Source organism: Nelumbo nucifera, chromosome 5 (genome assembly GCF_055504915.1).
Source record: "Nelumbo nucifera cultivar China Antique chromosome 5, China Antique-T2T, whole genome shotgun sequence".
NCBI lineage: Eukaryota > Viridiplantae > Streptophyta > Magnoliopsida > Proteales > Nelumbonaceae > Nelumbo > Nelumbo nucifera.
This window is the reverse complement of record NC_142653.1, coordinates 54,130,760-54,202,848: the sequence shown is the minus strand read 5'-3', so window position 1 is coordinate 54,202,848 and position 72,089 is coordinate 54,130,760. Positions and strand designations below refer to the sequence as shown.

Here is a 72,089-nt window from a genome sequence, read left to right as displayed (position 1 = left end):
TTCATAAACTTGTAGGCTTGGATATCCTTTTTGACTATACTCAACAATATATGTTGGGTGCAACATCTTTTAACCATTCCCAAATATTTGTTATTAATGAGATAAACGTGTTAGCCTGAAATGTGGACCTAACTCTAACTCGAATAGGTGATCATACATATCAGCCAAAGATGTACTTGTACACAACTTTGGACCTGGATCCATGTTTGTGGGTACCACCAATCAATCAACCACTGTCCTCCCCCCATTAGCCACTAGGTGAAAAGTAAAATTTGAATTTAAGTTTGAAATGAAACCTCCTTCCTTCCCAACATAAATTAAAAACATACCATGATCCAACTCTGCCTCCTAAACACTCGTCTAGCTTATGGTAGTGTGAGGAATCCCAACAATCCTTCACTATCCTGCCTCCCAATCTAGACACCACAATTAAAACCATCAGCCAAGATAGGTCCCCCGCCCATCCCCACCCCTACACCAACTTCTTTTTCTCCGACAACAGAAAATAATGTATGAAGGGAGAACTTTAGTTATGGTCTTCAACCATGGTGTCTCTCCCTCAGTTGCCACCTTGACTTAATAAATCTCAACTCTAACACCACATCCACCCACTTCAGGATTTTGTCCAGTAAGCTACCCAAAACATGTGCAAAGACTATTGAGACCAAGTAAGAGGAAGTCCAAAGATGTGCACCTATTATTGTCTCAGTAGCCCTACTCTAGCAATAACTTGTACAACATAGAATCTCAGGGGCCACAAACATTGACCATTAGAGCATTTCCTCCCATTCTTTAATATGCACATTAGTTCCATTTCCAAGGAAAAACTGAAGAAGAACTTGTCCCCTTTAAGGGATCTAATCAATGGTTTCTCTCTACATGCCATCCCATCTCAACCTAAGAAACCAAGGCATCATGCTTAGAACCATCCCCAATCAAACCACCAGCCAATCACTTACGAAGACAACCCTTCAAATTAGTTGGACCAATTAATAACAGAGACCACCACCTTAATTGAGGATCCCAGGCTCCCACCACTTGTATTGTAGCTTCCCCATCCTTAAAAAAATGCCAAGTTGCCCTTTTTGTACTGCAATTGTTGTGAACTTGATAGTTGTCTCATTATATGTGCTGTGAAAAAGGGTTTTGCAAATCTGCCCTCCAACTTGAGGCACTTTAATTTAGAGGAGTCTAGATCTCCTACACTTGCATTCCTGCACCCCATATTGCATTTCCACTCATGCATTTTATAACACATCGGCCATGTATAGAAAGCAAATAACAATAAAGATCTTAAACCCTCCATTAATTGTTTTTTCATATTTTGAAATTCAAATCACCTTAACCTTATGTTTGGTTTGAAGGAAAATGTAGGGAAAGGAAGGGAAAGGTAGGGAAATCTTTAGAAACCTTGTATTGGTTTTCCTGTCTTTCCCTTCCTTTCCCTACCTTTTTCTGTCAAACCAAACATAGCCTAAAAGTTAAAACCTAAGAAAAGGAAAAAGTATGTAGTTTGACTTTCTAGTTGGAGAGAAATTTATGGAGAAACTTAGGAGGAAAACCGTATTTTCTTCTTCTTCAACAAGAAACTTCCACCACAATGATCTATCTTAGAATTGACATTGGCAATATAAATGCAAAGAAAGAAGAATACAAAAATAAGAAAAATCTATACTATAAATAAAAGTGGGAATGCAATGTGAAACTTTTTTTAAACTAAAATTACCCTCTATTTATTTGTTTGAGAAATGGTATAAAAGTCATTTTATTACAGCTTTAATGGCTACTAAAATGCCCATAATTGTGTATTCAGTCCATCTAATGGTAAGGGTTGAAAATGTAACTTCAATTATTATTTCCCACCTCATTTAATTCCTTCTCATGAAGTCTTACACTTAAATTATTAACACCCATTTTATCTTATTAAATCCTATCTTTAAGTTATTTTTTACTAATTAGATCTATGTCAATATTTTTAACAACATAAACCCATATATTTTAAAATTTACTCAAAAACAAAACCATTCTTTGTTCAAGTGGTGTCTAAGAAATTCAACCATCCGGATCAAATTGATAATTAGGTAATAAAATATTTAAAATAGGAATAAATATAGAAAATTATAAAAATATAGAAAAATTAGACACATTTATGATATTTTTATTAATTAAATTAAAACAACAAGTGTAATAAACAAGAATTATTTTTATTGATAATGAAAATGAAATACATAATTTAGAATTGACCAAAATGAAATTATTTTACTGTTTAGAAAAAATCAAAGTTCAACTTTTGGGTCAAATGTGTTAACATTTAATATCATAAAAAATAATAAAAATTAATAAAATATAAAAATACATAAATGAAAAAAATACATAGATTTTGAAAAATGAAAAAATATTTAGGAAGATGTATAATATCATATAATTATCATATTAAACAAAAAGTAAGTATGACATACTAAAATCACTTTTACACATAGAAATACAAATATATATATATATATATATATATATATATATATATATATATATATATAGTAAAAATTGAACACATCTTTAATTCTATATTTACACTATTAAAAATATGAATAAGATTGTGAAACTTTCTTTTGACTAAAATACTCATTTTTGAATTTAATCCCTATTTAATTATGATGTTTAAATTGTAAATTGAACTACTACTGTTTACATCATTCTCTTCTATTTAAATCTTACATTTTTTTTGATAAATGAACAAAAAATGATAAACCAAAAAGATAAAACATTACAAAAGGAAGAATCTAACGAAGCAGATAGGTCTATCAATGATACTTGAAACTTCACAACTCAATCCAATTATCACATATTTGGATGATGTGTTTATGTAATCAGATTTGGATTTTGCAATTTGCATCCAAATTGAACCTCTTTATGTAGTCCCTGAGTGTTCCGTCATCTCACTGGACAACGTTCAAGAAGAAGGTTGCCGACTTTGGGCATCGTTTACTTATCACAAAATGTTGTGAACAGGTTGGCGAGCTGGTTCTAAGTCTTGATCAATCGTATGACCAACCCTGAGTACCACAATCGAGCTATGCCTCAGAAAGTGGTTAGAAAAACCATGCATAGGCTTGCATTTGTTTCCTCGTGAAGCTGCATTAGGGCTTGAAAGCTGTCGACATGGTCGATTGGGTTATTGGTGCCATCATAGAACTCGAGGCTAGGGGCCTTGAAGTCCTTGGGGTGGGGTGCCATAAGGATCTCAATCACCAGTGGCGATACTCATATGACGGTCGAGGTAGAGGAATTGGCGACCACCTTCTCCTTCACATCCTCACCCTCATTTGGGGTGAAACGGGTTCTTTCCGTGATTTGTCGGGAGCATCCGTGATGCCTCCTTTGGGACTCCTCTATTCTATCGGTGTTGAAAGGGTCAGCCGTGGAGCTAGCTCGACTTGTTCCCTCAGATTCTATAGAGGAATCCCGATCTTATAGGTTACGTGTGCACTATTGATTTCTTCCCTAGTTCTGGTTCTAGTTGTGAATAGGGTCAGGAACCCAGTTTTGGTCCTAGTTCAAGTCGCTGGGAAGATGGTTCAAATTTTCATTCTTAACCAGAGCAGGGAGATGGCCGACAAACTACTGATGGTGTTGTTGCTATTGTTGTTGATGAGGTGCTTGCAACATTTGCATGCCAAGCTCGAACTAGTGCGGCATCGCAACCATCATTGCCTAGCAACCTTCCAATGTCTACATCTACAGATCCATATTGCAGACATACTACATCAACTCATAAAGCTGTTGGTTGTCAATCTTGGTAGGAACCACTGAGGGCTGGACCGTCGGGAGAGGCACAGTTAATGAGGGTAGAGGGAGGTTCAACCCCGAGGAGGCTGTGATACCTAGTAAAGTGAAGGTGATGCTGATTTTCCGAATCGTAACTATTGGGTTCTTGATGCTCGATGCAGGTTGATTCTGCCCCTAGTGCAGTAACGTCAATCAGACATTATTAGCGTTGTTGTTGTTGGCGTTGCTTGAAGATGCCATCGGTAGTATTGCAAAGGAGATGGTGAGAACCTAGCTTTTAGTTACAATTCTCACAGGCAATGCCAATTGACGATGCATGACCTGGTGCTCCTTACTGGAATACAGCTCAAACGCCAAACTAAGCAGGTCACTTGGCTGAATTGTAAGAAAAAGGGAATCAGAGTGTTCGGGATGTCTTTCCGGTGTGGGTACTCCGGTACTTAATTCAGCGATGAGTGTGTGAGAGAAAGAAAGCGAGCGCTAGAGAATTCTGAGATCTAAATCATGCGTACCTCTTATGGTGGATGAGAAGTTGGTCACCACATCATGTAGATCACCGATTGGACTGTAGTCTGGTCTATGGGACTTTGGTAGTAGGTAGGTATTGTACTTTATTGCTCTGAGGTGGTAGGTGATGATCGGGAAGTTCAACAAGTTGCGTTGTCACTGGAGGGTGAAATCCTCCTCCATACACACACACAAAAAAAAAAAAGAAAAATACACAAAAGCAGAAATTTGCAAAAAACAAACATTAGATACCAAAGCAACAACAGGAAGAAGATGAAATAAAACAAAAGAAACACGAAACTTATACACACCTACAAGGATTCCCAGTGGCCAAAAGAAAAAGAAAAATTAAACCATGTAAGGTCTACCAAAAGACAACATTTGGAGACCATGACAACATACTACCTCCTCTTTGTTGGAAGATCCTTGCTAAAAGGGTGAGTTCAACGCTACTAGCTAGAACAAAAGACAAAGTTAAGGAAGATGGGAGAATAGAAGAGGGGAGAGGCAAAGGGGAGAATAGTAGAGAGATGCGAGTAATTGAGGAAGATATCATACATGCAACTTTCGAGATAAAAGATCTCAATCATCTAACAAGATCTTTTTTGTCTTCTCAAGAAAAGAAAAATTATAATTATAATGAGAGAGGGGGGAGAATAATGAGAGAGAAGAAAAATTAAAATTATAATGAGAGAAGGAGGAGAATAATGGGGAAGAGAGAAAGATCTAGAAGAAAGAGCATTTGAGTGAGGTGGCATTTGATAACACTTTTTAAATCTTTGAAGTCTAACAATGTTGCTTTTCAGATGCCACCTATGTTTGGGTTGGGTCTTATTTTCAGATCTAAAACCCAAATTGAGATCTAAATAGAAAAGAGCTTCCCTAGGCGCTTAACGTGCTAAGATATTAATTTGATAATTATTAATTTTTTATTGCTTCATTGTCTTCATTGCTATTTTCATTATTATTAAGTTATTATGTACTTTAAATTTTATTCTTATTTTAATAAATTATTTTTTTATTTTTATAATTTACTCATATTTTTTAATATTGTTTTGAATTTAATAAATTATTTTTTATGATATAATGCAAATTGAACTCAAAATTACCAAATGGTCTATTTTAAGGATAAAATAGTAAAATCAATGAATTTCAGATATCGAAAGTTTAATCCAACACAAACAACCTTCTTTATTTAGAGCCTCTAAAAGTCAAAAAGAAACTATATCTATTTTCAGATTTCAAATACTTTTAATATCTTTTTAACTTTTCATATTGTATATTTCAAATTTATCAAACACCACTTGAGTGTCATTGGACAAGATAAAAAAGTGAGAGCTAGAGAATTGAGAAAGAAGTATGATAGAATGGGTTATTCAAATGTCAAATCGGTGATTTGAATGCCTGCTTACATGTCATCTTAAAAAATCGAATGAAGAACTAAAAATTTAGGATAAATCTCTTAAACTACCCCTACTAATTAGCGTATTGACACGCGGTACCTCTACTGTTTAGCTATTGTCTTGCGGTACCCTTAAGTTTTTTGACAATTGTCCAAATCCTCCCCTGCCGTTACTCGATCGTTGGGTCCCGTTTGCATGTGTCACCACGTGATTGATATTTTTTTTCATAATTCCCAAACTACCCTTTTACGGTCAAAAATACCCTTTTGGTTTTAGTTCGGGCTTGTTGGCTCTGTCAGCACTGAATTGATTGGATCATTACTTGTCACCAGCACTAGAACTGTAGTGTAGGTCTCACTCGCATCCTGTTTCTAGTCACCAACACTAGATCGTTGATTGTCAGCATCGACATCATTGGTGCGGTGGATGTTTTCTTAGAGTAGGGCTTGTCACCGACATCCTCTTATAGAATGGTGATGGTGCCATTTTAACTTGTAGCGTCATTTTAACTTGCAGCGTTGGCACTGTTGTTGCGGACCCCAAGGAGGGTTTTGAAACCTGCGATGTGGGGGAGGATAACGGCGGTGACTAATGCATTGTGGTGTGAGGGAGAAGAAAGGAGAACGACGGTGGGATTTCGAATAGATGTAGTCATTGATTGTCATCTGTTCGACGAAATTCCTAGCCCCACCCCACCCCACCAACATGCCTAGGCCCCACCCAACATGCCCAGCCCCCCCACCTTGTACGCCCACCCCCCTCGATTGGGGTTATGGTTCAGTTCCTTAGTTGGGGTCATGTCTAGGACGGCAAAATCCACTGGGAAATAATAATCCTCTACTCTGACAATGATGTCCTCAATCCTCAATAACACCTCAAAGAGTCTTGACTGACCGATCAGTGAGTTGCAAAATTACCGGGGTAGGTTTTAACTCACCAATCCTGAACCTTTCATAAATAATAAAGGGGAGTAGATTTACACTAGCACCAAGATCCAATAGGGCCCAATCGAAAGTGATTCTAGAGATGATACAACTTATTAGAGGAGCACTAGAGTCTTTCATTTTCTAGGGGAGTTAGTTTAGGAGAACCGCACTAACATCTACCGAGAGCACCACTTTTTGTGGAATTGCTTGAATAACTCTTTCAAGAACTTGGCGTAGGCCGGGACATGTTGAATCGCATCGAGGAGAGGGATGTTAATATGGACTTGCTTGAATAACTCCTTGATCTTCTCGTTGTGAGTCTCTTTCATCTTTCGCAATGGCTCGACTGTGAGTGCGGTTGGAAAGGGAATTACAGGTCGGTTCACTATAGGTTTTTCTAAATTTTCCTTTTCTTTTTCTTCTCCCCCCCCGAACTTATGGTCTTCTTGCTCTTTTTCTTCTTTATTGATGTTTTTAAATTTCGTTTTCTCATACGGGTCCTCTAAAAACCTCCCACTCCTTAAGGTCGTAATAGCCTTGGCATTTTCAAATTAAGGGTTCTTAGGAGGTAGTTGAACTTGCTGTGGAGGAAAACCTAGTGGCTGATTTTTAGGATTCGCAACCAGTTGACTTGGTAGTTGTCCTACTTTTATCCTCGCATTGGCTTTGGCTATCTGTCCTATTTGGCTCTCTAATCTAGCGATGAACTGTTGTTGAAGTTGCATGAATTTGTCATCAACTGTATTGGTCTGAGGAGGTTGTGGGTAAACCTGATAAGGTTGGATCGGCTGGTTCCTAGGGTAAGTCTGCTGGAATTGGCTCTGCACTTGTGGCCTCTGAAATTGCTGGGCCATGGAGTTAGATGGATGGTATTGTTGGGACTGTGTGTTAGGTTGATGTGCTCTCCAAGAAAAGTTTGGGTGATTTCTCCACATAGGGTTGTAAGTATTTGAAAATGGGTCATTATTAGGCATCGAGAAACTCTAGGCTGCCTAAACATGTTCTTGGATAAACGACAGAAACTGGGCCATCGTTGGACAATCACCAACTTGGTGGGTCGGGCTTGCACAAATGGAACAAACTTTAGGATAAGGTGTAGATAGGCCCGATTGCTGGTTATAGGTGAAGAATTGATCAAGCTTTTGGGCTATCCCATTAATCTTATCCAGTTGTTGAGACACATGGTTCCAATCTATCCGTGGCTTAGGTTGTAAGTAGTTTCTCATTCCACAAACTCTGGCCATTGAATTCATTTTATTTTGTTTTATTTTTTTTGATTAAGCACAAACAAGTAAAACACACGACCTAGGGGCTAAACTAAGGTTTCCTAAACTAGTGGTTCAACAAATGTGAATCATCTTAGGTTCACTTGGAATTACACCACTTCCTTTGGTTAGCCAAGTAAGAGGTGGGAATGTGGGAGGCTCCCCTTTCTCTCGCAAGGACCTAATTAAGTAACCACAAAACCCTCTTAGGCTTAGCCAGTTAACCTCTTTCCTTAGACACCAACCACCGGTTATGGAAAGTAATTACAAGCTTCCCTAAAATTCAACACACTTTTAAACCAAATGTGTGGTGCCCCCTAAAGGATCTTACTATCCAAATTTTAAATTAAGGTTTAGGGTGAACCACACGTGAAAGGGTGGTGGTTTTTAGGCCAAGGAAGGGTGATGAAATCCCTGCCTTATCTTATTTTAATTGGATTGCCCTTAAATGGATTAACGAAAAAATGCAATAAACAAAATAAATGAAAATAATTACAATGCATGAACAATTATCTCTAATATGAAATTTAGCAATTTAACATAAAATAATAAAATAAATTAATTCAGCAAAGAGAGCAATTAAAAATGAAAAGCCCTAACACATTAACAACTAACTAGATAATTTTAGCAATTAAATAATCCCATATGATGCATGCTCTAGAACATATCAAACCTTAAATGTTGGAATGCAAATGCAAAAAAAGTTAAAATATTAATTTTTTTGAAATTCAAAATTTAAAATTTGAAATTTAAATTCAAATTCAGATTCAGATTCAAATTAAAATTCAAACTTTGAATTCAAATTTTGAAATTTAAACTCAAATTCAAAATTTGAACAATTTTCTAATTAACAATCAATTATTCAATTAAACTGCTAATTAAGGGAGCAATTAATTACAACAACAATTAATCCCAAAAAACAGAAAATAAAGGAACTAATTTTGCAAAAAATTAATACTATAGAAATGAAGATTAAGAAGGGTATTCACTACTCTAAAGATTAAATATAGAAAATAAAAACAAAAAAACAGGATTAAATTGGGATGACTACACCTGAATCGCAATCCCAATTTCTCTTCTCTTTTCTTTTCTTCAACAGTTCGACAACTCTCTAGTACCCCACCTTTTGCTATTACATCCTGCAAAATCAAAGAGAAACAATAATTAAAATGAGATTACATATCAAGTAATCAAAAGAAAATAAAAAAATAATGAAACATATCTGCACAAAGCAAATACAAATTTTTTCTTCGTTGCTTCCCCGACAACAGTGCCAAAAACTTGGTGTGTTCGAAATCATGCCATTAACCACTTCAGAACACCAATTTCAATATTTATAAATTTTTTGATTCTCAAAATAACTACAAAACGTATTTAGTGGTGAGAAAGGGGTCGTATCCACAAGGAAGCAAGAGGAAAATTATTACGTACTTCAATCCCAACAAAATAACAAGATTTGAGATTCCAGAAATAAAAAATTTAATTATCTGAACTAGAATCCATTAAAATAAAATTTTAACAATTTTGAAAGTAAAAATTGTAGAAAAATAAATAAATAACAAAAATAAAAAAACTAAATAAAAAATCTACAACTCGGTCAGAGGTAGCAGTCTCTGATCTATCCTTTGACCCTTGAACTCCTCGAGTTGGGCCTTCTGTCTTACCTGGATGAATTTCAGATATGTAGAAAGGAAGACAAAACTTAAATTTGATAAAAATAAATTGTAGAAATAAAATAAAAACTAGAAATTAAAGAACAGAAAATAAAAACAAGTGTAAAAAGTAAATCTAAAACTATGGGAAATTGGTTGGGATCTAGATTCGGAGGTGGCAGTAGTGGCTAGGCGAACTGCAAGCAGGAACCCCTCCTCATGCCTGGGCATTCTCCTCTTCCTCTACCTTTGAACTTCTCAAGAACAACCTTCTGTCTTACCTAAGGGCAGAATCCAACCCCTTCTTAGGACCCCTTGGGTCCTTTTAATACAGAAGGAAGGATGTGTTTGAGAAAAGAGAGAAAGAGAGGGGCAGCAGCTGGGTTTTTGCAAGAATATGGGTGCCTTAGGGTTGAGAATGGAGGGTTAGGATTGTTCTAAGGTGATCCTAAGGTTGAGAAGAGAAGGAGAGGGTTCCCAATATTATGTAAGGCTGAGATTTGGGTGCCCGGAATGGAGAGAGTTGATTTGGGCGCCAAGAGTGGAGAAATGTTATTGGTTGGTGTGATGTGTCACCCTAAGGTGATTGGTTGAGGTTTAAGGAGTGAGGTGTAAAGCTAGGATACTGTCTAGGGAGAGATCTAAGGGTATGAGGGGCTGCTAAGGCTTGGATGGTTGAGATTAGAGAGAGGTTGTAGTGAAAGTTGGGGATTTGTAGAGCTGGGGGCAGCTAGGAGATAAAGAGATAAGGGGGAGGGGCCTAGGGCTTCAAAGAGAGAGTTATTTCACAGGAAAGACTTCTATCTGGGTTTAGCAGATAGGAGGTGCCCTCCTGTGCTTAGTTTTTCATAGAAACACCCCCTCTCTCAGTTGGAATTTGCACTAGCTTCCCAAAATCTGTATGAAACTTTATAATTTTTCCAGTTTTTACCTAGAATTTGCATAGGGACCCTTAGAGGTCATAATATTGAATTTAACCAGAAAATACAGAGTTATCAGGGGTCACAGTAATAGTGTAGCCCGGTCGAGGCTGTGGAGTCAGTATATGCCGCGGAGTTGGCTGAGCTATGCCAACATGGTCGGGATGACCGGGCGATGACTGGGCGGTCACGTGTCTCTCAGGATCAGCTCAGCCATGACCCAAACACCACTCCCCCAGTTCTGAGGTCATGGAATGAAGTGTTCGGTTGAGGTGTAGTGTGGTAGGACGCTTTGTTCCTCGGTTGAGAAACTCCAAGTTGAAGTCTGGTTGAGCGTCTGGTCCACTTGGTGTTCCTTGGTGCTTGCCAAAATTTGGGGTCCACGCAATGTGGGCTATGGTTGAGAAGTCCTATAATCGTCGGCTGCAGAACTCCAAGAATTTTAGGTTCGAAATCCAAACACCACTCCCCTAGTTTTGGAGCTGAGGAGGGGGAGTGCTCGACAGAGGTGTTGCACGGTCATTTATCCCGGAAAGGCACCGTGGTGTTGAGTTGATCTTCAAGGTTTGGATCTTCTTGATGCTCAGTGGCATTGTGCCAAGGAAGGGCTCTTCGTTCCTCGGTTGCAATGCTGCATGGTCGTTTAGCTCGACCAAGTGCCGAGGTGGAGTTAAGCTTCGAAGTCGGGGCCTCTTTGATGCTCGACAATGCTACGCCAAGGATGGTGTCGAGATCCGAAGTCGGAGCCTCTTAGATGCTCGACAATGCTGCGTCGAGGAAGGTGCCAAGCTCCAAAGCTGGGGCCTCTATGATGCTCGACAATGTTGCACCGGGGAAGGGCTCTCCGTTCTTTGGCTGAGGAATTTGTTCTTGAAATTTTGGAATCCAAACACCACTCCCCCAGTTCATAAGTCGAAGAGTGGAGTGCTCAGTTGAGGCACAACGCGACCTCTTTTGGTTGGTGTTCATTGCTCAATGTCTTGAGGAGACCCGAGAAGCTGATTGGACCGGTGGTCCTGGGAGAACCTCAGGCATACGTGAAATTGGTTGGACTGGCACTTCAGGGCAGACCAGAGCAATTATTGCCCTTACCGTTACTTGTTAAGATCATCACTTCGGTTCTAGAGGCCTTGCGCGTGTGGTGACAGTTGCGTCGATTGGTCTTCCAGAGATTTGTCAGAGCGGTGTTTGATCCCCACCGTTGATCTGGCTTCGATTCGCACTCTTGTGGGTTATAAGAAGGGGTGGATGGGCATTTCTCCTTTGCCATTTGTTAGAGGGATTTCTTAGATAGCTCGGCGAAGGGTTGTTGCGTTGCTTGGCTTTGGCTTTTTGGTTCCGTAGCTTCAAGTTTGGTAAGATATCTTTCTTATCTTCCCGTTCATCTTCTTCCTCTTCTGGTTCATTGTCGAGTTCTAGCGGTTTTGATTATGAGTCTGAGGTCGGGGATTTTGAGGCTGCCTAGGTTGTGGATGCCGAGGTTGGTCCCTCTAGGGTAGAAGTAGAGCGTCCCTTGCGGGCTGGTCATCGGTTTGGAACCACCCCTGCGTTTTGACCCCTGGGGATATGGCTTGAATCCGAGCTATGTACGACATCCCCGAGGAGTTTGGGATGTGGTGTCCGTAACCCTGTGAGATCCCAACGGGTGCTCGACCATGCAAGGTATGCGTGTACGGGAGCAGTTTGGAAGCTAGGCTGAGGTTTCCTCTAAATGAAGGGATCGTCGGGGTGTTTGGATGGTACCGAGTATTGTCGGTGCAGATGATGCCGAATTCCTTTAGATTTTTGTTCGGCCTTATGTCTTACTGTGCGGTATGTGATATCGAGTTGACCCTTGGTATGGTGAGCTTCCTCCTTCAGTTGAAACATCACTAGTAGGGCTACTATTACTTCTCGACTAGGAAGAATATCAAGCTGTTGGTTGGGGCCCCCTCTTCTATGAAACATTGGAAGGAGACCTTCTTCCTGCATTGTCCCAGGGGCCTCCCCTTCTCGGCTGTGTTGCAGCCGCCGTCGACGAGAGTGTTGCAGCCTTAGTGGTCTACGCTCACCTAGGAGGAGAGGTCGGCCCTGAGCATGATCGGTGAGATAGACGTGATGGCGTACACTTGCTCTGAGATGTTGATGCTCACCGGGTTGATTAACAGGGTGGCCGATTTGTTCTTTTTGTTGCTTCGGTTTACTTGTCAAATCCCCTTTCTCCTCCTCTCTCTCTGTTTTTTTTTTTTTTTTTTTTTTTTTTTTTTATCTTGTTCTTACTGTTGCAATTCTGCGGTGCAAGTGTGAAATGACGAATGAGGAGGAGATTGTCTGTCGGATGAAGGAGAACCAGTAGAGTCTGAACTGGGCTGCCTCATAATCGCAAGGTCGTTTGGAGGTGGTTCCCCTGCTGAGGTGCTTGGGATAGAGTTGTATTCCCCTGCAGAGTTGTCATCCTCTCTCTTCTTATCCACAGTTGTGCTCATTTGCGTGACATGTAACTGACGTGGCTGAGAAGATAAGACGGGGGGCCATGGTAATAGCGTAGTCTGGTCGAGGCCGTGGAGTCAGTATACTCCGCGGAGTTGACCGAGCTATGTCGACATGGCCGGGATGACCGAACGATGACTGGGCGGCCATGTGTCTCCCAGGACCAACTCAGCCATGACCCGAACAACTACAATGATCGCACCAAGCTTGGAACAACCCGTGTCGTGCTGCGCTGTTCCAATCTGCGAGCGGCTTGGCTCACTTTACTGCTATACTTATACCTCATCCCAACTTTTGACCTATCTAGCTAGGTTGTTGCAATGGAAAAGGATAGAACCCGTATCTTGAACCTGATCTACATCCGAAATCGAGGTTTGATTTCATTTCGGAATTGTTGCCTCCCATTTAGAGACTAGATGAACGAGATGATTTGGATTTTAAAATTCAACTGCTATCCCAATGGCATCTCCTACAATCACCTGCACCAGAATCAGGGAGAGGGTGCCCATCGGTGAACTATTTCGGTCTCTCTGGGCCACTGCTTTAGGCCAACGGGAGGCGTACCACCGCCAGTAGCTCTCATGGTTGTGACACCATCACTACTTCCCTATATAGCTTTCTTCTATGCCATCGTCGTCCGAAGCGTTGCCTTGGCCTCAAATTAAAGCCACTACACCATCACTACTTCCTGCAATTCAGTTAACAGAACATCTTCGATTGTTCTTTACTTTGGTTGATGTTCTTTACATAAAGCTTAGCTTTTAGTTGGAACAATGAATCAGGAGATTCAGGATAACAGTTTCTCGCCACTGAGACCCCAACACGTTGTTATATGTCGTCTGGGCAGTCTTTTTTTCTCTATCATTTCTAGGATTTTGGATTCTTCAAAATGAGTGCAAGTGCAGTAATTCCGGTGCAGGAGATCCGGCATTACTCTGGCTGCCACGTCAAATTGTTTCTTGCATGAGAGAGACGGCACTCTTACTGTACATTCATGGGTTGTAAGAAATAGAGAACGTCCAAATGTCAATAAAGCAGCTAGTAAGGTAATAAGTCTTTTCAAAATGTAAGCTTTAATGGAGCCATTAATTAGCTTAGCGGGAGTCTTAATTCTTAATGATAATTTGGTCAAGCTAGATCTCATATTCTCATTTACAACCGACTACGGCAAAGTGTCCAGGGGAGTTAGAATTCATATTTCATAGCTAGCTACTTATACGTGCAGCTTACTCCCCCTACATATCACGTGTACAATTTGTTATTAATTAAACTATATTAATATATTGAATTAAGATTCAATCAAACAATGCCCAAAAAAAGAAGAAATTCAACCAAACAATTTAATTGGGTACTTGTATAGAGTATTAAATAGATGAATTCCAAAAGCCAAAAGCACAAAACCCTAATTAGAGGTTTTATGCATGGGCCTTAAAAGTACTTAAGCTTATAAGAAAGCAACTCTTATCAAACACTTTTAGGTTCGATTTTGTTTTTCACAGCAGAAAGCTGAGAAGCAAGAGGCTTGATTATCCAAACGAGTAATTCGTGATGTTATATATTGCTAAATGACGGATTATAGCAGTGCGGGATATTCATCCCCCATCCATGAATAATACATTTACGGGGTTTTTCTTTTTTTGGATTTTGAGAGAGAGAAAAGTTGGTTAATGGGATTTTGGTTCTTATTGATCAAGAATCTCATGCTCTTTTTCTAACTTTATGTGGGGACCATGAAAAATAACACTTACTCAGGAAAGTGATACCCATTTCTTAGGTGGATAAATAATTTTTCCACATAGGGGAAAGTTGCCAATACTTGAATGAGACAAAAATGCCCTTTTAATAATAGATTTCTATGACTAAAATAGTCAACATGAGAAACAAAAAAATATGGATAAATGTACTTACTCGGGTAAATGTTTTCTAAAAAAAACTTATCCAACTAATCATGTTTACCCGAAAAAATTATTTACCCAAAAACGAACGAGACCTTAATTTTCTAGTTTTCAATTCTTTTGTTGTTTGATTGTTTGAACAGAAGAGTGATAACTACGTAGATTGTATCCAGGGATGGCACATTGGTTGAATTACTCGTGGCCGGGACTGTCTTTGCCATTACGGTTCTGGATATTCAAGTCCTCAATGTCAACGCTCTATCAATGTTACGTAATGTAACTTAATTAATGATGAAGTACTCCCATAAAACGACTAAAACACAACTTGCATTTAAACAAATTCAAGGAACGCGTCCACTACTTCCATGAAAAGCCTATAAATAATGATTCTTGAGGTGATCAATAAGACAGTTTTTCTGATAATTGGAAGCTTTAACTTTTGCTGAAAGCTCAGCATAAGCTTCCTGCAGATACCTCTGCAACATTCTATTACATATTTCTAGTTTTTGGTTCTTACCGCTAAGTTTCTCATGGCTGCTGCAAACCACCGTGCACCCCTAAAGCCCCCCAAAGACGGAGATCTAATTACAGTTCTTAGCATAGATGGAGGTGGTATAAGAGGAATCATCCCTGCTGTTATTCTCAAGTTCTTGGAAGAGAGATTACAGGTACATAAAACACACATATAGTTATTAAGGGTTGTTTTTTGAATGGTTTTGATCCTTTTTTTATTTATTTTTATTAAAATGGGCAGATCATTCGGTTCAAACTGTCAAACCGTTTGACCCGGAAACTGGACCCCTAACTGATTCGTTCTCCGAATCGATTTTGAAAACTTTGGTAATAAAATTATATTGTTTTCTCTCCAATTGGTGCAGGAAGTAGATGGAAAAGATGCGAGAATCGCAGACTATTTTGACGTGATTGCTGGAACAAGCACAGGTGGTCTGATTAGTGCAATGTTAACGGCACCAGATAAAGAGAAACGCCCTAAACTCCCTGCTAAAGAAATCAAGGACTTCTACTTGAAAAATAGCCCCAAAATCTTCCCACAATTCTGGTATTATTATTATTATTATTATTATTATTATTATTATTATTATTATTCTAATGTCTATTGTCTTATGCAACATACAAGGCCCTTTAGTTTTGTAAAGTATATCAGAGCAATGTTTGGCCCTATGTACGATGGCAAGTATCTCCACCGAATTATTGAGGATAATCTTGGAGAAATAATGCTGGGGCAGACATTGACGAATGTGGTTATTCCAACTTTTGATATCAAAATCCTCCAACCAACCATTTTCACTAGCTTTCAGGTTATTTCTCTCTCTCTCTCTATATATATATGCCAGTTGGGCCACGTGGTATCAATTCCAAGTCAAACTATTTTTTAGTTACATATTATTAAATATATTTGTGGTTATTCCAACTTTTGATATCAAAATCCTCCAACCAACCATTTTCAATAGCTTTCAGGTTATTTCTCTCTCTACCAGTTGGGCCACGTGGTATCAATTCCAAGTCAAACTATTAAATGACGGATTATAACAGTGCGGGAATATTCTCTCTCTCTCCATCTTAATTAGCATTATTCCCGAGTTTTGTATTGTCTAATAAATTTAAAAACAAAAAATAGGGAGATGGAGTTAGTTTTTTATTAAGCTAAAATTTAAAAACATTCTTTTATTTTAATTAATAAAATAACTTTTCCTACGTTTGTTAACTAGTTTCATTGTTTTTTGTCATTGTTTTCAAAACCGGATAAGACCGGATGGTCGAACTAGAAAAACCGGGTACCGGTCACCCTTTTTCCCCCAAATTCATTTTTTTCCCCAAAACCGTTGATTTTGGTCAGTAAACCATTGAACCGGCCGGTTAATTGTTCGAATGATTTTGACCATTTTCCAATTTTTTAATTTTTTTTAAATATTTTTATTTTTTGTCAGAAAGGGCCCTGTTCGGGTCGAACTATCGGACCATTCGAACCAATAACCAGACCCCTAACCAGTTTGATCTCTGATTCGTTTTTAAAAACCATGTTTTTGGTTATCTACATAACGTCACAATACACTCTCGGCGTTACACGTGACATGATGGAGGGTATTTTAGTAATATAATATCTGCAAGTATAATGACCAAAATGGCCCATTGTTTCTGCTTGAAACAAGGGTGCAGCTTGGACGGAATATTGGTTGGCCCATAACCAACACTAATATTAGACCTCCAGTTGGGTCCCAAGTTTACCGACTGGCTCAGGTCGGTTTCATTGGGCCTAGATGACTTAATCAAGTTTGAAAATTTTTTTTAATATGTTTTTGTAAGTACTATTTATTGAAACCCCATTTGGTGCATCTTTCTGTGTAGTCTTTTGGCTGTTTACAAGTTGGAAAGACCGGAAATTGATTTATTCCCATTAGGCACATGGAAGATTTCATCGCCAAAAGACAGGGTGCCGAAAAGATGCGGGAAGCTCTAAATGAAGCTTCCCGCATCTTCTGCGTTTTAATCTCACGCGGAAAGATCTGAAATGATGCACGAAAAGATGCTTATCTGCCAAACGGTCTTCAAGCAACCCAGATCTTATGTCAAAAACTCAATACATCTATAGACGGTTAAAACTACAAAAGGATCTCAAAAAAATTTGCCAAACGGACCCTAAGTTAATTGCCTAATTTAACTACAAGTGAAATGGATTGAAAATATGCACAAATGCCATCAATAAATGTATGTATGCATGATTTATGTATATGTGTATATATAACCAAAAAAAATTAATACAAATAAAAATGAATTACATGGTTGCATTGTACATGTTTGTGCTATTGTGCATGGGATAGCATTTAGGCTAATCATAAACATATAGTAAATGACTAATATATACTCCACGATGTATATCGTAAATATTTCTGATAAAAAACATGCAATATACAAATCGTCATAGGTGTATATCATATGAATTAAGCCAAACCTGATTTTTTCTGGTCCTGGCCCATCATAGAGCCCGAAAACTCAAACCCGGCCCATATAAAACCTTGGGCTGGGTCGTGTTGGAGTCAATTGGGCTGGCCCAAATTCCAGCTCTAATTTGAACCAATCAGATGTGCTGGAGATCACAGAGTGGATAAATATTAGTTGTTGAACACAAGTTTCATTCAGTAATAATCCAAATTCCAAATCATTATGAGAGGATTAATTAGGTAACATGAAATCTTGCATTGACGCAGCAACAATAGCAGTCGGATTTTCATTATGCTTGGTGTTTTCATTGTGCAGTTCCAGAGAGAGAATAAGTTAGAGGAAACCCCAAACTTGAATGTTAAACTCAAGGATATCTGTATTGCCACCTCCGCTGCACCAGTCTTTCTGCCTCCCCATCATTTCTCTGTCAATGACTCTGAACCTAACAAAGATTCCGAAAAGCAAGGGAAAACGGAATTTCACCTCGTCGATGGTGGTGTAGCTGCTAACAACCCAGTATGAATCTCCATGCATCCATCCTCTGAGATCTTAAATAGTGGTGTGTCTTGACTATAAAGAGTATAAACATCTAAACTGACTAACAATGGTGGCAATTAATTGTTTCAGGTTATGGTTACCTTGAGCGAGGTTGTCAAGAGATATCCACATATTTTGCGTCCTGTGGGTCAAAATAATAGAGGTTCTTCGGGTTCAAATGAGGAAACTGATCAGGATTCAGAACCAAGAGACAATGGGGGAGTTTTAGTTATTTCTCTGGGGACTGGGTCAGGAATGAGTGAGGCGAAATACAGTGCTGATAATCCATTTGAATGGGGAGGATTTTCTTGGTTATTCAAGCGTAAATCAATTCCACTAGTAGATGTATTTACTCAAGCCAGTGCAGACATGGTGGATGTCCAACTTGCAAACATTCTTGAAGCTCTTAATGTTGAATACAACTATCTCCGAATTCAGGTATACATTAATTCTTGTAGTCTTTTTGAATTACTCCACTTGATCTCTATTTTTTCTTCCATAATGAAAAACTGATAATGGTCGATCCTGAATCAAAACAAAACAGCCTAGGAGTGAGGAATTAGTGGGAGATTTATCTTCTGCTGACATCGCGACCCATAAAAACTTGATGGGACTTGTTAGGGTTGGCGAAAAGTTGCTGGGAGAAAAAGTCTCGAGGGTGAATTTGCTAACTGGTCAGCTGGAGGAAATAAGACAGTATACTAATGGCGAAGCACTTGAGAAGTATGAACTTGAAACCTATAATTGCTTCAGAAATCTACCACAATACATATATTACAGATTTGCTTATTGATGTTCTTTACACTTACAGGTTTGCAAAAGTACTTTTAGAAAACCGGAAAAAACGTGGAGAACGGGTTGATGGCTAAGGATACAGCCAGCCTTGGATTAATTTCACTGCACTACCAGCCAATAGATTGAGTAATCTTTGTGTATATTTTGTTGTTTCTTGTTTTCATTTCTCGTTTGTTTATGAATGTATTTGCATATCTCACCTATGAATTTAAGGAAATATCTTGATTCCTCAAATGAAGAATGTGGTGTTATGGTTCATGGCTTGGTCGGTCTTTTAGGAAGAATTTGTCTAATAATTACTTCTCTTTTATATTTATTTAATTGGTCTTCTTTAAAATATGGAAAGCTGCTAATTGGCTTTTGGCTTCTCAGGTTAGGGCCCGTTTGTATGGGCTCAAGCTTTGGTTCAAACTACTTTCACTAAGCTGCTGCTTTGGAGAAGTCACCCAGTTCAATGATAAGCCGCTCTTATCAAAAAAAAAAAAAAAAAAATCAATGACAAGCCACTTTAATTTTCTGCTCAAAGACAGCAGATCTGGGCTTAATGCCTGTTTTGGAAGAATTTCCCATAATGAATTTTGGCTTTGTGAGGTGGGCCCCACTTCTAGAGCCTATAAGAAATATTTGTTGAAAAGCCTAGAAACTCCTAGTAGTTTCTCTCAAGCAACTCTTTAATCCAATGAGTTTATGCTTTTTCACTTTTATTATTTGTGAAATATTAGATATATCCATCCGTGACTTCTACATTCTCCAAACCCTTGCAAACCTTTCTATTCGTTGTATTATAAGCTAAGGGCAAATAAGCTGGGCTAAGGCAATAATCAGACACTAGATGAAATGCCTTCTTTATACTCAAGCGTCGTAAATGAAGACAATATCTCAAATTATCCTTTGTCTTTCCCCCAATACTCAAAAGCATTCCTAATAAATTATCACATACATTTATTTTTCTCTATGTGCATCAATGTAGATTGTAATGTAACAACAAGCATTGCCAATATGGCAAGTCAAAGAGTATGTTTTTTTCTTCTTTGAATTCAATTTCTCATTGGAGGTATAATTCTTCTTTCCATTCTTCTCACCAACATTTTCATCATTTTGTTAGTAGTGTTTCTCTTCTTTCTCTTTCTTTTCCTCTCACCTACAATTTCATCATTTTGCCTACGGGTGCTTCTCTTCTTTTAATTTAATTTATCATTTGAGGTATCACTTCTTTCTGTTCCTCCCATTAACAACTTCATCCTTTTTCAAATATAGGTGCAATCCTCTACTCTTTATTCCTATCAAATGATGTTTTATCACTTCGAAACTTATGACGTTCATAAAAAATTTGATGATGCTCCATATAACAAAATTTGTGGTTATGCTTTAATTTTAATGAATAGGTATCTTCATTAGATGAAGGGGCATGACAATTTTCCTTTGATGCTCCATCCTTAGAAGTTTGCTTAGATAGGAAAATCATTGATAGTCCAAAGATCGAACAACTACAACAACTACACCTATTCAGAACATTTCATTCTTTAGTCCATCATACTTGTGTATGTCATGCTCCATGCAGAGTTCAAGCAATTCATTTGTTAAGGGTTGTAAGAATACATCAAATTCATTTCCTGGTGCATGTGGTCCAAGAATAAGCAATAGCATCATCATATAAGGTTGCTTCATGTATATGCATAGGGGAAAATTATGTATCATTATACAATAGGCCATGTGATACAAGTAGAAGTCATTATTCCAAATGGACTAAATCTATCAGTTGCCAACCTAATTTTAACATTATGTGTATCTATAGCAAATGGTGGATGAATACTGTCAAAGGTTTTCCATGTTGGAGAGCCAGCAAGATGCCTTAATACCCAATCCTTAATTCTCCCTTCATCATGCTATCCCATGAAAGATAAAGTTTTTGATGGTGTGAATAGTCTTTGTAGCCTTAGTATGAGGAGCAAGTGGCAATAAATTATACTATAAAATCTGTATATGTTAGAAGTTTCATTAATTTTACATGATAATAGTTTTAGGAAATGAAACCTATGCTTGGAACTAGATACAAAAACATATTGAAAGCATATTAACTGGATAATGTTACCTGTGTGTGTAGGATCTATAGGAAATGGAAATAGCTACTTCCTTAGCTATGTGCCTATATCATTTTCTGAATCTAGTTATTATTGGTTCTTGTTTCGACTAATCAACCTTTGAAAGGCGATACCCATGTGTCCACAATTCTATTTTTATATTTCAAGACATTGATATCATTCAACTTCACAAATAATATATTTTAATAGGCTGATGTTCTTTCAAAGGAACCTTTACTTTTAGTTATCAACATCGGATTTTTGCTCGATGTTGCTTGAACCCCAATTAACATCATACTCTGGATTAAATTTTTCCGATCTCTTCAAAACACCTAAAACCCAAAAGAAAACATGAATTTCACTCTGAGAACCCTCAAATCCATTGTTAAACCTACCCAATACCTATCCAATGGTCCCAATCAATTCTCACTTACACCTCAACCATTAGATCAGACACATCCACTAGACGTAGGACCTCCCAAAACACCTACCCATGAAATTTAAACTCAAGATTCCTTTATTTACCCCCTCATCAAACGAAGATTTCATTTCAACTAGGGGTGCAAGTCGGGCAGGTTGGGTTGGGTTATGGTCAACCCAGGCCCAACCCTAAAATTTGGGTTTAAGGCTCGAACTTGAGGTCAAGCCCGATTTTCCCAACTTGAGCCTAGCCCGCCCTATAATTTGAGACACTCAGGTTGGGATCGAGCTCGGGCCAAGCTTGAGTTGGTCAATGAACCCACTCTAAAATTATAAATATATAAATGTACTTATGCAAATATATATACAAATGTTATATATACAAATATGTATGTATACACACACATGTATAAATGTATATAATTGGGTCAGGCTCGCGCCAAGTTCGGGCTACCTAAGGGATAGGCCTGAGCTCGACCCAAAAGAAAAAAACCGACTTCTTGAGCCTGAGCCCAGCCCGAGGACCGAAAATCCAAGCCTAACCCATGTAAAATTCCGGGTTGGGCCGGTTCGGGCTCAGGTTGGGCCCGCCCAAGTTGCATCCTTAATTTCAACCTCTCTCGTTAGCTTAAACACTCAGAACCCAGATCCCCTTGATCTTAACACATTCAAACCGATCAAACCATACCATTAAACTCTGAATCTCAACCCCAAATTCCCCTATTTGCCCTTCCATCAAATCCAGATTCCATTCTACATCATCCTGTTGACCTAAATTCCTACAATCTTGACCCTCAAAGACTAATCAAACATCACCATCATATCTCGGACACCTCCAAGTACTCACCCATAAAATTTCAGCCCAAAATACCTTTGTTTACCCCTCCATCGCACCTAGATTCCATTTCAAGGCTCTAGATTGATTGGATTCCAGATCTGCTCGATCCAAGCCCAATTATCCCAATCTAACCTTATCAGTCATCTCAGACTACACAAAATCCCTACCCTGTGAAGTTTCACCCAAAACTACCTCTATTTGGCCCTCGATCACACAAAGATTCTATTTCGATGTTCTAGATTGACCGAATCAAGCCCTTACCAGATCTGCCCAATCCGAACCCAGTTGGCCCAATCCAACCTTGCCAATCAATTCAAAATGTCCGAAAACCCCACCCTTTGAAATTTCAGCTAGGAGTACCCTCATTTACCCTTTCATCTAAAAGATTTCATTTTGGCCAATCTCATAAGCCTGCACTTGCATGACCCCACTCCATGGTCAAATCCAATTCAACCCTCTATTTGTCGGTTGGACCTATTTTCTCAAAATTATCAAAATACCCCTTAAATTTCTAAAAAATACAAAACTACCCCTAACCCATTATAAAATAAAAACTAAGTTTTTAATTTAGTGGAATCGACTATTCACCTCCTCCCTCATTCGAATGCGGGCAGCATCTACGACAACCTTCTCCGACCCCATCTCTAGCCTTCCCTCTCCTCTCTTTCTCTTCCTACCTCTTATTTCTTCTTCTTCTTCTTCCCGTTTCCTCCTTTTTTTTTCTTTTTTTGGTCGCCGCTGCAATTCTTGGCTGTGGCAAACCACCTTCTCTAGGCCATTTCTCCTCACCCCTCCCAGCCATTCTCTCACTCTCTCTTCTTCTTCTTCTTCTCCACCATATTCTTCGTCTTCTTCTTTCTCTGCTTTCATTGGCCACCGTCGAAAGTGTGTGCATGCTTTCTATGTGACATATTTTTATGATGATGGTGATAGTAAATAATATGTTTCCAAAATTTTATATATTTTTTATATATATACTTGTAAGTGTGCACATGCTTGGTTCCTTTTTTATATATTTTTTAAACATTTTTTGAATCACATCAGGACTTGAAGGGTTGGAAGCCATCATCATCAACTTAAAATTCTTTTTGGTCAAACACATGATGATCGTTGATTCCCATGTGTTTGAGGGGGCATATTAAGGATATGGATTGAGTTTGTTATGTTACGATAGAGTATGAGATGAATTGAAATAAACTACATAGAGTCCTAGATAGAGTCTAAGAGTTGGAGTTTGAATATGTTTGGTCTGTTTTAGTCTATAAATATGATGTAATTACTATATTCAATTAATGCAATTTTTTATTAACCTTCTCTAAAATCTAACACAGATCGAGCATACTAGAACCAAACATTTAGATGATATGATTTGTAGTGACTTTTTTTTGTTATATTACATGTTTATTTATCTTTGAAGGAGCATATTTGTAGAGTGTATGTGTATTGTTTTTTTGGATGCATCCCATCAGGAGATTTACATTACTCCTTGCATTGGGATATGACAAATTAAGAACTAGTTATTTAGTAAAAAAAACGGAAAAACTAGACAACAAATTTTAAAGTTGCTGGTCTTTGTATAAAAATAAAGAGAAGTTGCCGATCTCAATCAAGAAATAGGAAGTATTGTTCACTAGAGCTGGTCTCTGTATGCTCCAATTCAAACTAGAAAACACTACATTCATTTGGACCAATTTGGAAGAAAAAAAAAAGATACTTGGAACCGGTCATGGTCATCGGTGATAATAGCCTACCAACAATGGTTGTCGGTGGGAGTACTCTGTAGTAAAAAAAAAAAAAAAAGAAAAAGAGAAACAAAGAACCCCAACATGAGAGAGAAATTTTTCAACAACCTTTTGTTCTTGGGATTTTGGGAGATTTACCTGTGTTTGGTCACTGAAATCAAGTCGTTGTGTCTATTCTTGCTGATGAGATTAATCCCCATTGGAGAGATGAAAGGCTGGATCCTGACAAGAAGAGAAAAGAGGGTTTGGGCCCTTCGTGAAGAGAAAAGAAACAGGAGAGTTTGGGCAGAAAAAGAGAAAGCAACAGAGTTTCCAGAGTCTTGTTTCGTCGGTGACTGTAGAGAGCCTTCGTATTGTCGCCAGCTAAATCACCGACTGTCAAGGAGAGCATTGCAACCGGTGGAAGGCGCTAGGGTTTCATACTTTCATTGTTGGAGAGGTAGGGGCTTTGAGCGAAAAAGAACAGAAAAATAGAAATAAGACTTGCGGTGGGGAGAATAGGGGGGAGTGGGGGGGGGGGCCGAGCTACTGGAATGGAGACTAACAGCGGTTAGGCTCCCCACTTGTGTATACTAATTCACATGGTTTTGGGATGCATGGCATCATTACATTTTGTGAGGACTTTGTGAGGTGCTAGGCGGTGAGAGCAGATCCGGACTCATAGTCAAGACCCTCTAAAATTTGTATTTTATTTAAATAGAAAATTCTAAGACCAAAGAAAATAAGGACAGAAAATCTACAAATGGCATAATTAATCAAACAATAACACAATTTTGCTAAACTGATGATATTTTAGAAATAAAATTTATACATTTCATTAAGAGAACAACACGACTAATCAATTCCACTTCTTTGGTAACAAGAATAACTAAAATAAACAGTTGCACCTACTCCCATGATTTCAACCTAAAATGGAATGGTGTAACCTAGAGGGGTGAGGCCAAATTATATACTAACTTTCTAAGCCCCAAAACCCAAAACTCTTGATCATTATTTTCAACTACACAATACATCATTCCACAAGTACAAATCAACAATCCACAAATCTTTTTTGTTATTTTATTTTGTTTTATTTTTTTTAAATGTATTTAATATGTACTATTTTTTATCATCAATTAAAATAATCAAATATTGAAGAAATAAGTGCATGCCTAGATCAAAGCAAAACTCAATTGCCTAATAAATAAAATACCTAGAACAGAGTAATGATCCATGTATTTTATACTAAGATGTAGAGCCCGAGAAATATCTTACAACGATGAGGACAAAGTTTCCAATCATCTAGCCCATGGTGAATGCACATTGATGAAGGGTGATTTGGTCCTCTAATGATATCACGGCATGCGGCATTACTACGGAATTGTCCATTGGCATGCCGACACCATGCAAGCAGAACTCGGACACCTGGCATCTATCTCAACCTCCTTGGCCCCACCTCTATAGGACGACCCTACGAACAACTTAGGAGATGACAGGTCGGCATGAAGAGGCGACCTGCCTCTACCGACCTAGCCCGGATCCAATTAGTGACCAGCCCAATTTGACGAGTGACTTCCTTCTTGAGTAGGTTATTGTTTCCAATTCCCTTGTGATCACGATGGCACGTCGACGGAGCTGATCTCGGTCCTACCCACTTCGGACGAGACCAGATAAGCATATTATCAACCTACATGAAATCTGTCTCCGGGCGTGAAACCGCCTCTGAATCAGATGGGCTGGAGATCTCGGATGTGTTTTGAAGAATTCACAACAATTAGCCTATATAAAGGTGTCATCTTCCTCAAAAAAGGTACGCTCAATTTAACTCTCTAAGAATTCTAGCTCTCTAGCTTTCTTACAATCAAATACCAGTTCGCTAATTTAAGCATCAGAGTGCCCATCCGAGGTCAAGCAACTCAAATATACACTCCAATTTGTTCTTCTTGCATCTCGACTAGGTGACCTCATCAGCCTGAAATGTAGTAAAATCTTTTTGTTTTGAAGGTAAGATAAAAATTTACTAAAAGGAAAAAAGAGAGAAACACAAACAATAAACAACCAAGAACCATGCGATCCAGCCACACACTGACTAGGCTCACCACAAACCAGAAGCACAAACCAAACCCCCCATCCCTCAAAACCAAAATAAACATCAAACTGACTCAAGGAAAAAGAAAAAGTAAAAATAGAGACATTTGGTACTTCTTCAACATGGTTTAATCAATACAATTCAATCAATTAAAGATGAAGCCCTCCCAAATAGCTTAAGTTCAATGGCTTTCGGCTTTTATGGTGAACCATGCATATATGTATAATCCTTTTGGTAAAAAATATTGAGAGCCCAAGTCACTTGCCACTCGGCTATGTTTGAGCTGTCCATTTCTACGTTCTTACATGGTTTATTTAGAGCACTTCAAAGCCGCAGAACCAGCTTATAGAACGTACTCAACAAAAAGAAAAAGTAAAAGTAGAGACTTTTGGTACTTCTTCAACATGTTTTAATCAATACAATTCAATCAATCAAAGCTGAAGCCCTCCCAAATAGCTTAATTTCAATGGCTTTCGGCTTTTATGGTGAACCATGCATATATGTATAATCCTTTTGGTAAAAAATATTGAGAGCCCAAGTCACCTGCCACTCGGCTATATTTGAGCTGTCCACTTCTACGTCCTTACATGGTTTATTTAGAGCACTTCAAAGCCGCTGAACCAGCTTATAGAACTACAATCCAGGAACAAAAGTAAAATTATAATACCAAAAGATATTAACTGATACTAAGGAGCAAAGAAGATAAGTGGGAAAATAATACTTCTTGATGTGAATTCAATAGGTTACAACCTATTTATAATAAAGCTAAGGATACAACCAGAGAACAGGTCAGCAACCTAAATTGGAATACAAAAAGGAAAGAAAAAATATGTACAGTAATTGGAGTGGAACTATATCTCCTAGAATTAATGGGATAAAGATAGATACAATACTAAAACTGATGGAATACGCTAACATCCCCCTCAAACTCAAGATGGTAATGTATTAGTCATCTGGAGTTTGCCAACTAGAGTACGAAAGCGAAGAGGAGAGTGAGCTTTGATAAATATATTTGTAGACTGATCCTGGGAAGGGACAGGAATAAGGCAAATAGTACCCTTGAGCACATGATGATGAATGAAGTGACAATCAGTCTCAATATGCTTAGTGCGCTCATGAAATACATCATTGTGGGCAATCTGTATGGCGTTACAATTGTCACAGTAAAGAGAGGTTGCAGATGAATGAGTAATTCCCAAGTCATGGAGTAACCATCGTAACCATAACAGCTCGGAGATAGTGTCAGCAAGAGCTCGATATTCAGCTTCAGTATTGGAGCCAGAGACAACCGTTTGCTTCTTACTACGCTAAGATATAAGAGAATCGCCAAGAAAGAAGCAATAACCAGTAGTGGAGCGTCTGTCAGTAGGATCACTGGCCCAATCAGCATTAGAATATGTGATCAAATGAAGAGAGGAAGAACTGGAGTAGTGAAGTCCATGAAACAAAGTGCCCTTGACATAACGGATGATGTGAAGCACAACAGCATAATGAGTAGTGCGAGGGGTAGACATGAACTGACTCACAATATGGACAACATATGCAATATTAGAATGAGTAATCGTAAGGTATACAAGACTGCCAACTAGTTGCCGATATAAGGTGCAGTCACTGAGAGGAGTACCAATAGTGGCTGAAAAATGGGCATTAGGCTCAATCGGAGTGTTAACAGTCTTAGTATCAGTGAGTCCGGCACGAGAAACAAGATCAGTGGCATACTTGGCTTGAGACAGATAATATCCTGATTGGTCGGAGGAGACTTCAATGCCTAAGAAATAATTTAGTCGACCAAGATCTTTCATTTCAAACTGTTTGCTGAGAAAAGTCTTAAGAGCATAAATGCCCTACAAATCATCACCAGTAATGATCATGTCATCCACATAAATGAGGAGAAGTACACAACCTTGAGAGGTCTTACGAATGAACGAGGTATGATCATGAGTGCTAGACTGAAAACCAAACTGACAAACAATAGAGCTGAATTTGGAGAACCATGCTCGAGGCGCTTGCTTAAGTCCATATAGAGCCTCACGGAGACGACAAACCTGATTAGGGAGATGATCATAACCAGGAGGGGGCTACATATAAATCTCTTCAGAAAGATCTCCATTGAGAAAAGCATTCTTAACATCCATCTGAAATAGCTGCCAATGCTTAGCTACAGCAATCACAATAAGACTGCGAACAGAAGTGAGACGGGCTACTGGGGCAAAAGTCTCATCATAATCAATGCCATACTCCTGTGCAAACCCTTTTGCTACCAATCTAGCTTTATACCTTTCAACTGAACCATCTACCCGAATCTTGATTTTGTAGACCCATTTACAACCAATCATGGATTTATCGGAAGGCAGGTCAACTAAATCCCAAGTATGAGTGCTTGTAAGAGCTTGGATTTATTCAGCCATTGCTTTCTGCCATAGAGGGTCAATACTAGCCTCGCGATAGGTACGAGGCTCATAAAAAGAAACAATGGTAGAGTAACAATGAAAATCACGAAGAAGAAGAATGGAAGGTTTACTGACCCTACTAGAACGACGGAGTGGAGCATCAGAATGATCAGGGTCTAATTCAGCAAGAGGAATCAAGAGCTCAGAAGAAGGCAGAGCTAGAGAATCCATAGCCAAGGTAGATGCATCAGGAGAGGTTGCAGGTTGTGCAGTACTGTTAGACCTATCAGAGGAAGAAGTAGTCGGACCTGCAAGTAAATCATCAGGAAAAAACGAAATAGTAGGATCAGTAAAAAAATATGAAGATGTCGTGGTAACTCGAAATGGGGAGAGACTTGAGAACATTTTGTGTTCCCACAAGGTAACATGACAAGATATGCGAAGTTGTTGGGAAAGAGGATCCCAACACCGATATCCTTTATGTTCAATACCATACCCGAGAAAACAACATAAACATGCTTTTGGTTCCAATTTGGTATGTTCATAAGGTTGTAATAGAACAAAACAAGCACAACCAAACACACGAAGAGACTGGTAATCAGGGCAATGGCCATACAACCGCTCATAAGGAGAAATGTTACCAATAACAGGAGAAGGAATGCGATTGATGGTATAAACAGCAGTGAGGGCTGCCTCCCCCCAAAAACGCTCAGGACAAGATGAAGAGATTAAAAGAGCTCGAATAGTATCAAGAATATGCATATGTTTTCGTTCTGCATGCCCATTTTGTTGAGAGGTGTCGGGACAAGATCTATGAATGATGGTTCCATTTTGTGAAAGAAATTGGGTAAGGATAGAATCTATATATTCCATGGCATTATCAGTGCGAAAAATTTTGATGATAGAGGAAAACTGAGTTTTGATCATGGTGACAAATTGAGTATAAATTGCAGGTAATTCAGATTTATTACGCATGAGATAAATCCATGTATATCGAGAGAAATCATCAATGAAGATCACAAAATAACGCGAACCACCCATGGTATTATGAGGCAAAAGTCCTCAAATATCAGAATGAATAAGATCAAAAGGTGCAGAAAAAACAGAATCACTTATATTAAAAGGCAAATCATGATGTTTTGAAAGATGACAGGAAACACAATCAAAGGGTGTTGTTTTAACAGGACCCAAACATCCATTAGAAATTAAAGATCCCAACCTAGAGGTAGAAATGTGACCAAGACGAGAATGCCAGACGCTAGAGGTGATAGCAACAGCAAGAGATGGTAATTGAAGAGATGATAACTCAAACAGTCTCCCAACCTTACGGCCTGTCCCAATGATCTTCCCTGTCCGTGGGTCTTGCACAGTACAACCGCGACTTGAGAAATGTATTTCAAAACCAAGTTCACATAACTGTCCAAGAGATATAAGATTTAGAGATAATTGAGTTACAAAAAAAGTATTAGGTAGTGACAAACGAGGAGTTGAAATAGTTCCTATACTTTTGACAGTTAAAGTTGAACAATCGGTAATATGAACAATTGGTGCAATAGAAGGTTGGGACTTGGAAGTAAACAAGGATGAATTGGATGTCATATAATTGCAACAGGCAAAATCAAAATACCATGATGAGGTAGTACCTGGAGTGATAGACAATACTGAATTAGAAGGCATACCAGAAGCAAGTTGGAGCTGGTAAAGAAGGGCTTGGAGGTCTCGAAGAGAAAATTTTGGAGAGGTGTTACCAGAAGAATTCTTTGTGGCAGCAATGACAGTAGAACTCGAAGCCTAAGAACCATGGATGAGGACTTTTGTCCAGACGCCTTTTTGGCTTGTAGGCGGCGGCACTCAGAAATAGTGTGACCAGTCTTCTTGCAGTAATTGCAGAAACTCCATTTTGAGGAAGTTGAAGAAGTAGTAGACGTACTCAGAGTAGCAAGAACAACATCAGTAGATAGTAAGGAACGCTCATCTCGAATTGTTTTTAGTCGAGTTTGTTCAGAGAGCAAATCTTTGATCACAACTTCAAGGGAGGGCGATGGGCTACGATGAAGTAGAGTACCACTAATAGGTTCATACTCATCCCTGAGAGTCATCAGAAGATGCCAAACACGTTGGCGATCGTGAAGCTTGGAATAAGTAGTGGCTGCAGAGGTACTATCCCATTCAGGTTCACACTGTGCCAACTGGTCCCAAAGAACTTGTAATTCAGAGACATAACTGTGAATGGTCTGTTCAGGTTGCTGCTTCATACGGTGAAGATGCCTATAGAGCTGAAACTGATGCACATCATTAGAAATAGAATAACGAGCCTGGAAGAAATCCCATACCTCTTTAGGAGAGTCATATCTGCGAAATTCCAACTTGATGCTTGCAATACAAGTATTGCGAAACCAGGTCAATATTTGATGATTTTTCCCGTCCCATTTTTCTATTCGTTCAGCAAATTTATCATCTGTTTCATCAGCAATTTTAGTGGGTTTGGGAATCTCACCAGTCACATATTGCCATAGAAGACGTCCCTTGAGAAAACTGCACATCTCTTGGGACCATAAATCATAATTTGAGCCATCAAAGATAACAGTGATGGGATGATAAATATGTTGAGCAGTTTCATATGAATCCATGAGGAGAAACACAGAATTTTGGAGCAACACAAGTCACGGGAAAATCTCAATACTGACCTTAAACACGGGTTTCATAGCAAGCAACTTAGGCACAAGTTTCGGTTCTGCTCACACCAATGGCGCACATGGGCTGCATGCTTCATTCAAGTAGCATGGCATCGGTTCAAAAGAAGGAAGGATGCGGCTGAGCTTAAGTCTCGGGAGAGTCCTGAGAACGCCTCGCCTGCCCCAGCTTTCGAACGAACTGTCCGGGTCGAACGACTGCCAATGGACTGGACTGGCGATGATGTGACAGTGGGCTCGCCGGTAAGAATGGTATCGAGACAGAAGAACAGAGCAAAAAAAACTAGAAATAGCTCAACCACGATCGCGATTGAGTCAAGAATTGCATGAAGACAACTGGATCAGGAATCGTTGAGTAGAGAGACAACTGGATCACAATTTTCTTGCCTTTCCAAACGCCACAAATAGATAAATCCACTTTCAACCTCTGCAGACAAATAAACCCACCTTCAACCAAGCCTAAAGCCACAACTCTTCTAGCAGCAATGGTGTCGTAATGCCGATTTTCACAAGAAGGACATTCGGTTCCAAAATAAGATAGAGAGAGACAGTGGTTTTAGCAAGATGGAGACCGTTTGAGTGAGAGCAGGGGGATCAAGAACCGTTGAGCAAGCATCGATCGCAGTTGAGATAGGAATTGCAGCCTGATCAAGATTTGCAGAGAGGAAACAAGAAACGTCGGTGAACGACTAGATCAAGAATCACTGGACAAAATAAGCATAGCTCGATCAAGGTCCACCGAACTCAGACCAAATCAAAATTTGTAGAAGAGAAATGAGAAGCACAGAGGAAGCAAGGAGACGTGGATCACAGCTCTGATACCATGATACAAAGGAGCAAAGAAGATAAGTGGGAAAATAATATTTCTTGATGTGAATTCAATAGGTTACAACCTATTTATAATAAAGCTAAGGATACAACCAGAGAACAGGTCGGCAACCTAAATTGGAATACAAAAAGGAAAGAAAAAATATGTACAATAATTGGAGTGGAACTATATCTCCTAGAATTAAGGGGATAAAGATAGATACAATACTAAAACTAATGGAATACGCTAACATTAACAATTAATCAACCGGCATCATAAAAGTGGTAACCACTTTGGTAGGTTTTCATCAAAATTCATATAAGGTTTTGATTCGTTAAAGCCTTTCACATACCATGTCTTTCTATAATCATAAATTTTTCCTAATATCAAAATTTGCAAATGGTAGCTATTCAAATAATTTATTCTTTAAATCTAATCCAAGCATTTAAAAAAGTATAGTGCAAAATTCTTTCTTTTTTTTATACATAAAAACAATCTTTTCATAATCTAAGTGTTTTTCTTATCTTTCTACCCTTTATTTTTGTGAAATATGGTTTATTCTACCTCACAAAATTTTGTCTGTTTTTTTATTTACTTCCACCTATGACAGAGATACCCGTCCTCTTGTATTGTATCAGATTCTCCACCTATCACTGTTACAATCAGTGACAAATTTGTGAGTTGGGGAATCAATAATTTGCCATTTATTTTCATTTGTGCACTGCCATTTTATTAGTAACACCAAAATAAAATAAGATATGTCAAATTAGGGATGGCAAATTTTCAACGTTTTAAAAAACGACCTAGAAATAGAACCGTTCTGGCCATCGATTTCTGGGTCAATAGTCTGACTGTCCGGTTCAAACGGATGGCTCGTTATGACAGCAAAATTAAAAAAAAATAAATAACGGTAAAAAACTGTTGAATGGGTCGACAGTTCGACTGCTTGGGTCAATGGTTTGTTGACTTTTTCAATGGTTTTTAACCTGATTCAGAGTTTTGGGTAAAACGGAACTGGTTGCCTAGACAGTTCCCGGGCTGAATGGTCTGACCATCCGGGTCAACGGCGGTTAAAAAACGTTGCAAATTTTCACCCAACCTGCTGAACCCATCCAGAATCTAACCCAGCCAACCCGCCCATTTATTTGGCGAGTTGGAAACGGGTTGATCACCCATTGGGTCAATTTAAATGAGTTGGGTTGGGTTGGGTTGTGGATAGCCATTGGGTTAACTACTACAAATATAAGTATTAATTCCTTAGCCATTTTTTAATTTTCTTATTTGAATGAAATACTTTATAATTAATGCATTACTTTTCTCTTAATTATTGACTAAAATTAATTTTGTCTCGAATCAACACACTTCACCCAAATCGACATAAATCCAAATCAACTTGACTCGAGTCTGGACCAGCTCAACTTGGTTTAAATATGAACATACCCGATCACCTCGTTTCGGCTCGTTTGGATCGGTCATCCCAGTTCAAACCTGACCCAACCCAGGACAGGTCAGTCTGGTTTGACCTGAATCTAAAATGGGTCCTTTCGGATGGTTCGACCTGAACCTAGACCCGGTCCAGACCAACCCAAAATTCGTCCCCACTTGCTTTATCCGGTTTGGGTCATCTGGCCGTATCCACACAATCCGACCTAAAACCGGACCATTTCGATCTACTTCTCTTGACTGAACCGGTTTGGTTTGGTCCAACCAGACTAATCCAAATCTAAATGATTAAACCACCCTTGATGTGATTAGCTTGAAGACAATCCAATTTGATAGTTCAAGTTGGTTTGACCGGTTTAAACCTAAGTTGTTTGGTCAAACACGAAACCCGAACATAGTCAAATGGCTTCGTCGCTTGTGTAAAAATAACATGCATGTAATGTGATTTAGACCTTCACCACTTGTGTAAATAACAACTACTACCACCACCAAGCTATAACCATCTTATTTATCAAGAGAGTTTTTTGTTTTAAGTACATAAATATAAAATTAATGGGTTTGGATGGGTTGAATTGGGTTAAAGTAGGTTTGGGTTGAACCCAACCTATTTAATTTTATTTGACTGGGTCATTAATGGTTTGGCGGATTAAATGAAATGATTGAGCTCAACCCAAACCAAACTCAACACAACCCACCCAATTGCCGCAGCTATGTCAAACAGTAGTTATTCAAAAATTTTATTCTTTAAACCTAATCCAACCATTTAAAAAATATAGTAAAAATATCTTTCATAATTAATCTAAATGTTTTTCTTATTTTTCTACCTTTTATTTTTATTTGTACACGTAACTTTTCATTAGTAACACTAAATGAAATAAAATATGTTTCCATTGAACTGTATTATTATATATTCTTCTTGTCCTTTATTTTTAATTTTTCATCATATTAAGCTCAAAAGATATGAAATAACAACATATAAATTAAAACTTACGATATAGTTCATTATTTATTTTTGGTTTTGCTTGCCATAAATGAAGAATAAAAAAAAAAGTTTAAAGGAATATAGCTTTGTGCGGTCCATATTTTATACTTATAATTGTATCCATTTGTATAATGTACCTTAAAGGCTCAGTTTGGAAGGAGTACAAACTAGATAACTTTCAAAACTCTGGTCAGATTTTCTAATGGAAAGATATCAATGAGCTGAGAATATTGGACATGGTGTCTTAGTTGGACCTGTTGATGGGCTGGGTAGCCCAGCCCGATGGATTTGCCCTCGGGGTTGGGTTCCAGCATATTTTGAGGGCCGCAGGTTTGGTCTCGGGTTGTACGTATTAACTATTAAGCCTGATTTTGTTGGGTCAGGCTTGAGCCTTTTAAATAAGCCCTGGTCCCAAACTAATTCCCGTCCAATAATATTATAAATAATATATATATAATTAGAAGATAAAACTGAGATATTACGTAACATATACCATGTTTTGGGCATTATATTAAGGCCACGCTTGGGCTCGGGCTAAAAAATAAGCCCAATAATTGGGCCAGGCTCAGACGTAGTCCTGGACATTTTCTATCAAGATTTTTAAAACTGAATCGGACAATGAACCGGTCAGGGGTCCGGTTTCCAGGTCAAATGGTCCAACTATTTGAACTGACCCATTCTGACAAAAAATAAAAATAAAATAAAAAATGATCAAACTATTGAATGGTTCGAACAGTTTGAATAGTTCAACCGTCCGAATTAGCGGTTTGTTGACCAAATTAACAGTTTTTGAGAAAATAATAATTTCTGAGTAAAACGAAACTGATCACCTGACCGATTCCCAGTTTTTCCAGTCCAACCATCCGGTCTGATCTGATTTTGAAAACCATGTTTTCTATTAATAAAGTTGCAAAGCCTGGCCAAATCCACACCTTATTTATGTTGCAACCTCACAAACTGTGACCTAGCAGAACATAACCTCCTTTTATCCGACTTATCCAAAAAAAAGGAATGCTCAACAATTAGGTTTTCTAAATTGATTATAAGCAATGTACTATGAGATTACACATTTAAGGTGTCATCTGATAACAACTGTAGTGGCTGAACTTAATTACTTATTAGGGCTGAAACCGAAGATGGCATGACTACTATTCTCAAATCTTTCATTATTTAATTATTTTATCCATTAAAGGGCGATATAAATAAGTCACTCAGTTGTCATTGGGTTTAAGTTTTTCAGTAGAAAGTCCTCTTCAAGTCATTTGGTTTCGATAACAAATAAACCACTGAATTTTAATTAAAAAACTTAAATTTCTTAACAAACATGAATCCAAATTCAGTAGGTTATAATTATATTGGTAGAGCCTCTCAGTTATGTATTTAGCACAATATCTTCCTTTTCTATAGAGAAAGTGGAAGAAGGTTGAGTGTAATCCAGTCCGTCTGAAGGAGACCCGGTGGAAGGTGAATGAAGGAAAGGCTTTGGGGGCATTTGCAAACTGCCAATGTTACCTTCCAGCATCTCAACCACCCTGCTCATCGATGGACGATCCTTGGGGCTTGTTTGTATGCACCACAATCCCACCACTACCATTTTCTTTGTCAATTCTTCCTCAAAAGCATCTTTAAACCCTACCAGTCCAATATCATCTTTTTGCTCAAGACGATCATAAACCCAATCTGCAAAATATATCTCACTGCTATTCTCCACACTTAAATCCATTTTCCTTCTTCCTCCAACCATTTCCATCACCATCATCCCATAGCTATAGACGTCAGACTTGTAAGAGACACCTCCGAAGTTTCTACAGAAGACTTCTGGTGCAATGAAACCACAGGTTCCTCGTGCCCCAAACATTGACACTATGCTCTCTCTTGTTGGGCAGAGTTTAGCCAGCCCAAAGTCGGATATCTTAGGACTGAAGTCTTGGTCCAGCAGAATGTTGTGTGGTTTTATATCAAAATGTAGGATGCGACTGCTACAACCACGGTGCAGGTACTCCAGTCCTCGAGCTATGCCTACTGCAATTTCGAAAAGCTTTCTCCACTTCAGTAATGGATGAGCATCTATCTGTTGCTTAGCATATATGTACTTATCAAGGGATCCGTTTGGCATGAACTCATAAACAAGGGCTCTTTTGGACCCCTCTGAACAGAAGCCCAGAAGCCTAACAATGTTAATATGGTTGGTCTGACCGATGGTGATGACTTCATTAATGAATTCTTCTCCATTCCCTTTGGACTCGTTCAAAACCTTGATGGCTACTGGGCGGCCATCAGGTAGCTCACCTTTGAAGACACTACCAAACCCACCATTACCCAATTTAACCTTAAAGGAGTTGGTAATTTTCTTGATATCCGAGTACTTATATCTTTGTGGAATTAAGGATGCATATTTCTTTAGAACTGCTTCAACATCTTCAATATATTTTGTTTGCTTCCTATAGACTTGCATCCCAAAGCCAACTAAGGCTAGAATAACTACAACAAGTCCACTGGAAATACCTGCAAGGGGGAAGTAGAAAGGAGTCTTTTTAGATTATCACATTTACAAATCCAAAGGTCAACAAAAGCAAGCTTAATTGAGTCTTGTCGGCTAACCTATTAATATCTTGGCTAACAAGCTTAGACCTGAAAGATGCACACATAGAAACACACATGTTAGAGAATAAATGAGAAGAAGAAAAGGAAAATATTAACATTCACTGATCATATGCAGAAGAATGCATTGTTTATTCTTATCTATTTTTTTTTTTCCAAATAGGATTGGAACATTAGTTTAGGGGTTGTTTGCCAATACATATGATTTTTGTTTCTTAAAACAAAAGCAACTGCCATGTTAGAAAAAACTATAATATAGTTTTTCTGGCATGGAAGTTGCTTTTAATCTAAAAAGAAAAACCCAACATATTTGCAAACACCCCCTTAAACTGAAACTGTCCAAAACAAGTCTTTGCTGAATATAACCAGCTAATCCAAACAATGTTTACTAGTCACTAAACCCATCTGCTCTAAAGTATAAAGAGGTTTCAACACAGAAGAATGGAATTCATTGGTCTTCACTAGATTTATACCTCTTTTGTCATATAAACCATGGAGTTTAGACAAGGTGCCAAACCAAGGGAGTCTTGTCGCCCAAGTGATCAATTAGGCAACTATGAAAACAACCTATACATGCTTAAATCTTATGAAGTTAAGGGCTTTTGATTTAACAAAATGAATGTCTTGCCTTTGGGACATTGCACCTAAATGCAAGTCCAGATTAGCTTCGTGTGATGGCCGTATACTTATTATCGATTCTTCTACTTCTAGATTAGATTGCACAACAAAAATAAGAGATAGATGTGCAAAGCATGAGGAAGAAAAACCTTAAAGCCCACCTGAGCCCAATTCAAGTTCTATTTGGTTTAGCTCAAGTTTGGTCATGGGCTAGCCAACCAAGGCTTTAAAGTTGGGTTGATTGGGCCTGGATTAGCATAAAACCCAAACGAACCCAACCAAGTTGCACCCTTTGGCACATGTACAGAAGCTTCTTGCTTGAGCAGATTAAAAAAGCACTTTTACATCCTCTATTGATCCCAAAAATCCTTGCAACGTGGTCAATATAAAGCCTCCTTTTGAATAAAATTAGTAAAATACTAGTGGGCCCTATGTGATGCATGGGAAAAAAGATGTTAGGGCTTATAGGGTTTAAAACTTATTGCTCTATGAGGCTATACAACCCGATGGTAGGGATGAAAATTTTCCTTATGTCCACTGAGTGCCCAGTTGGTGGGGATGGGGATGGGGATGGGGACTACCTTAGCGGGGACAGGGTGGGGATGGGATTAATAGGAATATCTGATTGGGGACGGGGAGTAAAATCCATGCCACGCCCGATCCCAAATATATGTGTCTTTATGTACATATTTTATTAAATATATAATATTATTCGTGTTATTTATAATATTATTTATATATGGAGATTCAGGTCCCGATGAAAAATCCATTGCCATCGGGGACCAGAGATGTAGGCTAATTTTTTCCCACCAGGGATAAGGATTAGAGTCGGGGGTTAATTTAAAGTTGGGGTCGGGGACAGGGAGTATGGTCCTCACCCATTGCCATTCCTACTTGGGGGGTCATCCCCCAAACCAATGAATATAGTTCTAATAATTATGGAAATTATAAATATAGTATCCAATAATTATGAAAATGGTCAAAATTTGCAACTAATTATTTGAATAATTGAACGTTTTATTTCTAAATTAAATTACCAAAATAAGTAATTTTTAGTAATTAAATTACCAAAATCACTAATTATTTCCCAAAAATTGCATTAAATAACAAAATTATTAAAAATATAAAAAATTAATTTATAATTACTGAAATTAATTTTCCACTGAAAAAGTTTAAATTATTTTCTGATAATATCAATTAATTATTAATAAAAATATCAATAACTAATTATTGCTAAAAAAATTATTGGTTGTATCAAGTTTATTGTAAATGTAAAAAAACAAATTTATATTTATTGAAATAAATTTTAGGTAAGGAAGATATTTTAGAAGGAATTTTAGGTCAGACTTAACTAAGTGATTAGGAACATGAGAGAGAGAATTAAAGTGAGACTCTAGCGAAGAGGATAGGGCTGCCACGTGAGTACATGAAAGGGATGGGAAGGGGGAATAGAGGAAAAAGAGAAATAAAGAGAGGGAATTAAGGGGAAAGAAAAAAAAAAGTATAGATTAAAACTTCATAGCAAATATTACATGTGAAAAACAATATTAAAGATGAAATAAAGGCTGAGGTGGACCATAGGATTGAATAGGTGACTAATATAGAGTTTCCCAAATTTGATAAAAAAAAGTTTGGATTGCCATGCCCAAACCTCCTAGGTAGGAGAATTTCAATAATGGGCCATCCCCTTGCCCAACGCGTAGAGCGAAGGACAGATGGGAGATGACAAATAGTTCTGTATTGAAGTGGTTGCCTCCAATACAGAGTTCAGACCAACAATAATCATTCGAGGACAAAAGATTGACCTTCCTTTTTCCGATCCGGGGGGCATCTGCCCTTAACTTGCGATCCATCTCCACAAAAGCAAGAGAAACTGCTGTCAGTCCGATTGTAACCGCACTTGCCACTGGATTCCTCACAGACTCCACAATCCTTCGGAGGAATCCACTTTAAACCAAACGACCATGACAGCGGTGCGTTTCTTGATGGATCATAAAGCTGAAGATCGACGGATCTAAACATTGCAGGCCCCGGAACCACCACGCTTTTATCACAGTTCCGGTACCAATCGAACTTCGGAATCCGATCGTCGGAGAACACAAAAGACTTTCTGGTTGAATTATCCTGTCCACAAGTCACGGTACCACCGTCGAGAGGACCCAAAGGTATATCAGGATATGGATAGCAATCAAAGAAAAATACAAGTCTCGCGGTGTCTTGGGTGTAGTTATATCTATCTTCGTCCAGGGTGACGTTTTGATATGTCCTTGGGCAACTATTGTTCTGTAAGTTAAGATCGGTAAGTCTGAAAGTGTAATTGCCATAATCGATCTCAGTATCGAGGCTGTAAGAAACGTTGTTGGGCAGTTGAATCGTCGGACCGGTACCTGAGCCGCCGCAGTGGTAACTGAGGCCTGGGTATCCGCAGATCATGGGACTAGCATATTCACCTCTCCAAAATGGGTACCCTACTAAAGGACCGTTGCCACACTTCACTGGAGAACATAGAGGATTGTAACTAGAACTACCGATGGCGTCGCCGCCGATGATGCCGAGCGTGAGAACGAGTAGGAAGAGAATCGATTTGGTGGTGAGAGAATGAAACATAATGCCTATGGCCGTCTCGGCCTCTTGGGCAGCTCGAGGCTACAAATTTATATTGAGGCATGGTATTGCAGTCAACGCCCCTTTAAGATGCGTGACTTACTTCGATTTGTCTCTTCCTTCTGGTTGGTTCATGTAGTGGAATAGTTGACAATCTTGACTGTTTCCATTCCAGTTATTGTGCCCAACCACGTTTGACTTCTGACTTCTGATTTGGGTTGATTCGTTAGACAGTGTCACATTCAATGCAGCTGCTTTCTGCTTTTAATGTCAGACAGCTTTTTCTGTTATCAATAAAACACGAACATTTTCTTCTTCTGTGGAACGCTTGGTTTTTGAAATTTCTGAACTTTGAAAGTTGAAACGGACAAATTATTTTCCGCGGTACCTCTGGGTTGATTCGAGCCGAGCCGGCTCCCAAAGAAATTATGAGCAACTCGAGTTAGAGATTTGAGTTTGATTTCAGCTCGAGCTACTCGTATATATATATATATAGAGTTCACCTTCGCTCATTCAACGACGGACGAAAGCATCCGTCCCAAGATTTTTATTGGGCCAGCTGGATCTATTAATCCACGTCAGAATTGCTTGTCCCAATGCATTTAAATGAGAAATGATTGGTTATGGCGTTTGTCTAACGACGTCAGGTTAGATCTAATTTGAATAACTTATATCTATTTGGGTTTGCGTTTTTTTTTTTCCCAAAATCAAAAAGCAGAGAGAAGAGGGAGGCCGAACTTACTCCTCCCCATCATCATTGCAGAGCACATGAAAAGCACAACCATTTCCGTATACGAACCAATTAGCTTTTACTTTTTATTGTCTAAACTATTTTTTTTTTTTCATTCTGGTTTTTGTTACGCCAATAAACCTTTTCATTTCCGCCAATAACCCCTTTGTTTTGATTATTAGAACAAGTTAGCTTTAAGCCTTTAAACAAAAAATCTTCTTTGTTGTGCCGATAACTTCATCAATGACTAGGTTTAATCTTTAACATGAATTGTTCTCTGCCGATAATTATAGAAAACGACTTTGTTTTTAATGCATGAAACTATTTGCTTGTATCTCACCAATATATAAAGAAAAAGACAAAGGGTAATATTTGGCTTGTTAACCTTATGTTAATGTGTTTCTTTCACATGTAGGGAGTTGTTAACGTATTAGATCTAAAACCATATTTCATCTTTTTTTTTTTATATTTTTTTGCTTGATATTACATTGTTTTCAGAAAGGTGAGACAGAGTTATTCGCGTAACAGAAATCAGAATGAAAAATATAGACAATAAAAAAAAATAAAACACAAAAATAAAAGCTAACCAGTTCGTATTACGGAAATGGTTGTGTTTCCTTCTTGTTGTCTACAATGGTGAGACAAAGGAGATATTGGCGTAACAGAAACCAGTTCGTATTACGAAAATGATTGTGCTTTTCATGTGCTCTTTAATGGTGATTGGGAGGTGTAACTGAGTAAGGTCGGTCTCCCTCTTCTCTTTGCTTTTTGATTTTGGAAAAAAAAAAAAAAAAAAACTCAAACCCTAATAGATGCAAGCCGTAAAAGTTGAAAATAGTTGGAATTGTTCAATTTAAATCTGACGTCGTTAGATAAACACCATAACCAATAGTTTCTCATTTAAACTTTGGGACAAGCAACTGTGACGTGGATTAATAGATCCAACTGGACCAATAAAAATCTTGAGACGGATGCTTTCATCCATCCTTGAATGAGCGAAAGTGAGGGTCTATTTGTTTTCTAAAAAAGAGTAATTGATTAATTTAACTCTAGATATATATGTGAAAGTTTGTCTAACTATTTTATAAAATAGTAAGTGTGATCGTGTTTCACATGTGACAATTCTAGATGATGATGATGGTTATAATAATGTAATAAAAATTTTTTATAAATACATATCTTTTCATTTTTTATTTTTCATTATAATTGGATGCATATTGAAAAATCCAAATCTGATTATATAAACACATCATCCAAATATGTGATAATCGGGTCGAGTTGATAAGTTTCAAGTATACTTGACAAGCCTACCTACTTGACTAGATTATTCTTTTTGCAATGTCTTATCATTTTGGGTTTCTTTTGTTCATTTATCAAAGAAATATAAGATTTAAATAGAGGGAATTGAATGAGGTAAAAAGTAGTAATTCAATTTACAATTTAAACATCTAAATAAAGACTAAATTAAAAATGAATATTTTTGTCAAAAAAAAGTTCCACAATCTTATTCATATTTCTAATAGTAGCATAAATATAAAATTATAGATGTGTTCAATTTTTTCTTTTTTTTTGTATTTATGTGAGTAAAAATTATTTTGATATGTCACACTTAATTTCTATTTAATATGATAATTATATGATATTATACATGAGACAGAATGCTTTTTTCTTGTAAAATTTATGTATTTTTTCATTTTTATATTTTTATGATTTATTTATGACATTAAATGTTAATACATTTGACCCAAAAGTTGAACTATTGATCTTTGCCAAACAATAAAACAATTTCATTTTTTTGTCAGTTCTAAATTATGTATTTCATTTCCTTTGTCAATAAAAATTATTCATGTTTATTACACTTATTTTTTTAATTTATTAATAGAAATATTATAAATGTGTTTAATTTTTCTATATTTTTATAATTTTCTATGTTTATTTCTATTTTAAATTTTATTACATAATTAAGATTTCATAGGTTGATCAATTTGATTTAGATGGTTAAATTGCTTATCCACAACTTGGATAATGAAATATTTTTGTTTTTGAGTCAGTTTTAAAATAATGGGTTTATTATTAAAAATACTTACATAGATCTAATTGGTAGCATTTATTATTGAAAATAGTTAAAATATAGGATTTAACAAGATAAAATGAGAGTTAATACCTTAAGTATAAGACTTAATGAGAGGGGATTAAATGAGTTTCAACCCTTACAAAGAAATAGAATGACTTTCATATCATTTCTCAAACAAATGACTTTCATACCATTTCTCAAACAAAGAAATAGAAATAGAAATTGACTTAATGAGAGGGGATTTCTCATACCATTTCATATCATTTCTCAAACAAAGAAATAGAAATAGAAATAAAAACAAATGACTTTCATACCATTTCATACCATTTCTCAAACAAAAGAAATAGAAATAGAATGACTTTCATACCATTTCTCAAACAAATGACTTAATGAGAGGGGATTATTATTTGTCATTAAAGTTTTAATAAAATGACTTCCATACCATTTCTCAAACAAAGAAATAGAAAGGAACTTTAGTCCAAAAAAGCTTCAACTCTACATCCACACTTTCATATAAAATATAGATAATTAACAAATAATTAGTGAATATAAATTACTAAAGCATAATTAAATTTATCAAAAAATTATAAATAAGTAAATAATGTCTTCAATAAATATATAACTAGAAATTGTTAATAATTAATAAAAACTAAGTATGTAACAATTAATTATTAATTATTAAATTGTGAAACAAATAATAAAATTAAATAATGATTACAAAAAAATTGTGTAATTGAATATTTAATTAATTATTGAATTTTATAAAATAATTAATAATAATAACAATTAATAATCAAATATTTAATAAAATAATAAAATAATAAAAATAATAATAACCAATACCACCCCTCTCTATCTAAAAGTGGCAAAATCCACTTTACTGATAAGAGTAAAGAGGAATTAAATTAACCAACAGGCCCTGAGAGAAAGTCTTTGAGCTGAATCTAGGTCAATCCGGATGGGCTGGAGACAATCATACACATCAAGCTGGGTATTCATTGTTGGCTTTACTGAAAACTGGCATTTTCACTCAGTAATAGGTAGCCTACCCCAGTGTGCATGATTTTGTCTCAGTCAATTGTCGCTCAATCCAACTGACCTTTGGGGATAAGGTGAATTATTTATTGTGGACAAAGCATAGAATATACTATCTTTCAATCCCCAAGATTCCTTTCCTTCCACACGTCCCAAACAACCAAGATTAGTTGTCAACCCAATAGTTCGTTTATCAATTATTCTATAGGTATGATTATTACATTGAAAATGTTTACTCGAAATTGGATTTTCCCTCAAAATCGAGCAATGAGTTCCTTACATACTACTTCACCCACAGAAGTTTGATATCAACTATGACTAACTTCACTAGTTAAATAACTCAAAGTTATTACAACCCTAGAAATAATGCTTGTATTTATAGCATTGAATTAGGGTTTTGATGTATCAATTTTTTGGCTAAGTACCTCATCATTTGGTCTGCTTCCGAGTGGCCGATGACTCAGAGGCCGAAGTTAACTTCTGCTGGATGAGGACCTGGATGCTGAGTTGACCATGCCAAGCTGGGGGCAGATTAGGTGTCGAGTTAACTAGGCCGAGCTAGGCAGGTTACGTGACGAGCTGACCAGAGTGTCGAGCTGCCTATTTGGTGCCGAGCTGACCAGAGTGTCGAGCTGCCTATTAGGTGCCGAGCTGACCAGAGGGTCGAGCTGCCTATTAGTTTCCGAGCTGACCAGAGTGTCGAGCTGCCTGGTGGCGATCTGGATTGATTGTTGAGCTTCGTAGTTCTTTAGAGACCTGCAAGGAATCAATGTCAGAGGACCTAGGGTGGCTAACCCAGCGAGGTCGCTCCGATGCTTAAGTCAGTACTCTCATAGTAGACTGCGAGCTAAAAATCACAAAGTATGAGAGATAGAATATGCTTACTTGCCCCTCCTATGCCATTGGGGTTGGTGCCTTTATATAGGCCTAGTTTGGCGTGGGCTCTACACACCGCATCCAAGATTTCCAAGAAGTCGTCTAAGTGGTCCGAAATTCCCTAAGGTAACTGCCATGGACGTTGACCACCCTTTGGATCGTTCGGCACGTGGGCCAATTTCCAAAGATCGTGGGAGTGTTTGGATATGCATGCCGAATTTGTCGGCGAGCACGTCTTGCAGGTTGCCAGGTTGGCGCCTAGGCCAGGCCGCCAGGTGGGACACCATCAACTTGGCTAAGGCAAGTTGTTGCATAAGTGGTTCCGGGTGTCACCTATTTGTTCCGAGGTGCCATGTGTCACAATATCATTGGAGGGCCAAATCCGCCCTCATCAGGTTTCTTTTGGGTACCAATTAAAATTATAATATTTCCAGAATATCCTAATCCAATACATCCCCCAACCTCTACTAGTGTTGCTTTCTCATGGCATTAATTAGTTGAATTCACATCCGTGCCCAAGAGAGGGCACCCCGCAAGTACATCCCAACTGTGAATTGGGAACATTTCCCAATGATAAATATAAGAAATGTTCTTAATGCACGCTGAGATATGCATTTGGGCTACTCTTTATGGGGCGTAGAAGTTAACTCGCATTAATCAATGTTGGGCGTTGATGTAGCGCAATCCGGTCACTCCTAGCTGGCACTCGCGTGGCTCCATGAAGACACCTGAGATGGGGAAGAGTAAGAAGAATCCCTTGGGGATTTGCCCGGCGGGGACACTCCGTTGCTTAAGTCAGTACTTGGTAGAAGCAAGGAAAAGGTGAAAGGCTAAGAGTGCAGATAGTGTGTTACCACTATATTCAAAAGATCAGAACTTCCAGGAGAAGTTCCTCCCCTGCCGTGAGGGCTTTTATAAGGGTGTTCGTGTCAGGTCGGGCACAACCGCCACTAGGCTCCTGCCACAGCTGTTACTTGTCAGGACCGCATAGGCAGCCGTTGGGACGTACCTTTTGCCTGGGTGAGTGACACGTCCCTGAATTGGCAGGCACGCCTCCGCCTGCCGAGAGATGTGGATGCAGACGGTTGAAAGGATAGGGACTGCGCCGTTAGTAAGGAAAGTGGCGCTGTCTGATCGGTACGGTTCGTCAGATAGAAGCTTACTGAGAAGCGCTCATGCGACTTGTCCCCGCTACTTTGTAGCGGGCTCGGGGTGCTTCAGGATCACCCTTAGTAAAATTGGTCCCCGGGATGACTTATCTGTTCGGGGGCTCGGGCGAGCTAGTTTCTCTAGCTCGCGAGCTGAAATTGCCTTGGAATATCCTTTTCGTGGTAGCTCGGGGAACCCGGAGCTCGCGTTGTGGCGAGCCTCTTTTCTTGCAAGCTACGGTGTAGAGAGCTGCTCTGAGGGCTCGTTACTTTTTCGTGCGGAGCCACGATGTTGAGCTGTTACTTGTGATGAGTCAGGTCCACGTGTCACCATTTCGTAGGTCGGGTCAAACCATCCTCCATCATTTGCCCCCCACTCCTCGGATGAGAGTGTAACCTTAGCGCGAGGAGTTCATGAAGTGAGATGGGCTGATTTGACCGAAATTCAAACTTGATTGACCACTAACATTAAATGCATTCGCAGGAATGAGGAGTTTTTCTGACTTTTCGGATTTTGAAAACGTGCTGAAGTGGCTCTTATCTCTGGGCATCGTGCAACCGTCTTTACCTTAATCGTGAAAGACGTGCCACCAATCACTTTCGGTTTTCAGAAGGTGGGCGGTCAATGCGCCTGCGAGCCGTTGGATCCGCTTTGATCTGGGCCGTCGATTCAGGGGTGTGGAGACCATAAATAGGAGGGCCCTCTGAGCCTCACCTTCTTTCACGCCATCTTGCTGTCTTCGGATTCTGAGGTCGCACACTCATTTAATCTGCCCAGAGTTCCTCAGTTTACTTCATTTCGCCTCCTCTAATGAGTCCTAATCATTGTCAACGATGTTTGGGTATCCGTACCACACCTACCACTGGAGCGATAACCAGGACGACAATGCTCCCTCGAGCTCGAGAGGAGGTTGGGAACAGGTCCCGGAGGCTCGGGAGGCCTCCAGTGATGTAGCGTCTACCTCTCGGGGGAAGGAGCTTGACACTTTTGGCCCTTCCTCAATGACAGCAGAGAGAGTTAGGTCTCTAATTCGCTACTTTCGCCTCCCTGGGGACCTGGTCTATAGTCTCCCCATTGGAAATTTCCCTTGGGAGCATGGTCCCAATGAAATAGTCATCTTTCAGGAACAGCTCGAGGCTGCCCTGCGTCTCCCTGTGCACCCCTTGATAGTGGAGGTGCTAAACCATTTTAACGTCACCATTGATCAGCTTCATCCCAACGCCATTTGGAATATGGTTGGGACTATATCCTTATGCTACGAGTACTACTTTCCCTTGGACCTTGAAATTTTTGTTTCTATCCTCTATATAAAGAATGCCGCTCCCAGGGTTCCACCGGAGAGGCGCTTTTACTACCTCTCTCCCCGCCGCGGCTATAAGCTCTTGTATGAGCTACCGAATAAAATTCCTGCTTGGAAGCGGGATTACTTCGTAGTTTGTAATCCCGAGGGATGACCCTTCCCAACTTCTTGGAGGGGCGCCATCCAGAATCCTGGGGTCGAGCTAGACCCCGAAATCTGGAAAACGATGTTGTCCTGGGCATCGGTAGGCTTCCTCTATTCGGACTACTTGGCCGAGGAGAAGCTCGTGCAGGCCGGCCTGAGCCCGGGTAGGTTGTCCTTTTAGGTTGCGTAGTTTTTTGTCACGACGTTGTGTTCATATGCACATAATTCATCCTTACCGAGCAAACACTTGATTTCTTCTTGGTAGCCATCATGTCTGGTGTCGACTCGTGCCGCCTTCTCTCTAGCAACCAGAGGCGCAAAGTGAAGAGGTCGTGCCCTGATCGGACTCCCACTTCTGAGGGCTCTGAGTTCGAGTCTGCTGGACTAGACCTTGTTTCCCCGCCGCCTAAAGTTTCGCCGGCCCCGTTTGAAGGAGGCACCAGAGAGGGTGGCCTCGAGGGGGGCGAGCTCCCGAGTCAGAGGGTGGTTCCTCCTGGTCCTTCCCGTCTATTCCCCTACCCGCAAGGTCGGGACTTGGAGTCTACACTTCTGGACCGAACTCGGATCTTCGACTCCATGGTGGAGGCCGAGCGGGAGAAGGCAGTCTGGGACTTTAAGGACTCCCAGGAGTATCACGACCTCCAAGTGGAGTACGGCTCGAGCTCGTACCACTCCGGATTCAAGCTCTACCGCTGGTTGGTCCAGAAGAAGTTCTCTAGACTTAACCTTGACGGCATCACCATGAAGGGTCTGGCTCCCGAAACGGCGGACTAGGTGGAGGAGGAAGAATCTGACTCTCCTGAGGACGAGGACGAGGTGGAGGGGGTGGACCCCTGAGGCTGGTGGCTCAGCTTCCCTGATTTTTTGACTGATTTCTGGTGGTTCCCGGGTGCCAGGACCCGGTTTTCAAAAAGCCTTCTTCTTGGGCAGCTGTGCCCTTTTTACTTATTGTTGAACTTTCCCGAGCTGTTTAGCTTGGTTTTTTTTTTTGAAATAGTAATGAAGTTTCTTTTTCTTCCAAGTATGGTGTGCTCTTTTTATTTTTCTCTCTTTTTTGTCAAAGTGATTTCATCACTCGAGCTATTAGAGCTACACGCCCGAAATAGGGCCTTTTGGTAATCGTTACCCCGAGCTATGCCTTAGTGTTTTAGGCATCTTTAAGTACAACGCGAAGTTATTACTATGCATGCCCGAGCTATATGTTTCATCATGTCGAGGTCTCTATTAGCTCGATGTTTTAGCCCTTGGGCTGAGGGGGTGACTTATAGTATGCTCTTAAAGTTTGCCCATGCCATGGAGGTGGCTGGGTCTCATTGTACCGAGATCGCGTTAGCTCGGCATTTCGGTCCTTAGGCTTTGGGAGTGACTCGTGGTCTACTCAATAGTTACAAGTAATACTGCCTTAGGTTGACAATATTCCATGCCCGAGGTACTTGTTTCTCCGAGTACTCGTTTCACTTGGTAAGGTCCTTCCCAACTCGGTTCGAGCTTGCCAACGCCGGGCTCATATACCATAACTTTACGAAGGACCAGGTCACCGATGCGGAGGTTCCGCTTCTTGACCCTTGCTTTATAGTACCGAGCTACTCTTTGTTGGTAGGCTGCGGTCCTGATATACGCGAGGTCCCTTACTTCATCGAGTAGGTCGAGGTTGGTACGTAGCTCGTCTTCATTCGCCTTGTCGTCATATGCTTCCAATCGTAGCGAGAGAACATCAATTTCAGCTGGGATGACTGCCTCGGTGCCGTAGGTGAGGTTGAAGGGAGTCTCTCCTGTGGCGGTCTTGATTGTGGTTCGATAAGCCCATAGAACATTGGGTAGCTCGTCTGCCCATAGTCCTTTAGTTCTGTCCAACCGCGCTTTCAGTCCGCGGAGGATAGCTCTATTCGTGACTTCTACCTGACCATTTGCTTGAGGGTGTGCGACTGAAGTAAAATTTTGTCGGATTCCCATGTCTCGGCACTAATCTTGGAATTTGACGTCCTCAAACTGCTTGCCGTTGTTAGAAATCAATACCCGGGGTAATCCGAAGCGGCACACAATGTTTTTCCAAAAGAAGTTTTGGACATTTCGGGTTGTGATCGTAACAAGGGGTTCGGCTTCTATCCACTTGGTGAAATAGTCCACTGCTACTACTAAAAACTTCCTCCCACCCGTTGCTGGCGGGAATGGCCTGAGTAAACCGATGCCCCACTGTGCAAAGGGCCATGGGCTAGTGAGATACTTGAGGTCAGCAGCGGGTTGGTGGTGAATATTGGCATGTCTTTGGCATTTGTTACATTTTCTAATGAACTCAATGGCATCTGCCTTCATTGTTGGCCAATAATACCCCTGTCGAAGTGCTTTCTGGGCAAGGGCCCTGCCCCCCAAGTGCCCGCCGCACAACCCCTCATGAGTGTCGCAGAGTACGAGCTCAACTTCGGCAGGCCGTAAGCAACGCAGATAGGGGAGCGTGTAGGATTTCCTATACAGCCGTTCGTCTATCATGACGTATTTGGCTGCTCGGCGTTGCACCTTTCTGGCTGCATTGCGATCTGCAGGGAGGGTCCCGTGTAATAGGAAGCTCGCGAGTGGGTCAATCCAGCTTGGCTCTGCTTGAATGATGGGAGTGACCTCCTTTGACCCCCCCGAGAATGCTAGGCCGAGGCAAGTCCTCTATGTACACGGTTCTCATGGTGATATCGCTAGCGCTGGCTAATCTGGACAAGGCGTCGGCCTCAGTGTTGTCCGACCTTGGGATTTGCCTGATAAAGTGTGACTGGAAGTTGAGTAGGGCCTCTCTGACTTTGGCTAAGTAGGCGATCATGGTTGGCTCGCGAGCTTCATACTCGTCGGTGACCTGATTGACCACGAGCTGGGAGTCACTGCAGACAACGATGTGCTTGGCTTTTACTTCTCTGGCTAGAGATAGTCCAACTATCAATGCCTCGTACTCCGCTTCATTGTTAGATGCCGTGAACTCGAAACGTAGCGCGTACTCCAGTTTCGTGCCATTTGGGTCGTGCAGAACTATTCCGACTCCGCTGCCCTATTGGTTCGAGGAGACATCTACGTGACGGATCTAGGGCTCCTCATCCCAGCTCGCACTTGGCCGAACTAGGAGAGATGCCACACTGGCTGCTACCTCATGGGGCTCGGGCTCGACCGGCCTGGGAGCTTCGGGCTCACCCGAGCTGGGAGCCTCGTGCTCAACCGGCCTGAGGACTTCGAAGCTGAATGTGCACTCGGTGATGAAATCTGCTAAGGCTTGGGCCTTAATGGTAGTTCGCGACTTGTACTTGAGGTCGTACTCGCTGAGCTCAACGACCCACTTCGTCAACCGACCAAAGACCTTGGGCTTAAGTAAGACTTACCTCAGAGGTTTGTCGATGAGAACGATAACAGTGTGAGCCTGGAAGTATGGGCGGAGAGTTACAGTTCTAACATAATAGATGGCTCATTGAATCCGATCTACTTCCTTTATTAGTACCGAACCGACCAATTCATCGCTTGCCGAGAGGTACAGTTCTAAAACATCGCCCTCCTCGGGCCGGGTTAAGATCGGCACGCTAGCGAGGTATTTCTTGAGCTCGTCAAACGCGAGCTGACAGTCTATGGGTCCATTCGAACCCTTTGCTCTTGATTGCCTTAAAGAATGGCAAACAGTGGTCCGCTGATTTGGACATGAAGCGGCTCAGGGCGGCTATGCGGCCATTCAACCTCTGAACCTCCTTCAACTTCCGGGGTGGTCTCATATCTAAGATGGCCTTAACTTTATTCGGGTTGGCTTCCATGCCGTGCCGGTTGACAATGTATCCTAGGAATTTGCCCGAGGTCACACCGAATACACACTTATTCGGGTTCAGTCTCATATTAAACTTACGCAAGATTTCAAAAACTGAATGCAAGTCTTGTATTAATTCATTAGAGAATTGAGTTTTGACGACCATGCCGTCTGCATAGCATTCGTCTTTTCTGCCAATTAATGGTGCAAACAATTTATTTACAAGCCTCTAGAAGGTCGCCCCTGCATTTTTCAACCCGAAGGGCATAACCTTATAACAGTATAGACCGAACTCCATGATGAAGGTAGTGTTTTCTTCGTCCGTCGGGTCCATCTTGATTTGGATGTAGCCCAAATAGACGTCCAAGAAACTTAACAACTGATGTCCCGAGGTCGCATCCACCAAGCGGTCAATTCTGGGGAGCGGGAAATAGTCTTTTGGGCAAGCCTGGTTCAGGTCGGTGTAGTCGACGGACATGCGCCACTTGCCGTTGGCTTTCTTTACCAGGACGGGGTTGGCTACCCAGCTCGGGTAATGGACTTCTCTTATGAAGTCAGCTGCGAGGAGCTTCCCGACCTCCTCGTTGACCGCTCTCCACCGCTCCAGGGCTAGGTTAGGTTTCTTTTGTCTAACGGACCTAACAGTTCGGATCATAGAGGTTCTTGGATGGAAGCACCGATCTGAAGCGTCTGAGTTGGGTCTGCCGTTGAGGTCGGGATTGCGACTGTTTCTTCCATGGGCGCGGTTCGTTCTTCGCCTTGCTCCATTGGCCGCTCTAGTTCGAGGTCGTCTGCCACCTTGGTTTTTCCCTTCAAGGTGGCGACATAGCACTTGCGGGACTCGAGCTGGTCGCCCCGCGCTACCCCCACACCGAAGTCTGTAGGAAACTTCATAGCCAAATGGTAGGTGGAGACCACTGCTCGTAGGATATGGGTGATCGACCGACCTATTATGGCATTGTATGGGGAGAGGGTTGCGACCACCAGGAAGTCGTGGTTGAGTCTAACTGCGCAGGGCCATGTGCCGACTTCCACAGGTGCTGTTATCTTCCCAAGGGGCCGGACTTCTTCTCCGCTGAATCCCACCAAAGGAGTGTCCGCAGGCCTCAAGTCACTTTTCTACAACTGAAGCTGGTCGAACGCAGCCTTGAAGAGGATATCTGTCGAGCTGCCTGAGTCGACGAGTACATGCCTGACCTCGAAGTCGCTGATCCTCAGCTTTATCACGAGTGCATCGTCGTGGAGGTAATGGACCCCTTGCGCATCATCTTCCGTGAAGAAAATCGACTCTTCTGTCCTCGGCCGCTTAGGAGGATTCTGTTCTTCTCGGGCAGCTTCGCGAACTGACGCTCGAGCTGCTGCTAAAGTACAGCCCGCGACGATCAATCCTCCCACTATAACTTGGATAGGTTCCCGGACTGGCCTCTCTTCCGGAGGCTGCCTCTGTGAATGCTCAGCCTGCCTGCTGCTGGACTCAGGAGCGTCCTTACTGTGCTCCCCTTGCCGACTTGCTTTATTATTATTACTGCTGTTTTGTACGGAGTTTCTTAAATATCCACGACGGATGAGTTCTTCAATTTCGTCGCGGAGATTTTTACAGTTTTCTGTACTATGACCGTGATCTTTGTGAAAGCTACAATATAGATTCTTATTTCTTTAATTGGGGTTTCCCCTCAAACGGGGTGGTCACTTCACATACGGAGCGTCCATGATCACCATCAGGATTTCGGCTCGCTTCGTATTCAGTGGGGTGTAATCAGTTCGGTCCGCCACAGGAGCTCGGAACGACTGTCCTGGATTTTCCCCCCGAGCTGCATCTTTTTTCCTTCGGCTGTCCCCTTGGCTGGAAGGCTCTCCTTCCCTCTTCCTCTTTTCGGGCGCACTCTCACCCTTTTGGTTGATCTCCTCCTCAGTGGCTATGAACTTGTCCGCGAGCTTAAGAAATTCAATTATGGTCACTGGTTGGTTGACGACCATGTGCCATTTGAACTCCTTGTGCGTCACGCCTTTCTTAGCTGCTGTAAGGCGCACGGCGGGGTCCAAGCACGGTATCTGCAAGCAAGCATCATTGAACCGCTTAACGTAGCCCCGAATGGATTCTCCTTCTCTCTGCACTATGTTGAGGAGGCTCTCTTTAGTCTGCGGGCACCGCTTACTGGTAACAAAGTGGGACGTGAAAGCCTGCGCGAATTGCACCCAACTTCTTATTGATCTTGGCGTCAGGTTTCGGTACCATGTGTGGGCTACTCCCCTGAAGGTGGTGGAGAAGGCCACGCACATGCACGACTCACTTGCTCTTGCTAGGTGCATCTGCGACTGGAAGGCATCTATGTGATCATTTGGGTCGAAAGACCCGTCATACTTATCAAGAGGGGGGAGCTTGAAATCTTTGGGCAATGGGACTGCCAGTAGCTCAGGAGATAGGGGGGATTGAACTGAAAGAATGGGCACTTTGACCTCGCCCGAACTTACCTCTTCTTTGCCTCTGAGCTCGGGTAGGTCGCGGGTAGCAGACCGGCGAGCTTAGCGGTGGCGTCTCTGCTTTCTGGCGGGCTCGGCATTCGTGCTGCTCGCCTTTGTACTGTCAGGAATGGTGTGTGCAGGAAATAGCTCGGGCCGCTGGTGATGACTTCGGATAGAGGGCTCTTACTTGGAACCTGCGGCTAGGGCTTCGAATCGGTTTTCCAGGAATGGGGTACTGGGCCTTGAGGGTCGAGGTGACGTGGGCTTGCCGAGCTAAGGTCCTCCCGACCTGACTGCTTGTGGCGAGGTCGGGGCGACTGGTCTTTCTTGTCTGCCGTGGGTGGAGGCCTGGCTCCTTGGAGGGTTCTGGGGGGACTCTCCTCGGCGAGGCGGGTGCTCCTCCTGTCGGCAAGACCCAGCTCGCTGCGAGACCGGGTGCCGAGGGGGAAGCTGTGATTGCTGAAGCTGAGGTTGAGGAAACTGGGGAAACTGCTGCTGATACTGGTACTGGGAGACCTGGTGCAACACATGTTGTTGATAAAGCTGAAGTTGTTGGAACTGTTGCATTTGGGCCTGCATGGCCCGCATGCACTACGTCAAGTCCTCTATTTGGTTTGTGCTGGCCACTGGGGGCACGACCGAAAGTTCGACGAACATCGTTCCGACTGCAGCAGGGAGTGGCGCGATGACGGGTGCCACTGCAAGAGGCACACTCAAGCTGAGAATTCCGTCCACCGAGAGGGGGATGGTAAACTGTCCAATGCAGACAGTAGGAAGCTGGGGTTGTTCTTTGGAGTCATCCATTTTCGTGCTTCGTCCGATGTTGCTGGAGGAAGCCATGAGTGTTGGGTTTCAGGAGAGTAAAGAAACGTAAAAGTTTGGAGAAAGGCTTTTTGAAGCGTTTTTCCCACAGACGGCGCCAAATGATGTAGCACAATCCGGTCACTCCTAGCTGGGCGTGGCTCCTGGAAGACACCTGAGATGGGGAAGAGTAAGAAGAATCCCTTGGGGGTTTGCCCGACGGGGACACTCCGATGCTTAAGTCAGTACTTGGTAGAAGCAAGGAAAAGGTGAAAGGATAAGAGTGCAGATAGCGCGTTACCACTATATTCAAAAGATCAGAAGTTCCAAGAGAAGTTCCTCCCCTGCCGTGAGGGCTTTTATAGGGGTGTTCGTGTCAGGTCGGGCACAACCGCCACTGGGCTCCTGCCACAGTCGTTACCTGTCAGGACCGCGCAGGCAGCCGTTATGAGGTAGCTTTCGCCTAGGTTAGTGACACGTCCCTGAATAGGCAGGCACGCCTCCGCCTGCCCAGAGATGTGGATGCAGACTGTCGAAAGGACAGGGACTGCGCCGTCAGTAAGGAAAGTGACGCTGTCTGATCGGTACGGCCTGTCAGATAGAAGCTTCTTGAGAAGCGCTCATGCGGCTTGTCCCCGAGCTACTTTGTAGCGGGCTCGGGGTGCTTCAGGATCACCCTTAGTAAAATTGGTCCCTGGGATGACTTATCTGTTCGGGGGCTCGGTTGAGCTAGTTTCTCTAGCTCGTGAGCTGAAATTGCCTCGGAATATCCTTTTCGTGGTAGCTCGGGGAACCCGGAGCTCGCGTTGTGGTGAGCCTCTTTTCCTGTGAACTACGGTGTAGCGAGCTGCTCTGAGGGCTCGTTACTTTTTCGTGCGGAGCCACGATGTTGAGCTATTACCTGTGCTGAATCAAGTCCACGTGTCATCATTTCATAAGTCGGGTCAAACCATCATCCATCAGGCACCTTCTATTCAGAGTTGAAATCTACCAATAAAACATGTTCCAACTCTCTACCAACTTGATCTAATGCACTGTACATTTCACTATGAGGCTGAGACTTGCCATAAAAGTGGGGTCCGCCATATATGAGATGTGTACATGGTGTGAGATTTTGTTGGTAGAGGGTTGGAATGTGTTCTGTTGACAGGTGATCCGGACGTATTCAGGCTGATAGCCAAAGCTTTGACCCCTCTTATTTGGTGTCTTACCACCCATGATAGAAGACATCCAGACACATGGCGCAGTCACCTTCCATCAAAAAGTCTATGCCAACGATTGAAAGAGTCTAGCTTGATGAGCAGGAGGGGTTGGGGGTGAAGATTTTAGAATAACCCACTTCAATAAATACATGCTAAAGATGGCAACACCTCTGCACATGTTTTCTTATTACTGTAAACATGGGATTCTATGTCGTTTCGCCACAGATGTATCTGATTCAGCAAAGATGGAAAGTAGCCAAAGCTCACCTTATATTAATCTACTGTTTAGTTTGTCATTTACTAATTTGAACCCGCTATAATCCTTCTGGAGAGGACTTGGAGTTAAAGTTGGCTAATTCATCCTAGGGCAGAATTAAGAATACCAGCTTAAAAGGGTTTAAGGGAACAATTTTAGTTAGCTAGGTTTCATCTTCAGAAAGAAAAATCAAAGGGAAAGTTATATTTGCTAGTGGACCCTGTCTTCCGTAATTTTAGTGTCATTAAGAGCAAAAGCATAGGTCCAGACTTACTACCTATAAAAAATTAACCTGATGATTAAATGATGTTAATTTTCCATAGAATTGCTTTTTTCCTTTTGAATGGTCTTTATTTAATCCTTCCAAAAGAACTGGAATGATTAATGAACAAAAGACACTTCATATAGTCCATCTTTCTCAATGGCGTTCTATTGACATCCTTTTGCAACTGATATTGCTTAATTTATATTTCTCATCAACCTATAATTTCATGCATCTTCGCTTTGGCTTTACTTTTTCCTTTTATGCCTCGGAAGCACACAATGTATAGTTCTTTCCTAGTGTTGGTAATATTGAAATTTATCCTTAAGGGGGCATTCTTTTTCTAGATTTTGAAAGGGTGAAAGTTGGTCAATCAGATTTTGATTCCCATTGACCAAAAAATACATATTTTTTTTTTCGGATTTATATGGGGATTAAGGAAAGTTTATTTTTCCGGGTATACCCATCTCCTAGGTGGGTAAATAATTTTACCATTTGGAGGAAAAGTTAACACTTGAATGAGACAAAAATGCCCCTTTAATATTGGATTTTTATGGTTAAAATGGTCATTACCATATTTACATGGGAAATAAAAGAACATGGGCAAATACACTTACTCAGGTAAGGATTTCCTGGAAAACACTTACCTGGGTAAATAACTTACCAAAAAGTGAAGGGAGCCTAAGTACACTTAGGCAGGTAAATGTTTTCTTGTTAAATTCACTTATCCATGTTTATTTAATTCTCATATAAATAATAAAATTCCATTTTTACCCATAAAAATTAATATTAAAATGGATAAAATTGTCATACCATGTTGTGCAAGGTGGTTAAATAACTTCCTCACATTTTACCATGGAGCCCATTCTAAGGAACAACTTCAATAGGCACATATATACATGTATTTGCCAAATAAATAAATTGATAAAATCATAAAATAAATATTAGGTTGGCATTAGGGTTCTTAACTTCTTTGTTGGAACTTCCGCTTATATTGGTGGTAGGAAAATAAGACATAGTATTGTTGCTTCAACCTTCCTTTGCATTTAGAGAGCACAACAGTTTAACATTCAAAACAGAAAGCATCCAGTAATGAATGTTTATTTAGAGAAGATGACAATGGAAATATTATACCATGGCCAACCTTTTCTAATCCTAGGTCTATCTTCATTTGCCATGAACAAGCTAGCTAGCATAGAACAATGCAGCTCATTCTATATTAACGCGCATATATTAGATGAACTTTAGTTCACGGACCGGAAACTGTGAACCAGTTCCGACATGAGGCACCACCGTCTGATCATCTCCACCACGATGGTCTTGTCCAGATGGTTTCATATCTTCCATGAACCAGTTTTTCCTTTGCAATGCTTCTATCACCATGGACACCTCTGATCCTCTCTTCTCCTTCGCCTCTGGACGCCAAACGCTCCTCTCATCAACCCCGATGTGTTGCGAAGCTGTCTTCCTAAGTTGTTGAATCCTCTCGTCGATTAACTTCATCTTCTCATCGACTAACCGTGCCATATCGTTCAGATCCTCGACGCTCATACTCTGCAAATCCTTACCTGCCAAGCTCTGGTTCATGAGCAGTGTCATCTCATTGACCCTGTTCTTCTTCTTCTTCCTCTCCAGCATCCTCTTCAATCTGTGTATGCTCTGCCTTAGGAATTCTTCCTGGTTCATCATCCTCCTCCTTTTCTCCATATCAGGCATGGTATGAAACCTTGAGAGCACCTGACAGGCATCCTGTGGGGATGGCCAAACATCCGGCTTGGTGTCATAGGGACCATAAATGATCGCACAAGCACTAACCCCACATAGGCTGCCAAGTTCTTGCACTTTCTTGAACAGATTTTTCTTCCTTTTCTTGAAGCTAGTTTTCCTATTACAGGGGTCGGCAATCTGTTCAAGTTTAACCTTTCCCCTTGGTCCTCCTGACCCCCTCGCCATGACTAGGACAGACTGTTGGAAAGGGAAATGGGGTGATAGGTTTTCTGGGGTGTTTTGTCTGTAACAATGGCGTTAAATATAGAGGCGAAGAGACATGAAAGAATATCAGTAGAAGATATTCTTGGAGACTACCAAAGAAAGCAGTAGAGGTAGAGATTAATATAGGCAGTTTTGATGTGAGAAGGGTGTAGGTTAAGAATCTCTGAGTGGAAAGAGATGAAATACGGTTAGTCATTAAGTAGGTCTGTAGGTGGGTTTGTTGGAGGATTCTTTTTCGCTGCAAGTTTGTTGGAGGATAGAATTTGCTTTACTAGGACAGGCCATTTTTCCTTAATTAGTATTCTAAGAAAGGACAGAGACCGTGGGCCTTGCAAGGGTGTGCACAATTACACCTTATACACAAATTTATGTACAGAGAGAGAGAGAGAGCTTGTGACCTAAAATCGAATTAGTGAAGCAATTTTCGGAGTGGGCGTATCTACATTCAAATTTCAAAATACCAAGAATTACTTGTTTCCATGATGGGCTGTTGTCTCATGCAATTTACCCTCCCCCTACGGTACACAGCCTATGATTAGAAAGGGTTCGATGGCGGAAAGACATGATAGTGGAAAAATATAACACATCTGCATTAGGGTGCAGGGCCTCAACTCGAGCCCCATGAGATCCAATCCGAAATTTTGCATGAGTTGGGCCCCAGTTTTTGGGCTTTGGGTTGGGCCTGGGCCAGAAAAATTGGGCCCAACCTGAACTTGGATTGGGCTTGAGTTGACGTACATCTTGGATAGCCCGAATCTACCTGAAGAAATATATGCATATAGTCCTTTTTTATCACATAAAATATCTTTTCCAATTATATATAAACACTAGCGAGATTTGTGCGATGCACGGTGTTTGTTAAGTTAAAGATAAACAATAGAGACATGTAAGAGTATACAATTGTTTTATATAATAATTAATAGTCATTTATATTTTATATACTACTTTCAATAATTTTTTTACAATACAAAAGTAACAATAATTAATTTTATATAGGATTGTTTATCAAACTTATAAGGAATGGCAATTTTTTCCATTTCCCTGATCCTTGTGGAGATCTACCCCGAATGGGGCGAATGACGCAGAACGGAAACGAAACACGTGAGAGAGAAAAGAGCAGAAGTCAAATTTTAGGAAGAAGAATTCTTCACTAAACAATTAAATGAAAATTGATAACAAGAGAACTGCCTTGGCCTTCCCCTAGCTACTCTTTATATAGGCATACACCCTTATGTCACCTAATCTGAAAAAACTCCATAATAGAATCCTATTAAAACTCCTTAAAAAATTAAATCCTAATCTAAGAAAACACTCCAAAATATAATCATACTAAAATCCTTTAAAAGGAAAGTCCTATTTGAATATAAATTTGAAGTAATGTTATCTTGGTAAAAACGAACTAAGATGGAAACTCTGAGATGACGCCAACTTGGTAAAAATGTACTAAGATAGAATTCCTGTGATGATGCTATGTCGGTAAATATTTACTAAGCTGGGTCGGTGGCATCATTTCTGCTTCTTATGTGTCTTGGAATGGTCACAACTTGCATAGAACTTTTCGACCTTCTCTTGTATTGCATCATCCTCCCCGAGTTGGGGAGAATTTATCATCGGATTCAAGTCATCATCTGACTAACCACCAACATAAGGTACTAAGTGTTTGACATTGAAAATATCATGAGTACATATATGGCTAGGTAGCTTTTTTCTATACGCATTCTCATTGATGACTTCGATTATCTCGCATGGTCCAACATTCCTTGGTGCTAGCTTTCCACGTTGCCCAATCGATAGACAGCCCTCTGTTAAAATGGCCAAGCATAGTCTCCCGTATCAAATACTACTTTCCTCCTTTTTCCTTCAATATATTGTTTGTACTTGGCATTGACTACCTCCATCTTGTTGTCGACTTCTTCTTGGAGGTTCTTAATCTCCTATACCATATCATTAGCCCTGTCATGAATTAAGCTTGACCAAGTACTAGTAGCAAGGTCAATGACGCTACGGGGGTTGGCTCCATATACTACCTCAAATGGATTGTATCCGGTACTCCTGTTTTTGGACCTATTGAAGGTGAACTCAGCTTATGATAATAAGAGATCCCATTGTCGTTCATGGCTAGCTGCAAGGGTTCTCAAAAGATTCCCAAAACTCCTATTGGCTACTTCGGTTTGGCCATCTGTTTAAGGAAGATATGAATTGCTGAATTGTAATGAGGTACCCATTAGCTTCCAAAGACTTCTCCAAAAGTGTGATATGAACTTGTAGTCTCTATATGAAGTAATTGAAAATGGTAAGCCATGGAGTTTGGCAATCTCCTTGAGGAATAAACTAGCAATAAGTAAGGCATCCATTGTCTTCTTACATACCACAAAGTGAGCCATTTTTGAAAATCGGTCTACGACCACCATTATGGAATCTACTTGTCGGTGGGTACATGACAACCTAAGAACGAAGTCCATAGATATATCTACCCAAAGTCCTTTAGGAACTAGGAGGGGCATGTATAATCCAACATTGGTTATCGTTCCCTTAGAAACTTGGCATATGTGGCAACACTCTACAAACCTTGTGATGTCTCTTGTCATCTTAGGCCAAAAGTAACTTGCTGAGATGAGATGAATTGTTTTGACTCTCCTAAAATGTCCTTCATTGTGAAGCTCTTTGACGATTTTTAGTTTCCATGAGAAATCAGGTATACATAGGCAGGTTCCCTTGAATAGGAAGCCGTCATATGTCACAAAGTTTGTCCTACTACCTGCTTGCACTTCCTCTATGATACCAACAAATTAAATAAGGATCGGTGAAAAATAATTCACAGAAAGTATCAAACCCCGGTACCTATGCTTGAAACGTGGATAACATGGCTCCCCGTCGGCTAAACGTATCCACTACTTGATTGTGCACACCTAACTTGTGTTTAAGCACAAACAAATACTCTTGGAGGTATGCGGCCCATTTAGCATGCCTTGCATTCAACTTATGTTGGGCCCCAATATGCTTAAGTGCCTCATGATCTAAATATATGATGAACTCTTTATAAATGAGGTAATGTCGCCAACACCAGAGCGGTTGTACCACAACATAGAATTCCACATCATAGGTTGAGTAGTTGAGGCGTGATCCATTCAATTTCTCGCTATAGTAGGCTATGGGCCAGCCACCTTGGCTAAGAACAGCACCGGTTCCAACCTTAGAGGCATCACAATCAACGTCAAAGGGTTGCTCAAAGTTGGGAAGGGCTAGCACGGGTGCAACTGTTAACCATGCCTAAATCTCAATGAAGGCTCTCTTTGCTTCAGTGGTGAACACAAAATTGGGTGTATCTTTCATACAATCTATATATGGTGTCATAACAGTGCTGAAGCTGCTAATGAATCGCCGGTAGAAACTTGCAAGACCATGAAAATTTTGTGCTTCAGTAAGTGTTTTGGGGATGGGCCACTCAACAATGGCACGAACCTTCTTTATATCTACAGAAACTCTTTCCCTTGAGATGATATACCCAAGGAATAAGACCTGATCTTTGGCAATAATACACTTTTTCATGGTTACTTAAAGTTGCTCCCTATGCAAATTCATAACTATATCTCGAACATGCAACAAATGAGAGTTCATATCAATGCTATATATGAGAATATCATCAAAATATACCATAGCACACTGACCAATAAAAGGCTTGAGAACCTGGTTCATGACTCTCATGAATGTGCTTGGTGCATTGGATAAACCGAATGGCATTATTAGACATTTATACAAACCATCATGTGTCTTGAATGTTGTCTTCCACTCATCACCAAGACGAATTCTGATTTGATGCTAGCTTGATTTCAAATCCAACTTAGTGAACACCTTGGCCCTAAAAAGTTGATCCAACATGTCATCCAAGCGTGGAGTCGGAAATTGGTATTTGACGGTTATCTTATTAATTGCCCGTTTGTCAACGCACATCCTCCAAGTACCATCCTTTTTGGGTACTAATAAAGTGGGAACCGCGCATGGACTCATACTCTATCGTATGACCCCTTATTAAGCAACTCATTTACTTGCTTTTGCAACTCCTCATGTCTAGTGGGACTCATTTTGTAATGGGCCTTGTTGGGGAGATTAGCACTTGGCGTTAAATCTATGCAATGTTGGATATCCCTTAATGGTGGTAATCCTGTCGATAAATCCTCGGGAAATACATCACTAAATTTATCAAGCAAAGGCCTCACCTCCTCTGGAGCCTCCACACCTTTCAGCTCAAGTCCCTTGTCGATCAAAGCATACGCAACACCGGTCTCTTTTAAGGCACTTGTGAATTCAGTCATACCAAAAAGGCTAGAACCCTCATCGGGTTTCGGTTTAGTCTCTTGTGATGGACATAAGGTCAGCTTTTTCCCTTTAAACTCAAAAGAGTAGGTATTCTTTCGTCCGTCATGGACTACGTAGTGATCAAATTGCCATGGGCGCCCAAGTAGCAAATGGTAGGCATCCATGCATACAACATCACACCACACAAGATCACTATAATTGTTGCCAATAGAAAAGCTCACTAGACACCATTGTGTGACTAAAACCTCATTCTCTCTTTTTAGCCATGCAAGCTTCTAGGAGTGATGGTGTTGTTAATATTTTAGGTTCAGCTTGTGGACGACTACTTCCGCTACAACATTCTCACAACTCTCGCTATCAATTACAAGACTTGCAACTTTCCCACCCATTGTACATGTGTTGTGGAAAATATTATTTCTTAGCCAATCCAGTGATTCATCCCTAGGAATTAGGAATGACCGTTGCAATACCAAAGCCTTTCCCACATCCCCATACACCATTTATCCTTAAAAGGTTTCTTCATTATAAGAGTCAAATACGGGTGGGGCTGAATAGTCAAATGCTTCTAATTGGATTTCACTCTCATCTTCTACAAACATTGCCCATTTTCTTTTATAACCCCTCACACATTCAACAGATTTATGGCCTGGTTCACCACACTTGAAACACTTTAGTCCAGGTGGACCTACCTGGTTTTGATTAGGTCCATGCCCTTGGTTTTGGTCCAGCCCATGGGGTTGCGGCTAATTTAGAGGCGGGTTAGGATTATTACGTGGGGGTGGTCTGGCCACATTAGTTTGGATTCGGCCCAATTTGCTAGGTTGGATGCTTTGTTTTTCTATGGTTAAAGCATGTTGATGTGCCTTAGAAACATCATAGTAGTCAAATAGGTCTAATATATCCTAAATATTGGGTCTCAGCCCACCTATATACCTAGCCACCAATTGGTCTTCGGTTTCAACTAACTCATTTCAGGCCACTAATAGATGAAACTTCTTTGTATATTCATCTACTGTATCAATTCCTTGCTTTAGATTTTGCAATTCTTAATAAAGTAAGCAAATATAATTATGGGGTAGAAATTCTGACCTCATTTTTGCCTTGAATTTCTCCCATGTCTTAATCTTTTGCTTGCCTCTTCTCTATCGCATGACCTTCAATTGGTGCACCATGTTGCTGCTCGTCCTCTAAACCGAGTGGTTATTAAGGACACAACTTTATTTTCTAGAACTTCCTTAAGGACTTCTACTACAAAGAGCCAATCCATGAATTCTTCTAGAGTCATGCCTCCCTAGAATTCCGAGATCTCAACCTTGAGACCTACCTCCCACTGTCTTTGATCACCACCCTCAATTACTGCCGATCTAGTCGCTTGCCTTGATGATGAAATGGAACTTGTGGAGATACTTGCGTCAGAGTCACTATCCCCTGTTTCCAACTGAGAACACAGCGATTTCACTTCTTGAGCAAGTGCATCAACTTGTCTTCTCAACTCTGTCATCTCTTCTTGCATTTTGTTGTTGAGTTCTTGCTCCAACATATGAGCTACTAGTTTCTTCTTAGGAGCCATAATCCGAAGAATGATCAACTTGAGCTCTGATACCAATTGATGCAGAACAGAAATGAAACATGTGAGAGAAGCTTCAAAGAAAAGAGCAGAAGTCGAATTTTAGGAAGAAGAATTCTTCACTAAACAATTAAATGAAAATTGATAACAAGAGAACTGCCTTACCCTTCCCCTAGATAAGCTTCAAAGAAAAGAGCAGAAGTCGAATTTTAGGAAGAAGAATTCTTCACTAAACAATTAAATGAAAATTGATAACAAGAGAATTGCCTTACCCTTCCCCTAGATACTCTTTATATAGGCATACACCCTTATGTCTCCTAATCCTAATCTGAAAACACTCCATAATAGAATCCTACTAAAACTCCTTAAAAAATAAATTCCTAATCTACAAAAACACTCCAAAATATAATCATACTAAAATCCTTCAAAAGGAAAGTCCTAATTGAATATAAATTCGAAATAATTCTATCTTGGTAAAAATGAACTAAGATGGAAACTCTGAGATGATGCCAACTTGGTAAAAACGTACTAAAATAGAATTCCTGTGATGATGCTATATCAGTAAATATTTACTAAGCTGGGTCGGTGGCATCATTTCTGCTTCTTATGTATCTTGGAAGGGTCTCAACTTGCATAGAACTTTTTGGTCTTCTCTTGTACTACATCAACGAGGATGGGGATGATTTTCCCCCTATGGGGACGGAGATGGGGAAACTTTCATCCCCATTGGCGGGGATGGTGCAAGGACAGGGAGAGCACCCCCGCTAATATATATGTATATATATGCATACGTTTATATATGTATATATGTACACATACGTCTATATGTTAATATTTTTAAAAACATGGTTGAATATGTTTGAATCTTTTCTAATAGGATTGTAAAGTTTAATTATTTTATTTTTATTTTCTAAATAAAATAAAAACAAAAACATAATGGTTGACATTATAAAGAATCACAAGGAGTGGGATTCCTGTGGAGACGAGGATGGGGATAACTTTGTCCCTGTTAGTTGGAATAGGGATGGGGACATGGATGGGGAATTTCACGGGGATGGGGTTGGGGAGAGGCTCCTCGCCGCTACCATTCTAAATCACAGGGAGCAAGATTCCTGTTGCCATTTTGAATCAAACTAATGAAACTAACCAACCCAATTTCTAGTATTTCCAGTTGGCTTTTGTTCAACAAATCAATTTCATTTTGGCCATTTATAAACTGACTAAAATCGAACGACCGGACCGTATATATATATATTAAATAGATTTTTTAATATGAAAAAGTGGGAAAATTCCAATATTTCTTAGGCTAAAATAGTTTATATCATAAATTTAATTTTTAAATTTATTTTTATAATGACATTTTAATTTTTTTAAATTTAATTTTTAAGTTTAAATATTTTTAATCGACTTTCCAAATCGAAAATTGACCCAAACTGATATAACCTGAGTGACCAACCACTCAAACTGACCAGGTCGATTTGGTTGGCCAAACAACCTACAACTAAATTGAACCAACCCATGAACAATAGTTTAATCTCCAATATTTATTAAAAATTTATAGCAAAAATACATGAGAAATCAAATTTAAAAATCTAAATAACAGTAGTTTAAACTCCAACAATGATTTAAAATTTTGTATTAAATAACAAAACAAAAATAGATTTATACATAATTATTGAAAATAAATTATCACAAAAAACAACAAATAATTACTGAAATACAATAAATATTGATTATAGTATAGATAAATAGATAACAAATAAAGATTAAGTTTTCAAAATTATTATTAATAAACAATAATTTTTTTTAAAGTTATTTTCTAGAAATATTAATTGGTATAAATTAAATTAGCTATTTACAATATTACTTATTTCTTTAAATAATATCATTATTTAAATTCTGAAATATTAACTACTTGTTGAATTTAATAATCCATAAAATTATAGTACTATTAATACATAATGTTTTTTATTTTAAACTATTTAGAATATAGTTATGTTAAATATTTGGTTATTTAAAATATTTAATTACTTAACTAAATATTTAAAACCTTAATATATTTATTATAATTGAAAGCTATTCAATAACTATTTAAAATATATTATTAATTGATTTAAAATATTAATTTTAATATTTTGTTATTTAAGATATTTAGTTATTGAAATATTTAAATAATATTTCATTTTTAATGTTAAATTTTTATTATTTGAATAACATTTAGATTGAATAATCTAGAAAATCATAATTTATATTGTTTGTACATAATTTCATAATGAATTTTGTAAAAATATATAATTATTAATAATATGAATATTAAATCGATTATAATTATTTTTCGTATTTTTAATAAATAGTTTAAAGTTATTATTTAATTTTGTTAGAACATTCAAATAATTCTTAAATTTTTTTATTTCAAAATTTCTTTAGATAGATGTAGACAAAAGGTGAGGGAGAAGATAAATAATAATTAGAGATAATTTAGGAGAGAAACTCTCTACTAAATTAGAGAAATCTTAGGAGAAAGTTGGGGAGAGGGGGAGATTGTTTAGGAGAAATTTTAGGGTATTAGATTATTTAGGTAATTGGAATGTGTGTGTGTGTGGGGGGGGGGGGGGGGGGAGAGAGAGATTTTAGGAAGATTTTTTTGGGGAAAGTAGAGTTTATAAGTGGTAGTTTTGAAAATGACATGGATTAAAAAAATTAAAAAATGAGAAAATTTCTAGACTTCTTTGTTTTAATATATACTAGCGGGAACCCATGCGATACATAGAGTCATTTACTGAAATACCTCTTATAGTTTCATCTATTTACTAAAATCTACCCTATAATTAGCATTTTACAAAAACACCACTTATAATTTACAATGGATTTAATCATTGTCCCATTAAATGATAGTAAAAAATGACAATGTTGACCCTAATGTTCATTTAAGTAAATTTAATCAAAAGAAAATAAAAATAAAAATAAAAATAAAAATACCATTTTTGCCCTTAATAAGACACGAGCAACCACTCTATTAGCTATATTTGTTCAATTTTGTTTTTATACAAAAAAGTGTTAAGGGTATTTTTGGAATAAAAAATATAGGCCTAATGAAAAAACAAACACTCATGAATGAAAGGTTGATTAAGTAAATAGGTTGTAAAATATATGGGATGTTTTAGTAAAATGAACACTATAAGGTAGGTTTAAGTAAATATGTGAAACTATAAGGATTGTAGGAATGGCAACAGGGTGGGGATCATAATCCCCGTCCCCGACCCTGATTCTGAAATTAACCCCCATCCCCGATCCCCAACAGGGATGGGTTCCCCATGGAGACTTGAATCCCCAAAATGTTTTCAGATAATAGTATTTTTTTAAAATAAATTTATTTAAAATAAATAAAAAATTTAAATTATAAATAAATTTTTAAATTTGTTTTGATATATATAATATAAATAATATAATAGTATATTTAATATAATAACATTTAATATATATATATATATATAATCGGGGTCAGGGTGGGGCAAGGACCTCATTCCCCATCCTTAACCCCGATCCCAACTGAGGATTCCTATTAATCCCCATCCCCCATTGGGTCGGGGAAGTCGGGTCCCCATTGGGGATGGGGAAATTGCCATCCCTAAAGGTGTGTTCTAGTAAATGACCCTAATAGAAATACATAAGAGTATACAATTGTTTTATATTTTCAACTTTTTAAATAATTAATAATTATTCATATTTTATATACTACTTTTAATAAATTTTTTATAATACAAAAATAATAATAATTAATTTCAGTTAAGTTTATTCATCAAACTGATGAAACCGACCAACCTAATTAACTCGACCCGAGTTGGTTGGTTTACGAGTATTATAGGTTGGCTTTGTTTAAAAATTTTCCCAATTCAACCAAGTTGGATTAGTTTCACTTTGACCATTTGTAAACCGACCAAAATCAAACAATCTAACCATGGATACATATTAATATTTTATATTTTAAATATAATTTTTAATATGGAAAAGCAGGAATTTTCCCATATTCCTTAGTCTAAAATGTTTTATATCATAAATCTATTTTTTAAATTTATTTTTTAATAATTGCACTATAATTTTTAAAATTAAATTTAATTTTAAAGTTTAAATCTTTTGAATCGATTGACCAAACCAAAAAATCAACCCAAACTGATAAAACTTGAGTGGGTCGGTTTTCACAAAAGGTTAGTCGGTTTCAGTTGACCAACTCCTTGACCTGACTAGGTCAATTTGATTGACCAAATAGCCTACGACCGAAAGGAACCAACTCATGAACACTTATAATTTCAGCTAAATTAATAGTCTCATCTCTGATAAATAACAATAGCTTAATCTCCAATAATTATTGAAAATTTATAGTGAAAATACACAACTATTGAAAATATATTGATAACGAAAAAATACAATAAGTACTAAAAATATATTAACTTAGTCAATAAATAGTATAATCTCAAATAATAATTTAATTTCTAATAAATATTAACCAATAACTTATAACAAAAATACAATAAATATAATAAATACAATAAATTAAGTTTTAAATTTTCAATAATAGTAATTTAATCTCCAATAATTATTAAAAGTCTTTTGTTAAATAACAAAACAAAATAAATTTATACATAATTGTTAGAGAATATCAACCTATTCAAGGACCTCACCTAACAGTTTAGACTTTTAGGTTGAATGGTTCTTTGAGATGGTATCAGAGCCATTTTGACCAAGTAGTCTAGTATTTGATCCTCATTACCCCATTATAACTAATTAAGTTTCCACACACAGTATGCGTGGACCTGTTCTTGTTCACACTTCAAGCCCAATAGGCTTTCATGTGAGGGAGCGTGTTAGAAAATATCAACCTATTCAAGGACCTCATGTAACAGCTTAAGCTTTTAGGTTGAATGGTTCTTTGAGAATAATCATTGAAAATACATTTATCACAAAAAACAATAAATATTAATTTTAGAACATATAATTACATAATAAATACAGATTAAGAGTTTAAAAATATTATTAATAAATATTAATTTTTTTGAAAGTTATTTTCTCTAATTATTACTTGATATAAGTGAAATTAATTATTTACAATATTATGTAAAAAAATTAAATTAGTATTAATTTCAATATTGTGTTATAATTATTTTTCCATTTTTATAATTTTTTTAAATTTATTACATAATTTCTTTATTTTAGCTATCTAAAATCTAGTTATGCTAAATATTTTGTAATTTAAAATATTTAGTTATTTAAATACTTAAATAATATGTAAAATATTTAAATTTTAAAATAATAATTATTTATTGAATTTAATTATCGATAAAATCATAATTTATACTATTATTACATAATTTCATTCTTAATTTTGTAATGTATTAAATTATTGTTAATTTCAATATTATGTTATAATTATTTTTCTAATTTGAAGAAATTTTTTAAATTTATTACATAATTTCATTATTTTAACTATTTAAAATCTAGTTATAATAAATAATTAGTTATTTAATTATTTAAATAATCTATAAAATATTTAAAATTTTTTGTTATTTGAATTTTTTTTTTTAAATCTATTACATATTATTAATTATTTTAAAAACATTTAAATTGATAATCCAAAAAAACATAATTTAAATTTTTAGTACATAATTTCATGATATATTTTGTAACAATATAAAATTATTTTTTGTGTTTTTAATAAATATTTTAAAGTTATTATATAATTTTGTTAGAATATTTAAATAATTCTTAGTTTTTAATAACTTTTTCTAATACAAAAATAACAATAATTGTTTTTAGCTAAGCTTATTCATCGAACTGATGAAACTAACCAACCCGACCAACTCAACCCAAAAATTAAGTTTTCAATTTAATCTTTTAAACCAATTGAGCAAATCGAAAATCAAGTCAAACCAATACAACCCAATTTAGTTGGTTTTCTCTAATGGTCAATAGATTTCGGGTAACCAACTCCCCAACCTAACCATGTCGATTTGGTTGGCCAAATATCCTACAACGAAACTAAACCAGATCATGATCAACACTCGTAATTTCATCTAAATTAATATTTTAATCTCTAATAAATAAAAGTAGTTTAATCTCCAATAATTATTAAAAATTTAGTTATTTACTAAATATTTAAAATATTTAATGAAAGCTAAATAATAGAAAGGGTCATTTACTAAAATACCCCTTATAGTTTCATGGATTTACTAAAATTTACCCTATAGTTAGCATTTTACTAAAACACCACTTATAATTTGCAATGGATTTAATCAATCTTCCATTAGATGATAGTAGAACTGTATCAAGTCCTTATTTCATTTACTAAGATACACTTTAGCAATTGTATGAGATCTTCGCGAAGACGATCTTCCAAGAGGGATCCAACTTGGACCATCTTCTCAGAGTCTTCTTCGGAGAGCGGCACCTGTATCAAGTCTTTGATGGGCTGGTTGCATTGAGTCTTTAGCTCATCTCGTAGGTCTATGCTCTCTATGGTCAATGTCTCTGTGGCTTGGCGCTTTCCTCGGCAGAATGTCAAGTAACATTGTCGTGCTGCCCTTTGGTCCCCACGTGCTACTCCCACTCCATATGGGATCAGCAATTTCAATGCAAGATGGAATGTGGAGACAAAGGCCCGCAGAGCATTCAAGGTCGGACAGCCGAGGATGGAATCGTAGGATGAGAGGCATCGGGCGACGGTGAAGTCCACCATTTCCGTGGTTATTATTTCACCATCTCTGATCAGAAGGGGCAAGGTGATCTTCCCTTTAGGCATGAGTGACTCCCCGAAGAAACCAATAAGAGGAGTGTTGATTGGGGTGAGGCGGTCCTTGCCGATGTCTACTAGGATGTGCTAGACTTTGAAGTTTGCAATTTCTGCTATTATCACCAAGGCGTCGTTGTGTGGGGTCTGGACCCCCCTAAGGTTGTCGTCAGTGAAGGTTATCGGGTTGTTTGGCATATGCCTTGTGGCCTAAACTGTTCTCCTCTCTGGAGGCCATCCCTCCTGAGATCATGGCAATGACCCCAGTTGGGAGAGCTCGGCCCGGAGGTCTGGGGCGCGGTTCTTCTTTTGGCTTGTGCTCCTTGATGCCAATTAATCCCCCGAGGTAGCTGCGCCTAATCAGGTCCTCGAGGTGGTGCATCAGATCGTGGCAGTTGTCTGTCTCGTGTTCGTGGTCCCAATGGAAATCACAATATTTGTCTCTGTTTTTTTGTTGCTTTGGGACTTCATCTTCTCGAGCCACCAAACATAACCGCGGTCACGGATATGCATCAGGATTCCTGACCGAGGTGCGATCAGCGGAGTGAAGTTCTTATAGGTCAGCTGTGTGACCTCGGTCTTCTATCTGATTGGTGGTCTTGTCTTTTGCTATCCCTATCCGCCCTTTTTGCTTTGTGGTTGTCGGGATCCCTCCTCTTCCTATCGGGCTGCTCCTCCTCACCTCTCTACTACACTTGTGCTTCTTCGGCGTTGATGTATTTTTGGGCATGATTCATCAACGCTGCCATAGTCTGAGGAGGATTTTTTGATATGGAGAAGTTGAAGGGAGAGAGGCATAGGCCGTGCATGACAACTATGATGACCATCGACTGGTTCAAGCAATCGGACTTAATGGCCTCAGAGTTAAATTTGTTCAAGTACTCTCTAAGGAACTCTCCCTTCCTCTACGCACTTGCATGAGGCTTGTTGAAGTCTTCCAATTCTTCTTACTAGCCGTGAACTATGCCAAAAA

The 72,089-nt window shown here is 39.1% G+C and overlaps 3 protein-coding genes and 1 long non-coding RNA gene across 4 annotated transcripts; 1 reads left to right on the top strand and 3 right to left on the bottom strand.

The window, feature by feature from the left end:
• Positions 1-15,254: 15,254 nt before the first annotated feature.
• On the top strand, positions 15,255-24,261 carry LOC104596754 (patatin-like protein 2). The gene is made up of 6 exons (XM_010258034.3): positions 15,255-15,491; positions 15,702-15,883; positions 15,962-16,142; positions 18,100-18,300; positions 18,412-18,759; positions 18,866-24,261. Exons 1-6 carry the CDS (start codon positions 15,354-15,356, stop codon positions 19,112-19,114), a joined length of 1,299 nt encoding a protein of 432 aa, XP_010256336.1. The 5' UTR covers positions 15,255-15,353; the 3' UTR covers positions 19,115-24,261.
• On the bottom strand, positions 23,299-24,705 carry LOC104596755 (uncharacterized). The gene is made up of 2 exons (XR_735091.3): positions 24,336-24,705; positions 23,299-24,232 (listed from the first exon to the last, which is right to left on the bottom strand). It is a non-coding gene; the product is annotated as an uncharacterized LOC104596755 (long non-coding RNA).
• Positions 24,706-35,842: 11,137 nt separating this feature from the next.
• On the bottom strand, positions 35,843-40,457 carry LOC104596891 (LEAF RUST 10 DISEASE-RESISTANCE LOCUS RECEPTOR-LIKE PROTEIN KINASE-like 2.1). Its single transcript, XM_010258210.3, has 3 exons — positions 39,606-40,457; positions 37,183-37,212; positions 35,843-37,086 (listed from the first exon to the last, which is right to left on the bottom strand). Exons 1-3 carry the CDS (start codon positions 40,405-40,407, stop codon positions 35,954-35,956), a joined length of 1,965 nt encoding a protein of 654 aa, XP_010256512.2. The 5' UTR covers positions 40,408-40,457; the 3' UTR covers positions 35,843-35,953.
• Positions 40,458-57,692: 17,235 nt separating this feature from the next.
• Positions 57,693-58,412, bottom strand: LOC104596890 (agamous-like MADS-box protein AGL80). Its single transcript, XM_010258209.1, has one exon. It carries the CDS (start codon positions 58,410-58,412, stop codon positions 57,693-57,695), a length of 720 nt encoding a protein of 239 aa, XP_010256511.1.
• Between the last annotated feature and the right edge of the window lie 13,677 nt (positions 58,413-72,089).

Bases quoted from the DNA above. Each gene is read 5' to 3' on its own strand.
- LOC104596754 (XM_010258034.3), top strand. From the start codon at position 15,354: ATGGCTGCTGCAAACCACCGTGCACCCCTAAAGCCCCCCAAAGACGGA. The intron at 15,884-15,961 runs GTATTATTATTA...GCAACATACAAG, and splicing joins AAAATCTTCCCACAATTCTG to GCCCTTTAGTTTTGTAAAGT. The intron at 18,760-18,865 runs GTATACATTAAT...AAAACAAAACAG, and splicing joins ACAACTATCTCCGAATTCAG to CCTAGGAGTGAGGAATTAGT.
- LOC104596891 (XM_010258210.3), bottom strand. From the start codon at position 40,407: ATGTTTCATTCTCTCACCACCAAATCGATTCTCTTCCTACTCGTTCTC. The intron at 37,213-39,605 runs GTCAATCTTTTG...TGCATCTTTCAG, and splicing joins CCCGGATCGGAAAAAGGAAG to GTCTAAGCTTGTTAGCCAAG. The intron at 37,087-37,182 runs GTTAGCCGACAA...TCCCCCTTGCAG, and splicing joins GTTAGCCAAGATATTAATAG to GTATTTCCAGTGGACTTGTT.
- LOC104596890 (XM_010258209.1), bottom strand. From the start codon at position 58,412: ATGGCGAGGGGGTCAGGAGGACCAAGGGGAAAGGTTAAACTTGAACAG.